This window comes from Cyprinodon tularosa, unplaced genomic scaffold (assembly GCF_016077235.1).
Source record: "Cyprinodon tularosa strain WSP-4 unplaced genomic scaffold, ASM1607723v1 ctg126, whole genome shotgun sequence".
Lineage (NCBI taxonomy): Eukaryota > Metazoa > Chordata > Actinopteri > Cyprinodontiformes > Cyprinodontidae > Cyprinodon > Cyprinodon tularosa.
Genome location: NW_024038070.1, coordinates 694,828 through 758,715, shown reverse-complemented (window position 1 = coordinate 758,715; position 63,888 = coordinate 694,828). Strand labels below are relative to the sequence as shown.

General features: G+C 38.2%; 2 protein-coding genes and 1 pseudogene across 2 annotated transcripts; all 3 read right to left on the bottom strand.

Moving 5' to 3' along the window:
• Positions 1-16,897: 16,897 nt before the first annotated feature.
• On the bottom strand, positions 16,898-25,203 carry LOC119777662 (somatostatin receptor type 5-like). The gene is made up of 4 exons (XM_038276633.1): positions 24,955-25,203; positions 20,517-21,209; positions 20,076-20,420; positions 16,898-17,214 (listed from the first exon to the last, which is right to left on the bottom strand). The coding sequence occupies exons 1-4, from the start codon at positions 24,955-24,957 to the stop codon at positions 17,149-17,151; spliced, it is 1,107 nt and encodes a 368-aa protein (XP_038132561.1). The 5' UTR covers positions 24,958-25,203; the 3' UTR covers positions 16,898-17,148.
• A 10,393-nt stretch (positions 25,204-35,596) lies between these two features.
• On the bottom strand, positions 35,597-37,319 carry LOC119777701 (myeloid-associated differentiation marker homolog). The gene has a single exon (XM_038276695.1). The coding sequence runs from the start codon at positions 37,125-37,127 to the stop codon at positions 36,273-36,275; it is 855 nt and encodes a 284-aa protein (XP_038132623.1). The 5' UTR covers positions 37,128-37,319; the 3' UTR covers positions 35,597-36,272.
• A 7,648-nt stretch (positions 37,320-44,967) lies between these two features.
• On the bottom strand, positions 44,968-48,153 carry LOC119777661 (annotated as a pseudogene).
• Between the last annotated feature and the right edge of the window lie 15,735 nt (positions 48,154-63,888).

The following is a 63,888-nucleotide window of genomic DNA, read 5'->3' as shown; positions in this document are numbered from 1 at the left end:
TTATTTCTCAGTTACTGTCTCAGTCTTGGTTCTGTCATGTTTTCATTTGAGTATTCAGTTTTGCTTTGCTCCTTGTTTTCTAGTTTTAGTGGTTGAATTCTCATTTTGTTGTGTTTTCTGGTTATTTCTCAGTTACTGTCTCAGTCTTGGTTCTGTCATGTTTTCATTTGAGTCTTTAGTTTTGCTTTGCTCCTTGTTTTCTAGTCTTGATGGTTGGTTTCTTATTTGTTGTGTTTTCTGGTTATTTTCAGTCTTCAGGGTTTCGTTTGTTACCCTCTGCTACCCTCTTGTGTTCTCCTTTTTCACTAGCTCCTTTCCTGATTCTGCCCTGTTCACACCTGCTCCCAATCTGCTCATTAGTCCTCTCTTTGTTTCAGTCTCCCATAAATACTCTCTCTGTTCAGTTCTTCAGGGCTGGTTACTCGTCTAACTTCCTCCTACTCCGTCTCTCTAAGCTTTCCTCCTCGTGATAGTATCCCCCCTGATGCCTCCATGGTTTCTGGTTTGTTTTGACTTTTTTCATGTTTTGATATTTGGATTCCTGGTTTCTGGTTTGTTTAAACTTTGTTTTCATGTTTGGATTTTTGGATTTCCTGCCTCTGTGTTCAGTTAACCCTTCATTAAACCCACAAGCTGCCTCCCTCTGCCTCCCTGCCTCTGCATTTGGGTCAACAGACCATAACCAAATCCTGACAGATATCTGTAAGTATAAGTGGTTTTGAGCATTTTTAAGACCAGTGGTAATGTGACATTTTCAGATCAAGCCCCAAAGTAATATTCTAGGGAATCATAAAACTTACTAAAATGTGGAAACAATTAGGAGCAAATTTTGACACCTGTACATCTTAATCTAAAGAAGTGAAGTGATACTTAAAGCTACAGTGTGTAACTTTTAGCGACATCTAGCGGTCAGACTGCAGACTGCAGCAACATGAACATCTCCCCCCCACTGCTTCTCCCCCCCAACAGTACGGCGAGCGTTACGGGACAAAATGTCTTCCACGACGTCCGCATCACCTACCTTCTCAAGTGATGAGGTTTGTTTACATAGATAATTTTACAGATAGTATTTCATTATTCTGTGTAGGGTATAGATTTCATGTAGACTTAAGATAATAAATATATCCGTTATTTTTTCTACATCGTTGTGACGTTTTGGCGAACTCGCAATCGCTAGTTTGTTGGCTCTGCGCTGCCGTAGCGCAAAGATGTCTGCCTCCATGGCTGCGAGACCCGCTCCTATGTAATTATAAATAACGAATTCTAAGGCAACGCAAATATTAAGGTTAAGAGGCTGAGCTCGTAGATGATGATAAAATAACATAGTTATGTATAATATATTCCATTTCTGACTGTATATCCCTGTAATTATTACACACTGTAGCTTTAAGAAATAAACTTCTTTATATTGATTTAGCATAACATATTTGGGACAGATGCAAGATAATGTCTCAAAAGTAATACTTGGATTTACAGAAGTTTTAATTTATTAGAAAGGTATAGCAGAGGCGTAGCCAGAAAATCTTTATAAGGGTGGCCAGGTAATAACCAATGTACACTGAGGGGTGGCCAAAAGTGGATCGACACCAGAACCTTAGGATCAATCTACACTGATCCAACAGTAAATTTAAAAACCACAACATCCATATTTTCCAAATAAGGACTAACTATACTTTCCTCCAACCTTTGCTAACAAATAGACACATATTTATACATCCTTGCTTCCTAGTTATAAGTTATAGTGGATAAAGTTCTTTGAGTTTTGACTCTGGGGCGAATATCTTTTCCATTTTCATTACTTACCTGCTTTTATCAATAATCATTATGCATAAAATTGATATTTACAAGTACTAATATCTACAACAATTGTTTATTTACGAAGTTTTTATTAAAATAGTTATTTATCTATGATTAACTGAAGACTCCTATATGACTTGCATTTTCTCTTTACCCCATATAACAAAAATGTAGTTCTGAAAAAAGCAGGAATTCTGTACTTATCATCTTTAATGTTAGTATGTTGATGTGCATTATTAACTACAGTGTTTTTGTTGTCATCCATCCATCCATCCATCCATCCATCCATCCATCCATCCATCCATCCATCCATCCATCCATCCATCCATCCATCCATCCATCCATCCATCCATCCATCCATCCATCCATCCATCCATCCATCCATCCATCCATCCATCCATCCATCCATCCATCCATCCATCTTCTAACAAGCTTATCCCAAGCTGGGTTGCGAGGGGTGCTGGTGCCTATCTCCATCTGTCTACTGGCGAGAGGCAGGGTACACCCCGGACAGGTCGCCAGTCCATCGCAGGTTTTTGTTGTCAAGTAATTGTTAATGTATGAAAAATTAAAATGTTTTAAATATTGGCCAATTATCGGCTAATTATCGGCCTGGTCCCCCATCTAGCTCCGTCACTGAGCTATAGCTTTTATATGGGTAAGTACTGCACCTGTGTTTCAGTTCAATAAACATCCTTGTGTTGCCTCGATACGTTAAACCCCACTCCAAATGATTTTTTTTCTTCTTAAGTTCATGAACACTTACTGCCTCATTTGGTTAATAAATAACTTGGAAGCTGTTTCATTGAGATTTATGAAATGCTGTTACTCTGTTACTTAATTTTATGCTTGTCTGTTCGTCCTGCTGTTTTAATATTCTAAGTTTAAGATGGGACTTGACTTGAGACTCCAGTGAACAGACCTGAGACCTACAAAACAGTAGCTTGGTGCCAGCTCTGGTACTTTACCTTGTAAATGGTTAATACCAACCTTTGCTCTGCACAACACTGTTGGTTTTATGTTATCTGTTTTTATCTGATCAGAAGAGAAGCTGTTCCTTTTCAGAAACACCTGACGCTGTACATAATTATTCAGGGTCTCCTCCCAGCACAGAAACACTTTCGACATCTGCTGCTGCATTTATTAAGAAAAAAAGGACACCTCTTTATGGATTTGACATCACTTGAATAAGAGATGTAATTTAGTTGATTTTTATCTATTTACATTCAGATATAAGCTTATTTATTGTATGCAAGATTTCAAAATATCTAATTATTAGCCTTTCAAATATAAAGAAAGAATTGATGCAAGCATGTTGTTAAATGTTGGTGTATCAGTCTCATATTGAAAATACACACATCTAATATATATTTAAATTTATAATATAGATATGCAAGGATCAGGGTAACTGTTTACATTGAACATTATTTTACTTTTGTTTTTATAAAGGAATTAAAAGATTACAGATTAGCAAAGGTCTTATTGCCCCTAAAACATTTTGTTGCAATTGCACACTTCACATTATCTGGGCATGTTTTTGGTTGCATAGTCAAAAAGACATCAAATCTGTAAAGAGTTGCGAACAGTTTTCAAAATAAGTAAAAATTGAGCCCTTTTCCTAAAAGTACTCATCAAATCCAAACATGCAACAGGTCACTTTAAAAAAGCATTAAACTGGTACAATAAAGTCTGAGTGTTATCTAGTCTTAGCAGGCATCAAACTGTTTTGTGAATCAATCCTGCTTAAAACTTAAATTTAAATAAAACTGTTTCGATTGTACTTTTCTAAATCCAACAGTGCAAATCATGTGGACGATATTTATGTGACAGGGGAAGTCTTGCAATAAAATCAATTATGTTTTTCAGTACTATATAGAGCTGAGTGTTTTTGCAATGCTTTGACCAATAGGGGTCAGTAAAAATACATATTTCTTTGTAGAAAACAATATGCCCAGAATAGGTAAAGATAACTGACTGATGGGGTGTAAAATTCCAAATTGTAGGTTAATTTCAAACAAGCTAAAGATACATTTAGAAAAGATACAGTTAAATCAATTTAAAGACCAACAAATCAATCCAATTTAAAGTTTCAGTATCAGACTTGTTTAAGTATGACGTCTGATATACATGAATTGTTTTAGGCCCAATAAATAAAGAAGAGAAGCAATATGCAGATTATTAAATCAAATAATGAGAATAAAATAAAAGTGTTCAGGTATTTTTCAGGTTTTTATGGTTTATATATTGTGGGGCTTTTCATTCATACAAATATCTATGAATGTACAATAACAATTTTGATAATAAATATAAATTTATCAGAGTAGAATATATGTTTTTTGGCAAATCATGCATGAGTCTCACTATATGGAAACAGATTGCTTTCACTTTACAACACATTTATGTGGACATCTTAACAGATTATATGCAACATTAGAAAGAAAAGTCTTGGTTATAACACCTATTGCACTCTGAATCTCTTCAGTGCTGACTGTTGATTGAGCCTGCTGTTGGTTGTCCTTTGTTAAGTAGTAAATATGATGATTTGTGTCAAATCTATGTCCTTGCTGAACCATAAACATCAACACAGATCCAGTTGGATCCAGTTAGAGCTTGCTGCCCTCAGCTCTGAGAACCAGATGGTTAGTTTCAGGTACAATTTGTATAACCATGTCACAGTTGCTATACAGATCCAAACATCTTCCTGTCTACAGCCCTGGCCCCAGTGACTGGGAGCATCATTTCCTCCAGTGGGAACACATACAGGAGCAGATGAGTTTTTGATGGCTTCTCGATTCTCCCTGGTTCTCTGTTTTCCAGCTGCACGCCCACTTGCTGATGGATTGTCTGATCTCAACGACCAGCACATTAATTACACCATGTTCTTGTCAGTCAGACCAGAAGGGATTGCTCTATTCATGGGGTCACTTAAGTGAATTTAATTTGAACAGTGTCAACACCACAAGGGGCACTCTGTTCCAAGCTGTTTTTTTCCTCGCTTGGAGGTGAACTTTATTTTTGGACTGATGTTAGCGTATCCTCAGGACTAAATAAATGTGTTTTAGCTTGTCAGGCTGACAATGTGACAAAGCGTCCTGATTTTTATGAAAAGTGTTAAAATCCTCAGATGAACCATTAGGGAGTGCAGGGAAAAAGATTGGAGAATTAAAATTGAATGTTTAGACAGGTTAATAATTTTGGGTTATAGACCTGCTTGAGCAGAGTGATCGTCTATACAGTGCATTGTGAAACCCACTAAACTTTTTTTCAAATTTTCCTATGTGTTTCATTGTGGCTTTATGGGAGAGACCGATATGAAGTAGTCCATAGGAGATAAAACGAAAAGGATACATGGAATCCCTCTTCTCACCAAATCTAACTACTTCCCTTGCCATCCTTTCAGAGCACTGCTACTGAAATACACTGAAGGTTCTTGTTGTAATGAGACACAACATGGGGTCGTTGAATAGGTATGAGTACTTTAACAATAAACTTTACATATTGACCCACTACAGCTTTCTGAATGGTATAATTAGCAGTATTAAATGTCAGCAGTTTGTTACAGGTGCTGACCACAGGGCAAGAATAGTTGTTTTGTAGATATATGCTGAAGCTCTTTTTCTGGATGTCAGCTAATACATTATTTCATCACATATTTCCTGGGGTAATCTGCTAGATTACTATTTATTATGCTAAAATGGTAAATGGCCTGTACTTCTGTAGAGCTTCGTCAAGTCCAAGAACCCCAAAGCACTTGGCACTACTTCAGTCATTCACATGCACACACACTGAGGGTGGTAAGCTACACTGTAGCCACTGCTGTCCTGGGGCTCACTGACAGAAGCGAGGCTACTGTACACTGGTGCTACTGGGCCCTCTGACCACCATCAGCAGAGACAGCAGGGGAATGTCTTGCCCAAGAACAGGGCGGACAGATCTAGGGTGCAAACCAGTGACCCTCTGGTTGTAGTACAAACTTGCAGGATGATTGATATACATGGCAACAATAGCGTATTATAGCAAATACCTGGGTTTTAGACAGAGCACGCACACAATTAATTGCACATATAAATAACTACAAAGCAATATCAAGGAAAGAAACACAACAAATTTGGGGGCTAATTTGTTTACCGTAATTACAATTGTAAAATCAACACCAACGTATACAATTTGTGGACCTCATGAACATTTGTAAAGCTGTGTAATACTGCAGGTCCAACTGGACTCTTTACTTAATATTGTTTACCTGCTTTAATCAGCACTGACACAATGAAGCACTACCTGCTGTGCGTCTCCTCAGACTCCCTGCATTCCCTTTAAAATCCTCCTTCCACTTCTTTGGTGCTTATTTAGGAAAGAGGGGTTTCCATGAAGACTCTTGCAAATTCTAACTACAAGCCCATCTTACTTTACTAACATTGTAAAATTTCAGTTCGTATTTTTTGGTCAATGTCTTGTGTGTATTTTCCTGGAGCTATTAGCTCACATAGGTTATTAACATAGATAAAGGTGTCTAGCCTTTTTTTCCTTGGCAGATGCAGGAAAAGACACTGTGGGATAGAAAAGGGCAAAGCTCTCAGCTTTAATTAACCACAAAGGGAAAGTCATTCCTTCTTCACTTCTTCGTGAACCCCTCTATTCTCCATGCATCCTCTGTGTACAACCAAAACAAGGCAGCCTGCAAGAGACAAAGTTTATCTTCGCAGAAGTTCACCGTATTTCCTAGTGTTGTTGTTTGATGGGACTTAGGTTTCTACAGCTCTGCATGAAACATGTAAATTATTGCATACATGTATGTATAACATCTGTCCAACTATTGTAAGTTCTATAAGGTGAACACATTTTATGTAAATAAATTTTTTTTAGTAAATCTAAGAGATTTTTACAGGTTTTACACAAGAGCAAGAATATGTTCAAAGAAGTAAAACCAAACAAAAAATAAATGTTCTGCTTTGAGTCATGCAGATCAGAAGCACTGAAAGTTAAAGGTATAGTGGAGGATTTTTGCAAATTTTTGAAAAGCCTCACATGCGATGGACTGGCGACCTGTACAGGCTGTACCTCGCCTCGAGCCCTAGACAGCTGGAGATGGGCACCCCTCGCGACCCCGAGATCCGCCATCTCCACTTCAAAGAAAATTCACTTCCTTAACTCTGTACACGCTCCTGAGAGGGAACGCATATTAAACGCGTGCAAGAGCATGCATGAGCCCATTTTGCCTTGTGCACGCTATGTTTAAAAGTTGCTGTTTGCATCGCTCATACAAGCTTACTTTCCAAAAGAAGATTTGCAATTTTCCCACTATGTCAGACTCACCACTGGTAAGTAAAAATGGGTAAGAGGACGAAGGACGGCCTTATGTAAACATATCACCAGAATGATTGACAATTAGGCGGACCACTTATTTTGACGATCCACTTGGAAAAAGAACATCCTCCACTATACCTTTAAGTCTCTGATGATGTTCTTAAAAAAAAAAGCTAAATTTAGATTTTAAAAAGCAGGCATGAAAATATCGAGTGAAGGAGATGGAAATAGGCCAATAAAAATTATATAACTGTACAGTAAAATATTACAATCCTAAATTGTAAGATTGAAAATTGTAAGAGGAGATGGTAAAAAAAATTACATTACTGCTAAAAGTGTTCAAAATGGTCCTGTTTGTTTATTGAAAATCTAAATAAGATATAATTTGACCAATATTATATATATATTGCAAATAGTTTTTGCTCATCAGTGTAACATGAAGTAATAATGTTTCAAATCAAGCTATAATATCCTTGTAGGGAAATCTTCTTTATTTTATTATGAAATGAACCATATACATATCAGTCTCACTTGAAGTCTTTCCCGTTGATAATTTAGACAATTAAAGAAGACCCAGAGTTTAACCTGTCCCTTAGAGATGTTGCATTTAGATGCAACAAGTCACATAATTCCTATAATAAAAAGAAGCACGTCAACTGCTATTCCAAAAAAGTAAATCTTTTATGAATAAAAATTATCCGTAATTACATATATTACCAGATGAGAAATATATGTAATAGACAGACCGAGACATTCAATGCAAATCTACTAATTTGAAAAATAAACAAACAACAAAAAAGCAACTGAGACCTTATGACAAAGGTGCATTTGTGAGGTCAGGCAGTCATGTTTTCAGAAAAAGCCTCACTACTCTTAAGTGTTCCATGTGGTTGAGGACTTAATAGACCTTGCTTTGTGCACTGGAGTGCCGTCACATCGGAAGTCATACTGGGAGCATAAAATTGTCAGAAAATATCTTTGTACACTCTGACACAAAGGATTGCTTTTACTTGAGCTAATGCGACAAGGTCTGCTCTTGAAAAACAGCCACACACAATCACCCCCTCTGCACCAAATGTTAAACTTGATAACAATGCAGAAAAGTGCATTTAACTTAGCTACTTTTGTATTCAGAATGGTCCTTTAGTTTTGCCAGTCCAGTTCTCTGTATCTACTGGTGTGAGGTGCTCTTTTTGATGTGAAGGGTTAGATGCAGCCTTTCTGGCTTAGTAAACACATTCCATGCCACTCTCCATGCAATGTAGCTGACCTTGGCCTTTGGTCAGACCACTGATGGAGCTGCAGAGAGTAGTGAAACTCATTAGATTATGTTGCCCCTATAGTTTGCAAAAAAGTCGAGCAGATAGTGAAATAAAACAGAATACAATCTCATTTAAATCCAAAAGCTACCCACATAAGTCTTTAATAGCCTTGTAGAAAGCATTTGAATACATAAATCAAATATTTCCTTGAATATCGGTTAGAGGATCATCCACCATCATCTCAGTTAATAATTTATGCATAGTATCATTATTTTATGTAGCATAGGAGGAAAAGATTTTCCTAGAGCTGATCGTCATGCCTTTTGGTCTTATGTCCTTGATAAAATACTCAGAAACCCAGAAAAAAATCTGCAAACCAGCCTCTCTGGCATTAAAATTAGTACCGACCTTTACAATAATTAACCACACTCCTGCTTTGGTCTACTCATTATACACATTTCCTCCAGCGTCACAGTGTTTGACAAAAAAGGGTTTAATATAGCCACGGGCAGGTGGTGCAGAAATAATAACAGTCCATCATAAAAATTTGTGGAGTGCTACTCAAAAATAATGAATGTAACATGAAAAGTTTTCAGTACATTTTTAGTCAAGGAATCAGGAACCATCTACAAATACTATTTTTGTTTTTTCTTTAACTTACCTTAATAAATAAAATGTAATAAATTTTACAAGATGCAAAATAAGTCATTAATGAGTTGTTTGGTTTTACTTTGTTCATTTCCAAACACTTTAAATCACCTCCTGCAGACTATTCCTGTCATCAACCCGATATTCTTAGAGCGCCAACAAAGTGCTAAAGTGTGTAAAAGTTAAACATTAGACAGTCTGTCAGGAAAACATAATACCATGTATTAGACTTCTGGTAAAGTTAACTAGCCAGACTGAATCACACAGGGCATAACACACAGTTAGGACATGCTGTATGGTTGGTCTGTCTGGCCAGGCTAGAAGTGAATAAGTCTATAATCATACTTTGTAGTTTTTTCATTGTAAATTCTGGCCTCCTTATGAGAAAATCATGGAATACTATTTGTCTCTTTGCAGAGTTAGCTTCTCTCAGTTTTAAATAATGAATCTTTACTGAAATCTTATCCTCCCTCAGGTTGAGGTTAGTTTCAGTGTCAGGCAAAGCAGTTACCTATCTTGGTGTTTATTTATGAGTGAAGGTAGGATGGATGGAGATAGACAGGCAGTTTGGGATACAGTCTAGTGTTTGTAGATACTGCTCGAGTCTGATGTGGTCAATGAAGAGCAAAGGGAATAAGCAAGTTCCACATTTACTGAACCATCTATTTTCCAAATAGATGGTGGATACTTGTTGAGGACCCAAATGCAGGGATGTAAGCAGATATGATTTCTTGCTAAATTTAATGAGTAAGTCAAAATACAGAAGCCATAATCCAGAACCGATCAACAAGAAATTCAGGAACCAAAAATTATGAGACACTAGGGAAGAATAAACCTACGGAATGAAGGAATGAAAAGAATCCAGCAAACAGTAACTGCAGAGGAGGAATATATATGCCAAACATAACAATGAATAGAGCAATCAACTGATTAGGAAAAGGTGTAGAGCTAGAAAGGTAACTTACACAAGGTGGCAACAGAGTTTAAACAAAATATACAACAGTGCTTAAACTTGAAAAGAACTTGGATGACACTAAATCGAAAAGAAACTAATGACTTAGAAAACCCAGATTGGCATAAAACAAAGCTTAACTGAAAACTGAAAAAGAAAACTTAAATAGAACCAAAACTCCAAAAAGGGCAGAATCATGTCATCAATCATGACCAAAAGAAAGATATTTCTGCTATAGGAGGCCAAAATTAGACTCTGCTGCAAGGAGGTAAAGCTCAGCTTTAGAGATGTGGAAGGAGCTGTTTCAGAGGAATGAAAGAATGCCTGATGAACTGTTAACTACCTAAACGTTAGAGTTCTTTTCAAAAGAATTAGCTTCACCTTTTCTTTATGTTTTGTATTATTTTCCCAAGATACAACTGATATATTTTAACAAATGATTAATGAAAATGCAGAAAATATTTTTTTAAATATGTGATTTTAAATTAGATGATAATTTCCCCAGTTTATGCCAAAATTCCTTGGCAAGTCAGAGGTATGCTTAGCGAGAATAAATTTCAAGTTGTATGACATGAGCCAAAAGTGTTCTTTCACAAGCACATTTCTCATAGAAGTGAAAGGGCTTATCCTCCAGAGGTAACAACAAACTTTTTATGCTGCTTCTTGGGTAATGGCTTCTTTGTCATTAATCGCATGTCAGTGCACCACCTGTTTCTACAGTGGCAGAGGGGTGCAACAATGAGAGAAGAAAACCCAAAAAATAGAATCGTAAGCGCAAAAGGGAGACTTAAAAACACAAAATTAGAGAAAAACAAAAAGAAAAACATACAAAAAGAAAAATTCTGCAAAAGAGAAAACTGCCATCACAGAAAATAGAGAACAGCAAAGTGGACACACCTTGAATTTGATTTTTTTGTCTTATTTTGCAAGCCTGATTTGTTTGTAGGACCTTTTCACTACTGTGAAATCATTTGCACGGCGTTTGAATCCCTCGGCCTCTGCAGGGTTTTACTAATTGAAATTAAAAAATGAGATCCTCTATCATGCCTAAGCCAGTATCTCCACAAGGTATTTTGTTTCAAGAATGATTCTTTTGAATAAAAAAAGTCTCATCTCCAGGACACAGAAGCCCATCTCCTTCCAAAACATTATTATAAATAGACCTTCTCATGCTATTTATACTTAGAATTATAGATAGGAAAAATCCTTTTTGCATCTACTTAAGCAGACACAATTGTTTCACTTAAGCAGGGTAGGACATAAAACAACTGTGTTGAAGCGCCAAAACATGTTTAAGTAGCAAAAAATGCATTAATTATTATTTTTTATTTTTATTATTTTTTTTATGTCAGACAGTGGAAAAAAAAACTTTATGTATAAAGACTGTATGGAAATCTGGTTTTAACCAGGAGCAGACATTTTCAAAATTCGCATTTCTACAATAAATAGTCCATTTTTAAGTTATGTGTGTGTTTAGGCGTGGATTACCTTCATCATGCCCTTCAGGGACTAATTTGCTGTTTATTTTTCTTCAGTTAAGTGATCTTAGCCTCCTCCTATCTGTTTCTCAGAATCAGCCAGCAATCCAAAACCAGCTCTTGTTTAGCAACCTACTCCTGTTTTGTAATGATACTGTTTCTGTTTATTCTTTATCTTCTGACATTGAGGTTGGTGGAACTACAGGTCCATGACCACAAACAAACAAGGCAGCCAGAGTCTTCAGAATACATGGCTTGTTCTCATCAGAATGAGCCACCACAAAAACAGGTTTTCAGTAAACAAACTTAGAATAGGGGCTGAGCAAGACAGCTATATATGAGTGCACTTTAGATAAGCAGCAGAGGAAGGTGTGACTGATAGGAAAAGGTGAAATTGCTTCAAATTGTTATTGTTTCTTACCATAGAAAATTCAGCTCAAATATCAGAGAGAATTATATCAAATTTTACAAAAAGCTCAACCTTGCAGCTCCACCTTTCACAGGAAGAATATACCTTTTACAGTTTTTAATAAAGTTCTGTTAAGAGAAAACACCAATAACAGAGTCAACTGATTGTACCGAAGCAAATGATCAGAGAGTAGAATAGGGATGTATCGCTCATACATTTATCCACACTCTAGTGTAGCTTAATCTTAAAGCTAAAGTATCTAAACCACATTGTTAAGGTAAATGCGCAATATGGTATCACTCATTTACAAAAGCTAGATGAAATAAAACAACTTTTTTTACTTACAAGTATATTTGTTAGATTATATGATACAACCAAGTTATTTTAGAAGACTCTGAGAACCGGTCATGTATAAAGCAAGGAACTTTATATATAACCAAAATCAATCAATCAATCAATCAATCAATCAATCAATCAATCAATCAATCAATCTATCTATCTATCTATCTATCTATCTATCTATCTATCTATCTATCTATCTATCTATCTATCTATCTATCTATCTATCTATCTATCTATCTATCTATCTATCTATCTATCTATCTATCTATCTATCTATCTATCTATCTATCTATCTATCTATCTATCTATCTATCTATCTATCTATCTATCTATCTATCTATCTATCTATCTATCTATCTATCTATCTATCTATCTATCTATCTATCTATCTATCTATCTATCTATCTATCTATCTATAACAATAACTAAATAATAACTAAACATTTGGAGAGCCCTCACTGAAGCTTTTTCATTGATCATTTCAACCTGTTTTTTAACAACAGAAAATTATTTTACATAAATATTTTCTTAATTTGCTTTGGTATAATAGAGTTCATTTCAAATTACAACATCCTGTTGCATTTCTTGTATTTGGACTGAAAGTCTAGTGCTAGGGTTTAAAACCATAATGTTTCATCAAACTACTTTCAAGAGCCAAAAACATGTGTTTTTTATTCTTAAGAATAAAATATGCTTTGTTTTATGTTTTATGTTACCATACAACAGTAATGATGCACTGGAGCAAAAGTGAAAACTCATACAGAATATGAAGTTTAGATTCAACGTAAGTCCGTTAATTGAACAGGTTCGTTAAATGAACAGGTTCGTTAATTGAACGGGTGTGCTGATTTAACAGGTCCTTTAATTGAACGGGTCTGTTAGTTGAATGTTGCTTTAAAGTTGTATCTTTAGACTTGTCTGTTCAGTTCAACATCAAGGATGATTAATGGCTACCCGCCTTTAATGATAGTAATTAATAATTATCATTAACTTAATTTACCGTTTAAATGTGGCATTTAAACTTGTTGTGGATCTTGGTTTGAAGTAACAACTAGTAAATGTAAAAAAGTTACATTAATAGTTGAGATGTGTAATTATTAATCATTATCAAAACCATGCAAATAATGTTATTAATGTTGTTAACTACAGACTACATTTACAAAGCTAAAATGTATTAAACAAACAATTTTTTTTCTGTTACAATCAATTATTCTATTTAATAATCCTACACAACAGTACCTGGGAAAGAGAAACACAAAAATCTACTAAACTGATTAATCTGGATAGCAGTAGTCCTTAGATAACTTAAACAACCCATTAAGCCTTGCTTAGTTACAAATTGATTAATTATCCATTAATCAGCAGTCAATATGAATTAAACAGCATTGACATTAATTTGTGATATGGCACCAATAGAGCTCCATATGATGCTGAACAATGCCTTACCAAACAATGCTGTGCACCACCAGCATTAGAATAGTTTAAAGCTAGGGGCAGCACTTGACTGATTTAAATCGTATTTGTCTGACAGATGAACAGTTTGTTAATGTTAATAATTATCCTCATGGGTTACTTTTCAAGTACCACAGGGATCAGTGCTATAACAAAATCTCTTTACTATATAAATGCTGATATTGGTAACATTTTCAAACGCTCAATCCATAAATAAGGGGAGAGAAATGGTCAGATGTAAAGCCTTTTTTTAGGTTGGTAAAACTTCACCAAATATAAATCAATCTGTTATGTAATTAAATGCATTGTATGTTGGGTTTTAGAATTTTTTTAGTTTCTGTTTCATCACTATTAGTAAATATATATATATATATATATATATATTAGCAAATGTGTTGTCATTTTGTCATCAGACTATTATAGGTTAGTTAGCAATAATAACCATATTAGGGGCTACTTATCTTTTATGATTTGTAAAATAATTTTATTGAATGGGTGTGTTTTCTTTTTTTTAAATTCAGGGTTAGCAATATTAAGAGTACCATACTCATAGTAGCAGCTTAAGTGAGAATGACCTTTTATTTCAGAATTCACAATACAATATGTCAGTAATACAAATAAATGGGTTTCTATATTTTAACAATTCTAGTTGCTTGGTTCGTTTTTTAAACAAGTTCAAACATCTTATAAGCCTTCTTTACATTTACTTACTTACGGTACATAGGAAAGAACATCAGTTTCATTAGAAAACAAGAAATAAAAACATGTTTTAATTGTGTACATCAGCACATCATTCCACTCCAAATAGAAAGTGGAGATAAAACAAAGAGAAAAAAAAACTTGGCAATATCTAGAAATTTTTCACATAACTAAAACATGTGTTAAAAATTAGCAAGTCAACATGCAGCCCTAGAATGAGGCCCACCAAACCAAAGCCAGGAGATCATTTTTCTCTCTTATACCCCTTTTCTCATTGGCCAAAAACCCCATTTAGATTTTTGAGCTTCTACTGACTTAGGGCAGTGTTTCCAAACCTTTTTGACTTGTGTACCCCTTTGGGCATTATGTCTTACCATGAGTACCCCTCACACTCAAAAGTATTGACGATTGGGCAACAGTGGCGTTGGATGTAGGAGTTTTCCCTGAAATCGAAGGATTGAAGCCCCGGCTCCGACTTTCAGTGTCATTGTGTCCTTGGGCAAGACACTTCACCTGCATTGCCTACTGATGGTGGTCAGAGGGCCCGGTGGCGCCAGTGTACGGCAGCCCCGCTTCTGTCAGTGAGCCCCAGGGCAGCTGTGGCTACAATCTAGCTTGCCACCATCAGTGTGTGAGTGTGTGTGTGTGTGAATGAATGTAGTGTAAAGCGCTTTGGTCAAGTCTCCTGACTTGAATAAAGGCGCTATATAAGTACATGCCATTTACCATTGTCCAAAAGTGGAACGTATAATGACTGATTATAAAATAAAAACCATTTTACTTAATCTTTTAATTTGAGCATTTAATTATTAGGCATTTCTGGAAGTTAGTAAGGAATATAAATGAAAACAAAATAAAATAATATCATAAACCTGTATTTATAAAACTGGAGCTCCGCAGAGTAACTCCCTTTTAATCACATTTAAACGTGATGAATCCTAAACAAAATATATAGAACAAAAATTATACTCAGACTGACTTAATTAGTATTACTTTGTTTTTATCAAGACACCTGAGCTGCTTTGATTAGCTCCGATAGCTCAGTGTGAGGAACAACTGATACCAGGCTGTTTCTACATCCTCTGTTCATCTGCTTGGTTTAGGTGAACTCAAACATATAAGAAAAACTTAACTTTTGGTTGATAAACGCTTGTTTATTTTTTTCAACTGGGCCCCCACAAAGCAAACAGATCCTGGCCCTTTTTTTATTTAACTACCTAAGATATAGAATATCTTTATGTACCCCTTGCAATGCACTCACGGACCACTAGGGGACTGCATATTCCCGGTTGGGAATCATTGACTTAGGGAAAAGCTCACTGACCTTTTTTTGACCTGTGTCAAACGACTCATTAAGCGACCTGGGTTAAAGCCTTGAAACGGCTCGGCTCCAATCGGCACAGAGCTGGAACAAGTGGTCGACCCACTAATTTATGTAATACCACTGAGCGAAATGTACGAACATCAACACACTATGCCGGCTGTTTCTGATCTAACAAGCCAAACAACTCTGTTTACATTTGATAAATATGAAGTAGCACTGGTGAGGGATTCAGACAGACAAAATAAAGAAATACTTTCTACACCCTGGCTCCCTTCTTTTGTTGCTCTCCATTGTTTACTTTCCTGATCTCTGCTGCACTGGTGACATCATCAACGCTAACCCAGCACGATGGTGTCCCCAGGCACGCAGCAGTGGGGGCCATGCAGCTTGCCAGCGGGAGGTGGGAAAGAGGCTTTACTGTTGCAATTCAAATCAAATACTGCAAAAATGTGACACATATACCAAGTGTCATAAATCAATTGTATATGAGATTTAGACCCACATATTATTCCCTTTTCTCCCAAAACTAAAGTTTTGATGACCCAGGTTGTAGGTTTGCTCAACAACATCAACTGCTGTTGAGCAACGGATGCCTTCAGATCACTTCCAATCAGAATGAAGGCTTGTTTTCAGTTCACGCTGTTGACCAGCTGGCCATTGAGGCGCCTCGTAGAGATGAGAGCAGCTGCCTTTCACAGGGCAGTTAATAATCATCAGTGAGTTTACACAGCTGGCAGCGACCATCACTTGAAAGCACATATAGGCATATGAATAGATGAATTATATGAATGGATATTTTTTTGTATTTAGATGAGCTATGTAACATTAACTGTCAGTGAAAATAATGTTATGGCTTATTGGGGTAAGCATACCAGTCAACAGATGAATCAGCTACATAGATATAAAGATGTGGAAGATACCAGGCATCACAGTGATGGGCTTCAGCAATTGTTTCCAAAGACAGGGCCCCATGGTAAATAAAATGTGAAAAAAAAAAACTCACATGGGAGGATGCTAAAAAAGGCTATAGCCCAGATGGCTACATCCCTCTAAATATGATCCTTCTAATGGATTATAGGGTAAATATAGCATAATGTGCAATTCTATTGTATTGATTAATCATTGTTGTATTGTCTGTTGCATAAAAACAAAAACTGTCTACAAAACAGACATTCCCTCTTTGAAGATTCCACTGGTGATGTTACCTTATAGCCACCGCCACAACACCCCCCCCATTGAGTCTTTTGCCCCATACAAAAACCTTAAAACAAAAGCAAAAACAAACAAACAAAAAATTCAGTAACTGGAGAGACAATTCTCAATCATTTCAGTGAGCCTCTCCAGGAATGCCCTGTGAAAGAGATGGGAATAACTAAAATAAAGTCAGGAAATTCCATGTCAGTATAAAACCCCATGGGTAAAATGGGTCAGAGTTCCTTTTAACCGGCCAGTGCAACTTTGGTCTGCAACAAAGATAGCAATCACTGGCCATTCATTGCAGGTTTGGAGGTGAAAGGCTCATTCTCAGGGTCCCTTGGCAAGTTGACCTATGCAGAACCAGACATAAATATAGGATTAGTGAAGATCGAACACCTTAAAATATATTAAACACCTCAAACTTGATTAAACTTAAATGCATGAGCATTTCAGAAATCTAATTATATAAAACATGATGTCTTAGTTGGTAAATGCATTGGGTTGTCTTTCTCAAGTAATGTAAGCATGCATAAACATTGCTCATCTTTAATGTTTTCATTATTGTGTAAAAGTTATCTATGTGTAATAAAATGCCCTCATCCCCCAGTGTCAATACTGTAATACTGTTTAAATTGAACTTTCACTACAGTTTCAGCAGCAGGTGTTTTGTGATATATCTGTCCTGTCAACAATTTCTCCAACCTGAGCTGTGGATGTCAAACAGAGTTACTCATTTCGCTTTCCATCCAGGAAGCAAAACATCTTCAAACTTGGAAACAAAGGTCAGTGTTTTTTTTTAGTTTTTTAATTTTGTTGAAATGACTATGACCTGGATGGCTGAGAATCTTCACCAGCAAAATTATGTAGCCTAGTTTTTCAGTGCTACTTAATTTGTGCAGGTAAAATTATCGTCTGTGCTGATTTGGTCTTTTTAAGATAGACTAACTACGGCCAATGATGTCACCATCCCAGCAGTTGCTAGTGCTGCACTCATTTCAGAATATAAAGTTATTGCATAACATCACATATCATTCCTGTGCTGGTTCTGAATATATCAGAATGCATGTTTGCCTTATTTAGTCACTGGAATGATTGCTTAATATTAAGTAAATCAGCAGCTTCCTAGACCCTTCAGTTTGGAAATGTCCTGCCAACCCCATAGCATTTCATGTCAATGTCTCGCTGTTGGAATTTCACAATAAAAGCACAGGTGATACTTAACATCATGGACTTCAGCTAAAATGCCTTTGTGAGACCATCCCATTTTGGAAAATCCCCAAAAGCACTGTGCTGAAGAAAAATGAGGACGATTAACACACCATCTAAGACTAAATTAAATTGGATTTTTTTAAAGCTACCTAAAGACATCTTGAGAGTCTTCCTTATATTTATTAACACTATTTATATCTGCATTCCATATTAAGTGAGAAAAGCTTCACCTACAACCAGTCTCTGATTGGTTGCCGTGTCAAAAATTTAAGCTTCTTTGAACTTCAGCAATCATCACTCTGCTCTCTCCATGTGGTGCTGCTCTTTGACAAAACCTCAGTTCTATCAAGTAGTATGAGCAAAGCAGTGAACGCCCTCACCAAGTGGGATTCACCGCTGCCTGCTTCCCCATGTGTTTTGCATAGGAATTCTATGGCTACACTCACACTGCAGCCTGAAGTGACCCAAATCCAATTTTTTTGGCCATAGGCGACCTGGACCTGATCTTTTCATGTCAGTCTGAACAACACATATCCGATTTTTTCCAATCCGACCCAGGCCACTTGTCTATGTGGTCCGGAATCCGATACGAATCTGAACTTTTCAAATGCGACCTGTGTGTGAACGGCCAGGTCAGATTCATCTGACCTGAACGTTATTAATACCCGACAAAGGTCACTATTCTGCGTCTTGCTACGCAGAAGCGGCAAGAAAAACAACAACCATGGCAGATGATGATGTGGAGAGCAGTATTTATGTTTAAACATATTGAAAAGAATGAGTTTTTATGGTTGGAAAAGACCGCTAGATGCGCTCCGACACTACCATCTATGTTTACTTCCATAAACAGGGAGCACGCTGGCTTGTGATGTCATTGCATACTCTACTGCCCTGCGGGACACTTGCGTTGTATGACTGCAGTTCACACAGGAGATCACATACAAGTCGCATATATTTGGAAATATGAACAGGAACGCAAAAAAAAAAAAAAAATTCTTTAGCTCCAACACAGCTGAGTCAAATTAATGGCTCATCACCAGGCCTTTGCCAAACTGGATTGCTTGCTTAAGAGGTAATTCAATATTTGAATCAACTGTGTTGGAGCACGGATGCATCTAAAATCTGCAGGATAGTAGATATTGAGGACCTTAAAAGAGTAATCTTACATGAAGTCCACACAACTGCATTCCAACTGCATGGAACTCAAAATATACTAATTTGAGTATTTTAGATTTTATTCTATAATTTCCTAGCACATTTAATTACTCCTTTTATCAACATAACCTTCTCCACTGCCACTACATGCTGACAACGAACCAAATATTTGTATCTACATCCTAAGTAAAGAGAGGTGGACATCCTTTCTGTAAAGACATAGGGAGTTTTTCCTCTCTACCGTCGCTGCTTGCATGCTTGGTGTGAGGGATAGGAAAGAATAATGCAGTCAATAACTCATGCAATCAGCTTGGTTTCGTTAGATAGAAAGCTTTTACTCAATCTTACTGCATGGTCTAATTGAATTGTCTCTCTAAAGGGCTAACAGATTACATGCTTTGTAAATTAGATCCATATAAATAAAAACATTTTATTTAACCGAGACAAATTAGGGATAATTTTTCACCTATTACCTCCTGAAATGAGTCAGGTGGCATATATTTGGTGATGTTTTATTATTTTGAACCAAATTACCTTATTAAAATTTACATTAGTCAGACAAAGAACTAAGTGCTGTTTAAATAGAAAACACAGATACTTTGAAAAATGCTAAAATCAAGAATTTGCAAAGAAAAATACCAAACTCCCAGTGCGTTTCTCTGGTGGGATTGTGTTTCTGATATCAAGAATTTAAACAGATTGTGTTCTTTACCATATATTAAACCCATAGTAGGAAATTAATCAATAAATCCTAAAATTACATAAGGTTCATTGTTCAAAAAACGTAATGTGAGTTATCACCAAGTTTGTTAATTCTGCCAATGAATAAAAAGGCATTTGTTTTTACCTTATTAGCAGTCCGTACGGTCCCCAAGGCATTCGTATTTGTACAATTTTTCTGTTTGTAGAAGCAAAGCACTTTTTTAAAACTTTGCCTGAAGTTTTCTGAGAGGAAACCGTAGAGTACTGGATTTGCACAGGAGTTGACGTAGGTGAGGATGACCAGGGAAAAATAGGCAGCAGCACTGGTTTCATTCTCCGGTATGGTATGACACAGGTTATAAATGTTGATGGTGAAAAATGGCAGCCAACAAAGCACAAAGACCAGCACGATGATCACCACCATGCGGGTCACCTTGCGCTCTGACTTGCGTGGCTTAGTCAGGCCTGCACGCAAGCCTGCTGACTTCACCTGGAAGACAAAAGGCATAAGACTTTGAGAAGGTATATAAAAGTTTTAAATCTTTTACCATTTCAAGTCATATAGGATTTTTAAATATTACATTACCTTAAAAATAATAAGTAGATAGCAGAGAGAGATGACAAATAAAGGTGCAAAGAAGCCCATGACGGATGTATACAGGATAAATGCAATGGACCATACGTTATGATCATCTGGCCAGCTTATGTTGCAGGTGTTGAAGTCTTCCTGCACATTCGAGTACAAGGTAACTGGCAACACCAGCAGGAACGAAACAACCCACACCACACCGCTGAAAATCATGGCCACCCATGGCCTTCTCCATCTGGCACTGCTCACAGGATAAACCACAGCAAGGAAACGGTCAATGCTCATCAGCGTCAGGCAGAAGGTGGAGGCGAACTGGCTCATGCCATCAGCAGTCATGCACACCTTGCAAAGGAAATTGCCGAATGGCCAGTAAGAGAGTGCACTATTGGTCCCAATGAAGGGGATTCCCAGGATGTAGAGTTCATCTGCCAAGGCTAAATTCAGGATGTACAAGTTGGTTACTGTCTTCATTTTGGTGTAGCGGGCCACAACATAGATAACTAATGCATTTCCCAAGAAACCCACAACGAAGACCGTAGTGTAGATTATTGCTGTAATCTCGCTGAAAGGTAGTGGTGGAGGTTTGAAGGTATCATTGGTGCTGCTGTTATTCTCAAGCATTATTACTCCACTGCCGTTGTTCATGTTGAAGGGGGAAGTGCTGATATCCTCCAGTTTATGGTGAATAAGCTAAAGAGAGAAAACACACACAAGCACAGTTAATATGCACGTTCCACCTGCTGCTATTACCAAGAAAGAAAAACAATTCAGAAAATTCTGACTGTTAGAGTATTCTGTGAAATCCTAGTTCAGAGAACATTTTTATATTCGACTTCTCATCATACACATATGGCACAGAACAATTGTGTTTGGTGATTTCTTGGCAAGGGGCCTATGTTTACCATGAGAAGAGAGAAACTTTCCAGGTAACTGTCTGGGCACATGGCCAACATGCAATTTCTTGTAAAAGGAAAATGAACTTGGCAGAAGAATGATATTGTCTAAACAGTTTTATTGATGCTGTCATAGGACAATATGTTAAGAAAGATGACAGAGATGAAGAGCAATGGGTCCTTTGAAAACACAATGCAATTTTTAAAGTTATGATTGATTTTAAAATATTTTAAATGTTTTCAGAAGTCTTTAAAGACACATCACAGAAGGTGCATATAGTTATTTTTTGAAGTGTTCAAGCCTGAAAAACTGTAATCTGGTTTAGGTCTAACTATGAAAGTTAGAGTAAACATTATAGTGAGATCAAGCAAGCAGCTGGAGGCCTCACGAGAGGATTGTTGCAGTTTATGAGTGTGTTGATGTATTTACAGTTAAAACTGTGCCCATGAGGAAAACATTCAAATGAAAACATGTTCAGATAAAAACTGCAATGTGTTAAATGAAGTCTCATAAAAACTTTAAAAAATGATTAGATATGAAAATGCATGAACAAACAATCAGAGAGAGACTGCACAACTTTAACTTATATGGAAGATGTTCAGGGTTATACATTTGATGTGTAAGAAAGATATAATAATCACCTTAACATGTCACTGAAATTGTACATTACTGCACAATTTGCTCGCTGCGTTTAACTCATTACTTAGAAGGCAACGAGCAGCCTATAGAGCACAGGGAGCATTTTGGGGTTAAGGAATTTGCAGGGACTCAGATTGCCAGTTAATGTTTCAAACAGCCAAATGTGTAGCTTCTACAGGACTCAAAAGCATTGCTCTGTATATCACACCACCACTCCCATGGAAAACAAACAAAGACAATGGTCAAACCAGAGCTTGCAAGAATGAATGCACTCATAGATCAAAACTTAAGGAGTTCAAAAGAAAATCAAGAAATTAACACATCTTAGCAAAGGATGTGCTAAGTATAAACCAAATTAAGTATTCTAGGAAAAGAGTTGGTCTCAGTAACTTGACAGTGTCCTGAGCATACCAGGAATTACACCAAGTCCTGAGTAGAGACAGAGTATAGCCATTCAGCAGATGTGGGCTAAGTGGAAATGGGCTAGACACTGAAACACTTTCTAAAAATTCACAGCTGATAGTGAGGAGTAGGTACACGTTTCCTTAGATTGATGTCAGATCAGATGGCCATATAATCAACTCCCTGAATTCATTTTAGCCCTTCCCTTACAATACACATTTTTATTAATATTTCAATTTAGCCTCTGGATTAAGTAAAGTGAAAAATATTTTACAAGCACATAATGAGCTGTCATATTATTTTCACAAGACCAAGACTGTTTATGGACTGATGAATGAGTTCTCTTATGGTTGTTTGTGCCAAACAGGTGTGCTGATGTTCTTAGTTCTCGCATGTCATATTTCACAAAGTTAGACACTCTCTAGATGTATTTGTCAGCTTTTTCAATTTCTTGCTTATCAGTGTTCTTTAATTAAATTGTGAACATGCTTTAAAGGACACATAATAAATTACTTAGCAGTTAAAACATCAAACTACTGTCCTGACGTAAGTAAAGAAAACCGAGTCTTCTGCTATGTTATATTAAGCCACATCAAGATATAGCTTGCAAAGGTGGGTTTATCTTCCTCAGTGTAGACAAGAGATTAAAAGGTAATAGCCATCAAATTTGCATTGCATTTATGTACATCTCAGGGAAGAATCATATTCGTGTAGTATATGTGATGTGTGAGTTATGAGACATGTCGAGCTAAGATGTTCCTGGTTTATATAGTCAACAAAGGGTTAAATGATAAACATGCTGTCATTTGAAAATACCTCCATCTGCAACATTTAAAGCTATGCATGTATTAGATGTTGTTTTTCTCCTTGATAAGTTTTCCATATTTTCTTTCATTTAGCTTGACCAGTATCTATTAGGAGATTTGACCAGTAGTGCAAAGGTTCTCCATTTATGGGTTATGGCCCTCATTGCGGTTTGACAGACTTCCAAAACCCTAGGAATTTCTATTTCCAGCCTGATAAACATCAAAACCTTTCTTTCACATCCACATTTTAGATATTTTTTTAGATTTGGATTGGATCTATTGAATTTCTAAACAACCCTGGTTTGTGTTGTAAGGCAAGTATTGATTTGGCAGTAGTTATAGTTGGATAGCTATTTTTTTTTAAACAAAAACCAAAATACAAGACATTCAAAAGGATGCCATCATGAACCTGAAACCTAAGACTTTTCTATTCCTTCCTTTATTTAAACTATATATATATTTTTTTTTCTCTCACAGAGATCCCACAATACCATAAGTCCAAGTCAGTGAGTCTTTTGTAAAGTTCTAAACTTTTGTGTTACCTGTAAAACACTTGTAACACTATCAGTACTCAAGATTGATCTATTGATCCTCAAATACTTAAAACCCCCTTCTTTTGATGTCCAAGAAAATTCTAAAGATATTTTAGTCATATTTTGTTGTATATGTATCAAATTATCATCAAAAATTGGATCAATTCATCATCAGGTTGATCAATTGATTAAATGTTTATGTTTTAAGGGTAATTCAATCATCTAAATGTTTCTGTGCAGCATAAAATGCCAAACCTGCATTATGTTAATTTGTGGTGACATTATGACACTAATGGTTATGAAGCCCACTAGCCCTAAAACAATAATAATCATATTAGTGTCAGATGATGGACGTTAACCTTTGGGCATCACCGACTGCTTCCCTCCACCCCCCCAACCCCCTGTGTTGATGTGATTCAGCTACTGGAGAGTGGATAATTGTCAGATGCCAAACGTTCCAACCCGAGGCTGTATGATGTGTTGCACAAATAAACGCCTTGACGTGCGGAATCGCTGAAGCGCGCTCCAAAACACGGGAGTGACGCGCAGCCCGCAGCAAAAATGTTGGTAAAACAAACATAAGTAGCCCCTGTCTCAGGCTGGTCGGGGTTTGCATTGCCTACTTCTGTCCACTAAACTCTAATTTCCAAATACCACAGCCTTAAAAATCATTTAGTGGGCGCTCACATCCCTGCCCAGTGGAATTACGCACGGGATTTTTTTTAATTATTTTTTTTTATTTGGGGCTCAATTACTTTTCTTTTTTTATCTGACCTATTTGGTTTCCTTTGCTCTCATGAGAAAAAATGCCTAAGACATATTATAATAATTAGGGAAACTGGTAACTGGAAAATTTATAGCGTGGGAATAAAACATAAAAACTATTTATTACAATATTTGTCCAAAAGATGTACAATTGGCTTGTTTGGTAGTTTGATAGAATATTTTGAAAACTATATAAAAAACAAAAAACAAAATATATACAAGTTATTAGATGTACTTTAGCAATTCGTAACAATCATTAGTTAATTGTGGGGAGAGATTAAAAATTTATTTCGTGGACACAAGAAACGTTTGCAGATACATTTCGTGTTTCTATTTTAATATTTTGGTAATGCTTACATGTTCCATGTGCTGTGTGTAGATGCGGAGCGAACCTACCATTAATGCGCGTTTCCACTATCCAGGGTAGTCTTTGGCACTCCTAATGATGCGTAAAACTCTTCCTTTCCTTAATTCAGACACCGCCTAAAGTTTAGGTTTTCTCTCATTCTTATGGAATCATTAAAAACTGATATCCACTCTGGCATGCTTGGACCAAAAACCCCATCTCTAACTTTTACTTAGGAGTTCATCACTAAAAATAATACGCGCTCCTGCGACTCGAGGATGAAAGAACCTCTGCGCCGCGTGAGCTCTTTCAGTATTTAAGTGGGGAAAACGTCATACAGCCTTATAATCTGAAGGTCCCGCCCACGGCTGGTTGTCAACACCTCTAAGACCAATTTGTGGTGTAAATTAAATTATACTAAGTGGTTTTCTTTCCCTTTCTTGATGCATTTCAAATCTATCTTAAAATACACATTTCCCTCTTGTAGTTATTCAGTAAGATCGGTAAATGAGTCTAACTTTTGGAGTTTCTAGGGGGAGGGGGAAAGACCGGCAGGATGGGGATTTGACTGTGATTATATGGGAAGCCTCAAGCAATTAGTTTTATGTTGCCTTCACCCCTTTCATTGCAGGGTTAACAACAGGCTGTGGAACACTACACAAAATGCTCTGCTCATCTCCCTGACTTGTCTGAAGTGTCTTCTCAGAATTCAGTGCACTAAAAAAGCAACAGCAGGAAATTGAAGAGGGCTTATGATTTATAGAGCTTCTTTAACTAGTGCAGTTCAAGTAATTTATGAAGCTTTCAATTTCTATTTGGTTTATTTATATAGCGCCAATTCACAACCCATGTCATTTCAAGGCACTTTACAATTCAACCAGATCATTCAAATTGATTCAAAGTTTTCTATCTAAGGAAAACCAATTGAGTGCAATCGACTCATTGACTCAAAGGCAATCGCTCACACTAAGCATGCTTGTAGCGACAGTAGAGAGGAAAAACTCCCTTTTAACAGGAGGAAATCTCCTGTTACAGCTGATATTTCTCTCCAGGATGGTGTCCCACATTAACAGGGACAGACCAGATGAAGCCACTATGAGAAAAAACAGGGAGAACATTACATTAGAGATTGAACTAACAAAGTGAGAGATTAGAGATATAAAGGAGCAGAATGATGGAAAAGGGGTCCCTATGTCCTCTGGCAGTCTAAGCCTATAGCAGCATAACTACAGAGATAGCTCAGGATAACCTGAGCCTCTTTAACTGTAAGCTTTATCAAAAAGGAAAGCTTTAAGCCTACCCTTAAAAGTAGACAGGGTGTCTGCCTCACGGACTAAAACTCCTGTTCCACAGGAGAGGAGCTTGATAGCTAAAAGATCTGCATCCTATTCTACTTTTAGAAATTCTAGTAACCACTAGTAAACCTGCAGATTGAGAGCGAAGTTCTCTGGTAGGAACATCTATCATAATGTTTCAAAGTTCTGACCCAAAAATGCAGAAAACAGAGAGTCCAGGTAAAAGGTTTAATGGGTCATCATGGGACATCAGGAACAATCATATCTCTGATATAAGATGGAGCTTGGCCATTTAAGGCTTTATATGTGAGGAGGAGGATTTTTAATTCTATTCTGGATTAAACAGGAAGCCAATGAAAAGAAGCCAGGATATGAGAGATATGACATCTCTCTTTTTTTTAATTTTCATTAGAACTCTGGCTGCAGCATGTTGGATCGGCTGAAGGCTTTTAACTACAGTTTGTGGACTTGCTGATTGTAAAGAATTACAATAGTCCAGTCTTGAAGTAACAAATGCATGGACTAGTTTCTCAGCATCACCCCTATGCAGGGTATTTCTAACTTTTTGCAAAATTTGCAAAATTGTGGACTACTGTAATATGTCATTATAGCTGACAAATGTAGCCAACTATTTCATACCTTTGTAATGGTAAAGTAAATGTAATTTCAGTTGAAGAGGTATAATGTTTGCAAATGTCTGGTATTTATTTCTAACTGTAGGCCTTCAAAAAATACCAAAAAAAACAAAAAACAAAACTAGTTTTCTCAACTTGAAAAACCTTTCCAAATCAACATCTATTAGAAATTGCATTTTGTAATGCATTCCATTTTTTTTATTTTGAAAAGATTCATCAAGATACATCACTATACTTCAAGTATGTTTGAATGTCACTACATTTTTGCATTAAATATTTGCACTAAAATTTTGGCCCTGAATAACAGACTGGGCCTTGACATAGAAGGAGAAGCTTAAGTGTTAAGGAGGTTTTATTACTGTATAATGATAATCCTGTCTTTAAAACTAGAACATCTCAGTCCTAGAAAGCCTATTCACCTTTTTAATAAATCAGTTAAATGTGAAATAACACTTCAAATATTTTAACACATTAATACAGTATTCTTTGTTTTTTTAATTAATACATAACAGTAAGAGAGTATCTGTTTTTGAAAATTAAATTTATCTCTGCCTTTTAACAATTCTTTTTTTCTTTTTGTTATCTACCACTTGTCTCATATTCTGTTGCTGTGTTTACATACTTATTGGATTTGCTAAAGTCATTTCCACCAACCATGGTATTAAATCAGGTTTACTCTCTGCGTTGCAATCATTGTGGATGGAAAACACCACACATCAGACAGAATTAGATTGTAGTTAACATAAAGTTTAAAACATACACGTATCCCTGTTTGCAGATTTGTATGTTTTTCTATAGTTGTTATTGTATTGTCTGATCTTTTTTGTTGCCTGTGTAAAAATAAAAATTTGAAACCACTGCTTAATCCAGTTTATTTATGTAGTACCAATTAACAACACATATAATCTCAAGGCTCTTTAAAGTGACAATTTCACCAGATCATACAGTCAGATTGATTCAAGGTTTTCTAAAGAAACCAGCTGATTCATCAACTCTTTGACTTAATAGCAATCCCTCACAGATATACAGAAAGAAGCAAAGATACAAAAGACAGCTGTCAACCAGCTCCACAGTTGCCCAGGTCAGGTCAGACACAGCCAGGCAGATGAGCTCCAAGCTCTTAGTAGCTCCAAGCTGTTGATGGCAGCAGCACAGCTTATATTTCTCTCCTGGATGATGTCACAGCCAAACAGGAGCAGACCAAATGAAGTTACAATGATGACAAAAAGCAGAGAGAGCATAAAGTTAGAGGTTGAACTAAAAATACTGCAGAATTAGAGGACAGAGAAAGGATGAAGCAAAATCATGAAAAGGAATCCCTGTGTCTTCCAGCAGTCTAAGCCCATAGCAGTATACCTGTAGAGATAGCCAAGGAAAACCTGAGCCACTCTAATTATAGGCTTTATCAAAAAAGAAAGTTTAAAGCCTACCTTGGAAGTCGACAGGGTGTCTGCCTCATGGACTAAAACTGGTATTTGGTTCCACAGGAGAGGAACTAAAAGATCTGAATCCTATTGTACTGATAGAAATTTTTGGAACCACCGGTAAACCTGCGGATTGGGAGAAAAGTGCTGTGTTAGGAACATGCGGATTAATCATATCTCTGATATAAGATGGTCCTTGGCCATTTAAGGTTTTATATGTGATAAGGAGGATTTTGAATTCTATTCTAAATTTAACAGGAAGCAAATGAAGAGAAGGTTGGATAGAAAAAACTTGATCTCTCTTTAATATAATCAGAAAATTGCAATTGTTGTGTTACCAAAAACTTTACACGTACAGTATACATTTAAAAGGATAACTGGTGTTTTAGATTTTAAAACGTAATGCTGTTAAAGATTTATGTCCAAATAAATTGAAAAGTTCAAAGAGCTGTATCTAGTTTCTCAAAGAACATGCGTTGTTGTCTGAAAATATGTTTCTCTCTAATTTTACTCAGTCCCTGGTACCTAGAGTGATTGATACATACTCCATTTTTAAATCAAGCCATTTCTCTTTAGGCGCTGTTATCATATCACAGTGATGTCTGCCACCGACAGCTTGAAGCTGGCTGGAACACTTGCTGTCTAGTTTAATCTATTCCAACTTGCCTGCATGTGAAAAAGCTTAGCTCTTGAGCTACTTCACCATTGCTCATAATGAAAACATAGATGATCATTTTACAGGAGGAGTAAGAAATAAAGGATGTCTATAGAGGTATTTGTAAAAGTATAAAAAACGTCCATGGAGACGAAATACAATCACCTAGTCTGAGTGTCTTTGTGTTTAATTTGATAATTGCACAGCACTGTTTGCTGTAGGTTCCACCTGTCTATGTAACGTTTGTCTTTTTTATTTTTAATTAACAATTCATAATGATAAAGACATGATATAAGGAAGCTATGTCCTTACCGGCCCATAGTTGATATCTGTGAACCTGCCTGTAATGTTAGGAGCATATTATTTAATTTTATTTTACCTAATCTTAAAAGTTGATCTAATAAGTATTACCTGCTTTGGCTGAAAATTAAAGCCTACAATAAAAGGCACTGTCAAACTAATTATGTCAACAGAACCAGCTAAGAGGGGCCCTGTAACTCAAGGAGAGGCTAAGTTTAACAGCTTAAGTGGGATAACCTGTGGATGAGTAAACTAGCCCATTAGTATCTCTTCAACTTAAAAGTGGTTGAAGATTTACTATTTTAAAGGAAGCCATTATATATTTTTGTTAAAGATATAGAAGGTGCTCTAGTCCAGAATATAGCTTTTTGTTGACAAAAAAAAATCATATTTCAAAACTAAAGCAACTCATGACCATGGCACACCATCCTCCATTAAAGGCAAAAATGGTGGTGGCAGTATTATGGTCGTGGGATCTTTTTTTTTTTTTAGCATTTTGGAAAGCTGGTTAGAAATGACGGGGACATGGCTGGAGATAAATACAGGATAATAATGGATGAAAACCTTTTATCTAAAAAAAGACCTAAACTGAGGCAGAGGTTTAGTCACTCACCCTAAACATATACAGAGCACTAAAATAATAAAATTTGTTTCAAAGAATGGTTTTGTCTAAGGATGAGTAGGGTTAGTTAAAATTAAAATAGTGATCTATATCAAATTTGTAATAAGTCACAAAAAAACATTGCCCATCAAAGATGCTCACTATCTTTTTTTTTTAATTAATTGTATGCAGTGCTTTGTGTTTGGAGAATAAAATGTATGTAAAATCTGCTAATATGTACAGTTTTATGCTCACAAAAATGCATATGAACAACTTTTTGCAAGCTGCTGCTGTGAAGGATTTAAATTTAGAAGGGACTTACTGCATCTACAACCTCTTAAAGCTATAATTCTGGTACTTTTTTAGCACCTGTTTGAAACAAGTATTAAGGCTGTATGTCCCCAGAAAGACTCCAGATGGAGCTGTAGTCTGCCATAGGCATCAACATACAAGGCACAAGTCATTTCAACTTGCAGCATGTAAGCTGACAGATCTTTTTATGGAGATTGTGTCCCTCTTTTTAACAAGTAACTTTTTGTGTGTCTTTTTAGCCTGAAGTTAAGCTTTTCACCGGCTGCATCTAGTCACCACACCCATGTTTAAAAATGTTTACTTAGGGTGTACAGCTTGATTAAGGCCTGTTATTGCGGTTATTTGACAAATAGTTATTTTTTATTCAACATGGCCTAACAGAACATTTTTAGATCTCATGTTGAGAATTGTGTGTATCATGTAGTGTATTTAAACTGTTCTTGAATAAATGACGTTAACAAAAGTGAACCGAGCTGCTGCAGGTATGAGGGAAGTGAAGTGAGGACTGGGCCTATAATCTACAGCCATAATCAAAGTTACTTCCCTATAAATTCTCTTGAATTATATTTTCTCTTTTATACCAAAGATTTACTACACTATCTCTCATTCCTGACATGCCACCTAAATCAAAAAAGGGAACTTTTTTTTTTTTTTTTTTAGCAGTTAGTGATTAAATGTAGCCTGTTGTTAAAGGGTTTAATGTCCTCTTAGATTTTCAGATTCAAATACACTTCATTACCACATGGTCGGATGTTTCTGACAAAACATGTCAGCTCTAAACTAATGGGCACTGCTGAGAAGAAACAACATACAGGTCCTTCTCAAAATATTAGCATTTTGTTCATTATTTTCCATAATGTAATGATAAAACCAAAACATTCATATATTTTAGATTCATTGCACACTAACTGAAATATTTCAGGTATTTTAATGTCTTAATACAGATGATTTTGGCATACAGCTCATGAAATTGTAAAATACAACAGTAAAGTATTTCTTTAAATTTCCAAGTCAAGCCACAATTTGAGGGAAATTTCACAGTACCCATAACTGGAGATTTTTTTTAAAATGAACTGATTGTAAACGGCTCTCTTAAAGACCCTGGTATAGTTTACTAGGTTTTGGAGACAAAGTAATAAAACTTATTGCCTGTCCAAAGGCAGGTTTTGAAGGTGGAATTACACAGTCTCCTCTTGAAGTTACACTTGTTGATCTGTTTTTTGTTAATGTTCTTACTGTCCAATTCTTGCAAGGGGAATGGGATTACATATGCAGGGATAGAAAACGTTATTTCCAGTATATATTTACATTTATGCTCTTTGGAGGTGTTTCCTTCTTTGACCTTGGGGTTTCCAGCCACAGATGTTGTACATATATATATATATATATATATATATATATATATATATATATATATATATATATATATATATATATATATATATATATATATATATATATATATATATATATATATATATATATATATATATATACGTATATATTATCTGCATGTTGCCTGTCAGCCCTGTGACTGTTGCAGCAGAGATAACACAAGTTAGGTTAAGCTCTCACGACATGTCTAATGTCCTTTTCATTTCATTGGGACAGATTAAATTGTTTGTACAATAATGCTTGATGACATCTAAATTGTTGCAGACCACCATGAAAAAATAGCCTTTTGGAGGTGCAGTCCTGCTGTATAATGGATCTAATGCTGGGTTTTGGTTTTACCACTGTGATGGCCCAAAAATGGGTCAAGAGAAAACACAAAAACATATTAAAGGAAAACCACAATAGTTTAAGAGCAACATAGGCTCCCAGCAAACACATTGTTGCTGTTGTTAAAAGTGAATATTTGTATATGTATTTATGTATATTTTATATAATCTTATATTATAAACATTTTATTTTACAATTTTTTTATTTATGAAAAAAGTTTAAAATGTTAAAAAATTAATATATTTACATAAATGCAGCTTCTCAGGGATTAGAGGAAAATTCAGGCAAATAAATAAATTAAGAATCTGTGAAAACATTTGAAAATTCCTGTTTATCAACACTTTTCAAATCAGACAGTTTGGGCTCTGTTGCAAATAACTCCCCTCTGAAGGGGACAAAACTTGTTCTTTAATTTGTGTACTCCATCCCAGTTTTACAGACTGATTGATCAAAAAAGAATCTAAATCATTTTTAAATAAGTTTTATGTCGTTTTCTCCCGTTTATAGACTGAATGCATAAATGCGTTCATTGTTAGCCTGACATGAGAAGAACATCAACCTTTTCACACTTCAGTAACTCTATTTGACCCGAGTTCACTCACACAGATTGAAGTATTAGGTTACACAATGGCTGTGGGATTAGGGGTCAGATTTTGATGACGTCTTTTAAAGTTTCCAATTGGTGAAAAAAGAACAAAAGCAATGAGGTCACATTTTCTGGCTTTTCAGCCTTACCTAAAAAAATAACTCACCGAAGAAAGAAAGCTAAAAGAGAAAAGGGCCTTTTAACAGACTTCTCTCAATAAGCTGCAGCTGTTTCCTGATAAAGGGATTTGCTTTTCGACTTTTCCCACACATGCTTTCAGTCTGGAAAGCCTGTGTTGTCTGTTTGGACTCTTGATTATTGCATAACTTTTACTATTTCTAAGAGTGTAATTTGAAAAAAATCAAACAAATAAACTGATCCAGTCAATATAATGCTCCCAAGAACTGATGTACATAAAAATGAATGCTAAAAAGCAGAAAGAAAACTAATTTGTAATTGTCAGCCAGCTTATCAATAAAAAAAGGTAAAATACAAAGTATTATTACATTAGCTCACAATTTTAGTATATGCCACAGGTGTGGGTGCAGGTGTTTTGGCTAACTGTGAGGTATACTGTAGTTTTTTCCAGGCAAGTCAATAGGCCTGTCACTACTTACACCACATAACAAGCGATAATAAAATAAAGAACAAGAAAATATGTTATTTATTAACAACCAGCACCCTGACAGTGCAACTACATGCACTACCAGAGGCAGGCTGGAAATGTGACATGCCTTGAGCAAAGTAGGAACAATTCTGCATAGCATAAACAGAAAAAGTGGAAATACCATAAAGGGAAAACCATTAAAGCTGAAGTCTGTAAGTTTTTAAAAATCACTTTTTTTGTCATATTGGCTAAAACTGTCCCTATGCCCAGACAGCAGTACATGTGATATGTAACCTGTGAAAAAAACGGCTTCAATTGGTACCGCCTACTGCCTGTATTTCAATCTGGAAAGAATAATTCGGGGCGAGTCAAAACAACCAATAACAGCCAGAGGAGCGTCTGATGGAGTGTCAATCACAGCTCACACACGCTGAATCCCCCCCCGCCCTCTGGTCGCATGCGGTAGCCGCGCAGATGCTGTGTGAGGGGATGGAGCTTGGAGGTGGGGCATGAGTGAAGCAGAGAGGGTGGGGGAGTGGCTTGAAACCTGTTTTTCTTCAAATTTTCAGTCGAAGTCTGCTCTCTCCTCAATGTTGCAGACTGCAGCTTTAAGGTCCCAAACTTTAGCTAATGAGAATTTTCTTACAATGTCAAGCTTTTCAGAATCTCTTTGTGGCTCATCCTCAGTCTAAAATATAGCTTGATCAGAATACCCCTGCCCATCCAGTTATTTTGTTCCTCTGTTTCAGAAGGTCCAGAACAGTCAATGGTGCGAGTATGAGGGGTCACAAATGTTGTTACGGGCTCGGTACGCGCAGTGCTGAGATTAAATGTCTTTTATGGAGGGAAGGGGAGCCCCAATGATCCTATCTGCTGTTCTAACTACTCTTCTCACTCTTCCAGTCAGAGGCGCTGCAGCCTCCACACCACACAATGAGACAGCTGGTTAAAACGCTCTCTATTGTGCTTCTGCAGAAGTTCATGAGGATGGGTGGGGGCAGGTGGGCTCTCCACATCGTCCGCAGGAAGTACAAGTGCTTCTGAGCCCTTTTGATTAGTTAGGTGGTGATCATAGTCCAAGTGAGGTTGTCTGTGATGTGCACCACCACAAATTTGGTGCTGCTGACTACTTCTACAACTAAACTGTAGATGAGCTGTCGAGCGAGGTTAGGCCGGTTCTTCCTGAAGTTGACAATCTCCTTCAATTTTATTCTTTTATCTTCTCCACATTCAGGATCAGGCTGTTATCTCTTCACCAGTCCACCAGCTGCTCCACCTCCTCTCTGTAGTCCTGGTTGTTGTCGTCTCTGATGAGGTCCACCACTGTAGTGTCGTCTGCGATGTGATTGGTGGCGAACCTGGGGATGCAGTCGTATCATCAGAGTGAACAACAGGGGCCTCAGGACACAATCCATGTTGTTCTGTCCAACATGGACTGACTGCTGAGATTATTTTTATGAAAATAGCTTTTTAAATAAATGACTTGTAGCAGTTTAAAGGGGCCTTTGCGCTTTATTACAAACCAGCTTGGTTAGCACTAGAACACTTTATTTAGCACTGCACTTTAAACATAGATTTGCACATAAAGAACAGTTTGCACACAAGGTTTTTGAAATATTTATTGAATATTTATTGTTGAATGGGGTGTGTAACATTAGTTGGGCTGAAAATGGCATATTTGCTGTTCTATGAGCCCTAATGCAGGCCTGATTAAAAGCACTAGAATGAAACAACAGGTTTTCTTCCTTTTATGGTATGCTAATGAATATTTAGCTGATTGGTTAGTTTACAACGAGCGAAGCTGCTGAGCAAAGACGTATCAAAGCAACAAGCACTCACTCACTGAAACATCAAAATTGTTGAAATGGTAGGGTGACCAGACATACTCTTTTTCATGGACATGTCCTACTTTTCATACCTAAAAAAATAAGATTTTGGTCAACTACAGTGCAGCATGAAGTCAAAAACACACTGGAGATTTGAATCAAGCCATCAGCTGGTCTGGGAATCCCGGCGGAAAGGGTAGGGAGCCAGTGGGGGACGGGGCAACCGAACCCCGACCGGTAGCCTGGACATAAGCGGCCCCGTGCTTCCCCCCGCATGCCTTACTGGCCACCAGCCCCCCTCCTCTGGTGGAGGATGGGCGGCTCATGACTCTCTGCTGAGGTCCGGTCCAGGGTCCCCCCCCCCCGTTGCAAGCAGCTGTAGCCGGCCCATTGAGACACTGAGGTACTCTAAGGGGAAAAAATCATGTTTTTTATTTAAGCACCATTATTGGTGCCAAACCCATGGGCTTATTAGACACAAAAAATCATGAAAATTTTGCATGGGAAACAAAATACTTTCATATGGGAAACAAAACACTTTGCCACAGACACTGGGCCTTTTCCAAAAATGTTTCCAAAGCAAAAACATCCTTTTCAAACAGCCAGTGCAGAATCTAATAAGTGAGTCATCCATAAATGGATGGGCCCAAAAGAGAAGACATTCCCAGTTTGGGTCTATAGCGTCTATAGCATCTATAGCATATCAATGCCCTTAAGTAATCTAGCTGAACTAATTTAATCATAGGTCATCAAAATACATCTATTTGTTTAAGTTGAACTGAATGTTTGTAGCATGACAAAGTTTCCATCTGTTCTTTTTTTGTGTGGCATCTGTAGAAAATCAACATTGCAATCCTCAGACATCCATAATTCATTTGCAGCTTGGATTACCTGGAAATGTATTAACATATCTTACAAAATTGGAGGAATAAAAAGACTGTGTTACCTTGTACTTCTACATCTTCACTTGGCAAAGAAATGCAAGACAGAAATTATATAGAGATCTGGGATGCATAAATGTATATTTGCCTCAGAGTGCAGCTCCACCCTAAGGTGAAAAGATAAATAAATGCTTTTCCCTTGATGTTGACATTTACGTAATAATAAAAAAAAAAGATATGAGCTCAGTCTTCTTCATTTCATTATCCTCAAAGATCCAAAGTTCTATAAAGATAATTGTCATTTTTATTACAATCATATAACAACTAATGTTTAACCAACTTCCTTTTCTTTGGTTGTATTGCACAATGTATACACAGTGAGGTCACCTTTTCCATTTCATATACAATTTCTGATAAGCAATAGCAGATTACTTTAAAGTTTACTGACAGAATTTTTGTACAGAAAACACCATCATTTTCACTTAAGCTCGGAATGGTTTGCAATGGTCTTTACAAGCAACAACTCACTCATTGCTGAGAAAAAATACCAAAAGTATAGAGTAGATAGCGTCCAGAGTGTAGACAATGGAATTGAAGATTGTCATGACTGTAATCATAACCAGTTTGTCCCAGCTACAGAGGCGGCCACAGTCCACTGGCCTCTTATTATTGTGAAAAGAATATAGTGGCCATATAACCATAGCTGTTATATACATCAGTGCTGCCAAAACATTATAAACAATTGCAAACTTTTCGAAAGAAAAAGGAAAATAGACAGTAAGATTACCAAGTGTGAGAAAGTTTATGGCGATAGCAAAAATAAAACACAGGGAGTACACAGCTACACACCAGTTCAGTGCTGGGGACCCTGAGTACTGTGAAACTTCCAGTGAAAGGAAGATGAGGAAGGTAAAAAAGCTTTCCAGCATCTTCATTATACCTGGCGGAGTGGAAAGAAAGCCACTGTTCTGTCCTGTTGAGCGAAGATGTATTAGGACCACCTGGGCCACATATAGCGCAAAACAAATCCAGGACACAACAGAAGCTCCAATCTGTCTGTAACAGGTATTACAGGTGAAAAAGGTTGGGTACAGGATGGAGGCAAACAGGCACAGCACACTTGCCAGGATAGCAAAGGCAGCAGTGAAGTCCTCCCAGGCAAAAGGAACTTTGGTGCTGACATTAGTAAATTCCAGGATGAGAATGATGAGAGTGAAAAAAAAGCAGAAAACCCAGGTGAAGATGCACCATCCCCAGTATGGCGAGGCGTCTGGTTTTACTGATGCCACCAGACTGAAACACATACAAGAGACGATGGCTGCCATTACTCGCATGATCCCAAGAGGCTGGGTAATGGATTTAAAATTCACAAAGACCATGTCTGCTCTAGGATCAATCTGCCCAACCAAATAAAAATCCTGTTTTATTTCAGTCCATTTAACACTCTTCCTTTGCAGTGATGTTCAGCAGGATGCAGATTTTGCTGTCTGATATGTTGAAGAAATCCATGAAGCAAACCTTCCAGCAGGATTTATCTTTGAAACAGGAACTCTGGTGCAGTGTGTACTCTGGCTGAGCATCCTAGCCTTATCTGTTCTGTTTATGGCACCTGTTTCAGGCTGCTGATTGGACACTGGTTGGGTGTTATCAGACTGTCCTTACACAATTCACTGGACTCTGGTCCTTGTTACAAGCCTCATTCGCATCTCACAGTGGAGAGGCTTATTTTGTTTTTTTATGGCTATAGTATCCCTATTTGCATTAGTTTATTAACAGAAAAACAATTAAATAATGCTCTCTCCACTTGTAGAAATGCATATGCACAATCCTGTAACGGCTCCTGAGAGGGAACATCTATTCAACGCATGCAAGAGCATGCAAGAGGCCCATTTCTCCTCATCCATACCCTGTTTAAAAATTTGTGCTTGCATCACTCACACAAGCTTACTTTCCAAAAGAAGATTTGCAATTTTTCCACTATGTCAGACTCACCACAGGTAAGAAAAAATGGGAACTGTCTTACGGAAACATATCACCAGAATGGTTGACAATAAGGAAGACAACTTATTTTGATGATCCACCTGGAAAAAGAATATCCTTCACCATACCTTACGATGTTATATACCATGGGTTGACAACCCATGCCTCTGGAGGCAAATGCAGCTCTTAATCGCCCACCTTGTGGCTCCCTGGAGCTTTTTAAAAAAAAATGTATGAGAAAAGATTTTGTTTTGTTTGTTTGTCTTAATATGGTGTGCAGGAGGTCAGACAACATTTATTATGTTTTCCAATGCTGTAAACATATGTATAATACATAAATTAAGACAAAAAATGTAAACATTTCTTTCAACGAAAATTTGCGTTACAGTCATAGAGATGAGTGGTCATAGCCTGTAACACACATTTCAGTGTGGCGACAGACAGGTGTGTCTTGGGCCTGTAAGGGCTCTTGTCTGTGTGTTTGTTTTTGTGTTTGTCTCCCTTCCACCAACAGGAGGCGCCCGGTCCCAGTTAGCCTCCTCACACACCTGCTGACGGTTACCCCATTAACGGAGTGCTCTTAAGCTGCTGGTTGCCACTACCTCGGCGCCAGAGTGTTTGCCAGTTTTTGGTACTCTAGCCAAGCTGAGTTTTCTCTGAGTAAGACTGAGTTCTTTTCTCCCTGAGTTTTAACTTTGTTTTTGTCTTTGCCTCTCGGCAGGAAGTCATCCTGCCATCTGGACCTTTTCGGACCTCCTCTCCCAGGAGGGACCAACTGAGTCTTAAACTGAGCCAGGGATTCAAACAGGAGGTTTAGATCCAGTCTCCTTTTTGAGGACGTTGAAATTACTCTCTGAGCAAAGGAATCATCTTCACCAAGACCCATTCAAGTACAGCAGGAAATCTGAGTGGCAATCAGCGTCTCCGTTCACCTACACCGTCCGAGTTCTGGGTAAACCCTGTTCCGCCCTCCGTCTAATCAGACATACACTGGAAAACCAAAACACAGATTGGAGTCAAGGATCCTTCACTTCTCTGGAAACGTGAGTCAACAATCAGATCCTCTCCTTCAAGATCAACGAATCAAATTTCCCACTGAGCCTGAGCTAACAGTCTGTCTTCCCCTCGCCTTCTAGTTCTGCTCCAGCTGAGCAGAGTTCAGGGAAACTCTGCACCGAGCTTAATATCTTCAATAAAATCCATCAAACTTTTCATCCCTGTCTCTCTGTTTGGTTTCACTGCATGTGGGTCCGAGCCTTAGATAAAATCATGACAGGGACATGGATCCAAAAGGGAAGAAAAGGAAGATACCTAATGAGAACAGATAATTCAAAGGGTTTTCTTTCATTACAAATGTGGAAGGATTGCTTGAATTTTTGCTTTGTAATTAGAGGTTGTAAAAAAATAAAAAGAGCCATTTGGAAAGGCATTTCCAGGGAAGAAATGCTAAATATCCAGCCGAACACAAAGTTGGGAGGGAGAGCTGTGATTGCAGGCTTCTGGATACATTAAAGGAGAGCAAAGATAGATTTAAGAAGTGGATTGCATCTCCAAACTCCACTACTGCTACTGTTTCCTGTTATATTCAGTTCAGCCTGAGCATTCAGTGCCAGATCATTGCTTGTCTTTCTGTTAGCCTGTCTGTTAGTTTTGTTCCTTGGTTCGTGTCCTGGATCCTAGCAGCCAGTGGAAAGACAGTTTTTGTGTTTGTCTCGTCTCCTGATCGTCCACTGTTCCTCCCCTGTGGAGTCCTCTGGGTTTTTGGCTCATTATGTGGGGAGGTTCAGTTTTTATCCAGTAAGCCTGGCTCCAGGAGGAGACCAGTTTAAAGTCCTGCTTCAAGTTCCAGTTCCACGTCCTGTCTCGGCTACCCTCTTCCACTGAATCTGCTCGTCTGCACCTGATCCTGTCTGCTCCTGTGCGTGACCACCTGGTCATGCTTCTGGTCCCAGTCAGACTCTGAACCCTCCTGGGAGCCTGTTATTGCATTGAAGCCTGGATCCTGCTACCTGTTCTGTTCCTGCCTGATCTTAAACCTGTTCTGTCTGTTCCTGCCTGATCGGCATCCCTGACCATCCCTGACTGCAGCACTTGGGGACATTCTTGGTCTGGACTGTTAAACCAGAGTGTCTGAGATTGGGCGGTGCCCTGCTCCCCATCCTGCAGTGTCCACAAGCCACAGCTCCGCTTTTGTTTTGTTTGTTTATTTAATAAATGTTTTGAACTTTCCTACTGACTGTCTCTCCTTGAATACTGGGTCCATCTGTCCTTGCTTCATGACATTTTGGGATTAGAGAGCACTGCTCTGATGGATGTCAGTTGCTGCTTGGTTCCTCATGAAGCAATCAACTCCTCACAACAGAAACAGGTCCACCATATAAAGAGTCCTTTATCGTGTTTCTGTAATTTCACCATTGCAACAAAACCTAAACTGTTTGGTGAAGGGCGGTGAAGCAGTGCATGGTGAATTCCACATGGTGAGATTGTTCACTGCTCCTCCCTCACCTCATGCTACTATGTGACATTTGCTCCAGGATAAATATTTCATCATGAATGCTTATTATATATTTAAGCCCACATAGTCCTTTTTTATACTGGGTTGCCATACAGGGCTTATATAAGACTTTTACATTTTTGCAGCTTCAGACAGGTTGTTCCCTGATACTTCATAATTTCATGATCTTTATCATCATTATGCTACTGCTATTAGTGCCACTTTTGAATTTAGGCTATATCTTTGCAATGTGCTATTGATACGCCTGGGCTATTGTGCTATTTATATATATCTATCTATCTATCTATCTATCTATCTATCTATCTATCTATCTATCTATCTATCTATCTATCTATCTATCTATCTATCTATCTATCTATCTATCTATCTATCTATCTATCTATCTATCTATCTATCTATCTATCTATATATATATATATATATATATATATATATATATATATATATATATATATATATATATATATATATATATACACACACCTGCGATAGACTGGCGAACCTGTCCAGGGTGTACCCCGCCTCTCGCCCATTGACTGCTGGAAATAGGCACACCAGCACACCTCATGACCCCACTCGGGACAAGCGTGTCAGATAATGGATGGATGGATTGATATATATACACAAAGTATGAAAAACAACTTCGTAGCTCATCATTATAATTAACAATTCTGATGATCAATTAGCAGTTCTTAACCTAATTTACTAGGAACTGTGGATATTTAAACCAGCGTGTCATTAATTCAAAACACCTGATTTTGAATTAATGACAATTAAATGTTAACAGTTTATTTCACCACTGAGTGGGAAGCCACTATTCATAGGAGAGCATTTATGAATAAAATAATAAAAATAAAAATGTTAGTCTCCAAGTGTGTTTGGGTGTTTTCACTAGTGTGTTTGAATATTGGGTATGTGTGGAGTGAATCTGTTTTGGATGTGGCTTTAAGTACAATGATGGCACATAGCCAGTTATCTCTTAATGAATTATAGAGAGGGTTGTGCACAGTTTCTGAAACTGGCTCATAAATCTAACAAGCACAGCCACAAAAAACACAGAAATGTGCAAAACAACATCAAACGTGATAGACTAGAATTAGATTTTTTTTCCAACGTATTTTATGTTTTCCATTATAAAATGCTTTATAAAACTATGTTCCTATCTTTTGTTTTAGTTACCATCATGATACAAACAGCACTGAAACTAAGGAACAATAGCTGCAAAGTGTTTTAGTATAGCTGACCGCACCTTGACCTGTCCTTGCAAACATAACACAAAACATAATAAAAAACATGGAAGCGATGCCGTCTACCTTGAGCAAAGAAGTGATTCAGGTATAACTTAAGTATTACTATAAGAATTCTGCTCAATCTGAAAGAAGTTGTATTCTGTTATGTTTTATTGTAGCAATGAAATCAAGTTGAGAATTACTAATGTATTCAAAGTGGTGTTAAAGGCTAAAAAAACTTAATTAATTGAATCCATAATACATCTATATTTTCTGCTTGTAAGTCAGTATATGTATGTGTGAATAATTATTATGTTAATGTTTGTAAAAAAAGATTTGTATTTGCAAAGATGATTACTTAAGTCAGAGATTCATACACCTGCTGCAAATTCATTACACAACTTGCAATATTTTTCTGCCAAGATCTCTTTACAGACATGAATAAACTGTGCTTAAAGTCTCTTGTGAATATCAACTCGCAAGTACCATTTGTGAGATTTTGTTCTACGTCTCATCTGATTGGTCAATGTCAAGTCAATCCTACGTTTAAGAGTCAAATCAGAACGGGTGGATTTTACTGTCTGGATGTGGCTTTGATCTGCTGCACTGCCGGAACAGTCATGGGTGACGTAATCAAAAACTCTGTAGCGTAGGTAGGCATAACTTCATCTTTTAGTGAAAAAAAACAAACTCATTCTAATAATTATTAATTTAATTATGTGTTGTGATACAAACACTGTTGGACAGGATTTTCAAGGTCTTTTCAACAGTCTGGAAATTACAACTTTTCACCTTTTCGACCAAATATAGATATCGTTTGGATCATGTTGTCTTTTCAACTTTTTGTTCAGTAGGTTGGAAATAGTATATGTTAATTGAACTATATCACTAGAATTGATTATTTGCTCATAAGAGTTATTCAGTGACTCTTAAGCATGGCTTTGGTCAAATTTAGTGTATTGTTTAAAAAGCTTTAAGTGCATTTTATGCTCCTTTACATTTATAATAAGCAATAAACATGCATTTAGTAACATTTAATGTGCCTCTTATAGACCTTTCATAGTATTTTATGTTCCCTACCAGTTAAAAGCTATACTACATGTTAGACTTTTTTTTTTTTTATCTCACACCTTACCTTATTTTGAAGTTCTTTAAACCTGGAGTTAGTCAGCATAGGTGAAGAAATTAAAAAATATTACTCTATTATGACTTTAAGTAAAAAAAAAATGCATTACCATTTATCATGGTAATATCTGTCCCATACAACATCTGTCCTATCTCAGTTCATTGGTACGTCTATAACATGAGTAAGTGAAATAGAGCAACTCTCAGTGTGATTCTGTACTGCATAAACCAGGGCATGATTTATTCACACAATAACTTAGTCTCAACAAATCGCAATAAAACTGAAACAGGAGTTTGTATTTATTTATAACATTTTTATCATATAGGTGGCTAATTTATAATAGGTCTTTTAGATGGTATTTACTCCCTTTAATCATAATTTAAAAAAGATTTCTTGTTTATTTTAAATTTTTTCCTACTTGGGGTAATATTATCATAGAAATGACTACAAAGATAATCTGAATGGTAGATCACTCAGTGATGAAATTCACAGTGAGAACAACAGTTGTGCAAGCTACATTTTTTTCCCTCAGTTTTAACAAGCAGCTAATATAATCTTTTTACATTATTGTTAAATATCTATGATGTATTCAGTGGTATCAACATTTATTTCAGATTACTATTATACTAACATTATTATGCAACTGGATGCTAGACCCAACAAAGAACCATAATAGATATCTATATTTTACAGGAAGGGCAAGTTTATTTCGTATAACAGATCTTACAGCAACTCATTCTCTTTAAAAAGAGAGTGAAATGCATCATACAATTGAAATAATCATAAAAAAGCAACATTTTAATGTATAATGATTAAGAAACATTTTGTTTTTTCAGTCTTTACGGCACTAGTCATTCGTTTTTTCTAGTAGGCTGACAGGAAAGGGGGTATGAGAGAGGAGGAGAGGCATGCGGCAAAGGACCACAGGTTGGATTCGAATCCGGGTCGGCCACAACGAGGACGAAGGCCTCCGTACATGGGTCGTGCACGCTAACCGCTGCACCACCTGCACGCCCAATGATTAAGAAACATCAAAGAATATAGATAAATATCACCATGGATTCTCCTGCTCTCTGACAACAATGTTCAATCTCACACTTAAGTTACTGTGATTCATTGAATGATTGCTACAATAAACATATATGTTCAGTCATATTCTGATTTCAGATTTAGGGAAGCACACATTTTCTAGACATATCAGTTTTTATAATGTTTTTTCCCCATAGCCTGGGGCTATAGACTCAAAAATGGATGCAAAGCAAGTATATCTATGTAGAACATTTCAGTACCAAGATAATTAAAAGTGCTATACATTACAAAAGGAAAGTATATTGAAGTGTTATGAAGGTTATTAAAAATATGAATAGCAAAAATTAAAGAATACCAGTGAATAAATAGAATTATAGCATGATTATATTGGAAAAAAAGGAGTATAAAATGCTTGATAAGAAAATATAAAGAAAGTTGGACTGAAAATGTGAGTAATGATGTTTTACAGTTTTTTTTTTGGAAATGCACTCCAGATAAGTGGAGCATAAGAGCTAATTGTTGCTTCCAAATATTTGCAACTGGTTCTGAATATGCAGAGTATGTTTGAGCCAGAAAACCTGTGAAGTACAAAAAAACAGCTTCCCTTTTCTCAATTTTGCTCCTATAACAGAGGGTAAGCTGGTTTCCAATAATCATAGGGACCAGCTACATAATAAATATTGCACAAGCAAAATCTTACGTGGTTTTCCTAATAAGACGGGGTTCACATTAAACTACAATGATATATCATTAAGTTTTCCTTATGAGTTGTCTCTGATGCTCTGGCTTACTCCCACAATCCAGACACGAGAACATTAGGTTAAATGATAACTCTAAATTGCTTTTAGGTGTGCGTACGTGTTCATGGTTGTATTTCATTCAGTTGCCCTGTGATTGGATTATTGACTTGTACAGGATGAACCCTTTCTTTCACTTAAAGGTTGCTGGAGATACATACTACCCCTCCCTGTGACAGACAGTTTTACAAGCCATTATAACTCAAAACCAAAAGCGGCTATTTTTCAGGTTATCTGCAGTATGACACACCTTTTATTTATCATTGCACGCAATTTTATTATGCCTGAGGGTTAGTTAAAGCTTCCCTTATTATAAAATTATTGATTTTGCTGTGCTAAAAAAACATCTGTAAAAATCCTTTAAATTTAAGCCTGCATAACATTATTTAGCAAAATTTAACATAGAATTTAAAGAGTTTACTTAATTAGATACTCATTTAACAGCATTATATTATTTAACATGGTTTTAAAATTATAACTAAACATCAGTAGAAAAGTTGTAAAATAGAAACAGATAGGTTAGAAATTATGTTGAGAAATAGAGGCTATACTTGATGTCTTAACAGTTTCTGTTGTGATGGCTTTATACGAAAAATCATCACAATAGAAGTACAACCTGAACATTCAAATGAAGCAACAAAGTGCTTATGTTTGAGTGGTAGAGAAGACCAACTTGAAAGAATACACTGTGTCCACAATGTAAGCAATCAGGTTAAAGCAGGACATAAAAGATACAACAACAAGTACATTCCACAGTCCAGAGAGCAAGGATCTGGTCTGACAAAGTTCCTAAAGCTGTAGAAGGGCCAGACGATGACAGCTGAGATGTACATCAACACGGCCAGCACATTGCAGACTATCAGAACTTTGCTAAAAGGTGCAGGGAAGCGGCCTATCAGGCGAACAATAGCTAATATGATGATAAGGAGGGAAAAAATAAAACAAATGGAGTAGACAGCAACACACCACTTGAGACCTGGAAAAAGTGAGTACGGGATGTAATACAAACAGATGAAGTTGATGCAGGCCACAAATGCCTCCAGAACTTTGAGTAGACCCGGCACAGTGGAGAGAAACCCCTTGGTTTCATCAGATTTGGCACGAGTGAGTCCAACCTCGACAGCGTACAGGATGAATGTCAGGAATGAGGTTACGCTGGCACCAATCTGTCTGCCACAAACATTACAGGTGAAGAATATGGAGTAAAGGATGGATGATGTGAGAACCTGCATGGATAATAATTAAAGTCAGAAACTCCTTTGACACAGAGATAAGTTTAGTCTCTTAAGCAGTACATACAAATTAAATATAATCTGTATAACCTATGAATAGAAAAAAATATGGAGGATATATGCTATACTCAAAAAACACAATGAGTTACACAATAACAATTTTGGTAATGCCACCCAATGCAGCAGGAATTGTAAATATATATATATATATATATATATATATATATATATATATAAAAAAAAAAAAAAAAATATATATATATATATATATATATATATATATATATATATATATATATACATTTTATAAACTTTGTTCATATTTTATATTGACATTTATTTAAGTTCCTTGTGGTTTTAAATTTCATATCTCTCTTTTAAAGAAAAAATTATATTTCTTTTTAAATAAACACGTATCCCTCTGAAATATTTAATGTATGAATTTTCTTAAAACAAAATTTGTTTTAATAATAGATATCTTTAATTTTCTATTCTGAATGCAATGTTCCCTTTAATAGAACCCCAAAACACAAAATAAAAAAAGTAGACAATGCCTTTCCTTATATGTAAATTGAAAGATTTACCATAACCTTACAGTACTTGATATTTCAGCACAAATAGCATTCATTCCTTCATACAGGACCTATATATATACACTATATTGCCAAAAGTATTTGCTCACCCATCCAAATTATTGGAATCAGGTGTTCCAATCACTTCCATGGCCACAGGTGTATAAATTCAAGCACCTAGGCATGCAGACTGTTTTTACAAACATTTGTGAAAGAATGGGTCGCTCTCAGGAGCTCAGTGAATTCCAGCGTGGAACTGTGATAGGATGCCACCTGTGCAACAAATCCAGTCGTGAAATTTCCTCGCTCCTAAATATTCCACAGTCAACTGTCAGCTGTATTATAAGAAAATGGAAGTGTTTGGGAACGACAGCAACTCAGCCACGAAGTGGTAGGCCACGTAAACTGACGGAGCGGGGTCAGCGGATGCTGACGCGCATAGTGCGAAGAGGTCGCCAACTTTCTGCAGAGTCAATCACTACAGACCTCCAAACTTCATGTGGCCTTCAGATTAGCTCAAGAACAGTGCGCAGAGAGCTTCATGGAATGGGTTTCCATGGTCGAGCAGCTGCATCCAAGCCATACATCACCAAGTGCAATGCAAAGCGTCGGATGCGGTGGTGTAAAGCACGCCGCCACTGGACTCTAGAGCAGTGGAGACGTGTTCTCTGGAGTGACGAATCGCGCTTCTCCATCTGGCAATCTGATGGACGGGTCTGGGTTTGGCGGTTGCCAGGAGAACGGTACTTGTCTGACTGCATTGTGCCAAGTGTAAAGTTTGGTGGAGGGGGGATTATGGTGTGGGGTTGTTTTTCAGGAGCTGGGCTTGGCCCCTTAGTTCCAGTGAAAGGAACTCTGAATGCTTCAGCATACCAAGACATTTTGGACAATTCCATGCTCCCAACTTTGTGGGAACAGTTTGGAGCTGGCCCCTTCCTCTTCCAACATGACTGTGCACCAGTGCACAAAGCAAGGTCCATAAAGACATGGATGACAGAGTCTGGTGTGGATGAACTTGACTGGCCTGCACAGAGTCCTGACCTCAACCCGATAGAACACCTTTGGGATGAATTAGAGCGGAGACTGAGAGCCAGGCCTTCTCGTCCAACATCAGTGTGCGACCTCACAAATGCGCTTCTGGAAGAATGGTCAAAAATTCCCATAAACACACTCCTAAACCTTGTGGACAGCCTTCCCAGAAGAGTTGAAGCTGTTCTAGCTGCAAAGGGTGGACCGACGTCATATTGAACCCTATGGATTAGGAACGGGATGTCACTTAAGCTCATATGTGAGTCAAGGCAGGTGAGCAAATACTTTTGGCAATATAGTATATATATATATATATATATATATATATATATATATATATATATATATATATATATATATATATATATATATATATATATATAAAAATCTATGTATGTATATATGTGTGTGTGTGTGTGTGTGGGTGTGTGTGGGTGTGTGTGTGTGTGTGTGTAGGACAATTACAATAATTGGTACACACCATTAGAGTTGCCAGCATGGCAAATGCGCTGGTAAAGTCATGCCAGGAGATGGGCAGCTTTGAGCTGAGGCTGGTAAATTCCAAGACCAGTATGAGGAAGGTGAAACTGAAGCAGAAGAACCATGTGAACATGCTCCATATCCAAAAGGATTCAATCCCACGGCCCACCGATGCAACCAAGCTAAAAGTCACACAAGTAAAGATCACCTCTAGGATCCTCAAAATGCCCACAGGTACCGTCAGTGTCTTAAAATCTACCGTAACCATCCTGACTGTGATTCTGCTGTAATGTTGATTTTGTCTAATGCTAATATGACTGCTGTCCCTCTGCTCTGGTCTGTACAAGAGTGTTCGTTTATCAGTTCTACTTTATCCTCATGATAAGGTAACCATTTCAACACAGTAGTTACAGGAACTACACCATGTCATAGCATGACCCCACCCTTGCAGTGAGACTCACCTTTATTGAGATGGTAGAGATTGGATCGTTAGGTTGAGAAATATTAACTCCTGTGAAAAAAATCCTAATTTGAGGAATTCAAGAAATACAATTTTTTCAACAAATTCTTGAAAAGTCCTACAATTTGGTAGCTGTTATAGCCTATCAGAAATGTCCCTTCAGAACAACAAGGTAACAAGAACAACGATCATTTCCTGCAAATATGAAGCATGAATGCTGTATGGTAAGCTGTAAGCTCTAAGCTGAAAGATGGCTGAAATGAAGCAATTTTTTTTAATTTAATGAATTACCAGAAAACAGAATTGGTTTCTTCAAAAAAAAGAGTAAAAGAGCTGAAACAAAAAGCAGAAATCTGGCTGAAATGTTATGAAATTCCAGATGCGCGATATCTATCCTGAGAAATAGCAGAACTAAGATGAAGCCAAAAGCAGAAACCTGGCTGAAATGTTATGAAATTACAGATGTGCGATATCTATCCTGAGAAATAGCAGAAGTAAGATGAAGCCAAAAGCAGAAACCTGGCTGAAATGTTATGAAATTCCAGATGCGCGATTTCTATCCTGAGAAATAGCAGAACTAAGATGAAATCAAAAGCAGAAACCTGGCTGAAATGTTATGAAATTACAGATGCGCGATATCTATCATGAGAAATAACAGAAGTAAGATGAAGCCAAAAGCAGAAACCTGGCTGAAATGTTATGAAATTACAGATGTGCGATATCTATCCTGAGAAATAGCAGAAGTAAGATGAAGCCAAAAGCAGAAACCTGGCTGAAATGTTATGAAATTCCAGATGCGCGATTTCTATCCTGAGAAATAGCAGAACTAAGATGAAATCAAAAGCAGAAACCTGGCTGAAATGTTATGAAATTCCAGATGCGCGATATCTTTCCTGAAAAATAGCAGAACTAAGATGAAATCAAAAGCAGAAACCTGGCTGAAATGTTATGAAATTACAGATGTGCGATATCTATCCTGAGAAATAGCAGAAGTAAGATGAAGCCAAAAGCAGAAACCTGGCTGAAATGTTATGAAATTACAGATACGCGATATCTATCCTGAGAAATAACAGAAGTAAGATGAAGCCAAAAGCAGAAACCTGGCTGAAATGTTATGAAATTACAGATGCGCGATATCTATCATGAGAAATAACAGAAGTAAGATGAAGCCAAAAGCAGAAACCTGGCTGAAATGTTATGAAATTACAGATGTGCGATATCTATCCTGAGAAATAGCAGAAGTAAGATGAAGCCAAAAGCAGAAACCTGGCTGAAATGTTATGAAATTCCAGATGCGCGATTTCTATCCTGAGAAATAGCAGAACTAAGATGAAATCAAAAGCAGAAACCTGGCTGAAATGTTATGAAATTCCAGATGCGCGATATCTTTCCTGAAAAATAGCAGAACTAAGATGAAATCAAAAGCAGAAACCTGGCTGAAATGTTATGAAATTACAGATGTGCGATATCTATCCTGAGAAATAGCAGAAGTAAGATGAAGCCAAAAGCAGAAACCTGGCTGAAATGTTATGAAATTACAGATGTGCGATATCTATCCTGAGAAATAACAGAAGTAAGATGAAGCCAAAAGCAGAAACCTGGCTGAAATGTTATGAAATTACAGATGCGCGATATCTATCATGAGAAATAACAGAAGTAAGATGAAGCCAAAAGCAGAAACCTGGCTGAAATGTTATGAAATTACAGATGTGCGATATCTATCCTAAGAAATAGGAGAAGTAAGATGAGGCCAAAAGCAGAAACCTTTGTTAAATGTTAAGACATAGTTGAAAACAGAAAAGCTTAATTCCTTTTCAGAAAATAGTGAAAAAATATCCGTAGAGGAAAATGATAATAAAAGATAAACTGAGATTAGATTGTTCAAAATCAGTATTACAGTAAAAAAAACAAAAAACAGAAAAAACAGTGTCCGTTGATTAATATGTGGAATCAAGCATAAGTAGTATCTTGACAAGCCAAAGTTTTATCAAAAGGTGTACAAACACGAAAGACCATTAAAAGCTGACAGAGAGTACAGTAGATAGAGCAAGAGAGGGTGATAAACAGATGGCCAAAGGAACTAGATAAGCTGAAGTTACCCCAAAACTTTTGTTCAAAGTAGTTGAAATTTTGAAAATAGAAGAGGCTTTAAAAGTATAGTTATACTGCTTTAGGCTTAGACTTCTGGAGTACATAGGGACCCTTTTTCATCATTCTGCTTCATTCTGTGTCCATTCTCCCACTCTGCAGAATCTGTTAGTTCAATCTCTAACCTTATACTCTCTCTGCTTTTTCTCATAGTAGCTTTGCCTCATCTGTTCCTGTTTGGCTGTGACACAATCCTGGAGAGAAATATCAGCTGTGCTGCTTTCAACACCCCTATTTATAGATGCTGCAGATCGGCCTGTTTTCCAGTGTGGTCCTGTTTCTGGCTGGATGTGCTCTCTTCATCCTCTGACATGGGAGTTGGCTCAGAGCTTGTCTGCCTGGCTGTGTGTTTCCTGGACGGGGCTGCTTTATACATCTGCTTTTTGTATCTCTGCTTCTGTCTCCTTTAACCCCAGTCAGTCTCGGCAGATGGCCGCTCACACTGAGCCTGGTTCTGCTGCAGCTTTCTTCCTGTTAAAAGGGAGTTTTTCCTCTCCACTGTCGCTACAAGCATGCTTAGTGTGAGGGATTGCATTTGAGTCAATGCAATCAACTGGTTTTCCTTCGATAGAAAACTTTGAATCACTTTGACTATATGATCTGGTTGAACTATAAAATGCCTTGAGATGACTTGTGTTGGGAATTGGCGCTATATAAATAAACTGAATTGAATTGAGTTAAAAGTAGAGGGACTAAAAATGCCACCAAATATAGAAGCAAATCAGATGTAATGATGAACTAAGTATTCAAACTGTTGTTGAAACACGATGAAATGTGAATGAAGCAAGAAAAAGCACTAAGTGGATATGCTGGAGACACGATATTCTTTTATAAACAAACTGCATAAAAAGCTTAATAGAAGCGTTTAAGAGTTATTCATATGTAAATATGGGGGGATCTTTAAAAAAGCCAGAAAGAATGGTCACCAGTAAATTGATAAAATTAATATAATCAAAATACAAAATCAACAAATAATTTGGAAACATCAACATGTGTTAAGTAGTGGAGAACTGAGACACATGCAAGGTGCGAGGAAGAACATTGGTTTATTAATACATCTGCAGATTGAGAGACAGGGTGGCTTTTTACCCCTACATAGATAGAGCCGCTTGCAAGAAAAACAACTTCACCCCGTCAAGGACATACATCTTTGACTAGCCAGATGAAACATTTCACAACAGCTGTCTTCCTTTCATGCCATGGGGGAGACTTAGTTAGCTCTACCCACTTGATTTCGTTACATGCTGTTTTTTCCCACATAAAATTCATCAAATAAGTTACATCTTCTCTGAATATGAACATTGTAAACACAGTCGACTAATGTGGTCTACAGCACAATGAACTTTATAATAACCTAATAAGTACTACCCAAAGAAGACAAGTAGGCAGATTTCTTTCAGTCAAGAGGTGACACACAGTTTGTTAGTGATTGGACATTATCTACCAAAAAAATATATAAATATAATATTTACATAATTTACATTTGCACTAAGTACTGAATTACTATTACTGACAAATTAACCCTATTTAAATATTTATTCATTATTATAAACTAGTAATTTCTAATATATCTTAAACACAGAAACATCTTTTAAACACTAATTATACCTGCCTGTTGTGTTTCAGAAATAATGTTTTCCCAAGTAGTTTAATTATTCTGTTAGGATAAAAAGTCATCGGTATATACATGACAAAGATTTGGGAACCTTAAAGGTGTAAAAACAAAGTTTATCAGTTCTACTTTATCCTCTTGATAAGGTAACCATTTCACAATTTAAGTAACAGTTGTCATGTTGGGTCTAAAGTGTGAAACCCAAATGCAGAACACCACAGACTCTAGGGCTGTTGTAAACGAATATTTTAGTAATCGAGTAATCTATTGATTATTCTTACGATTAATCGAGTAATCGGATAAAAAAAATTTATAAAATAAACTATTGGCAAATCTGCAATAACACCAGTTAGTCCAGATCAGTCCAATATCTCCTTTTTAAGCATCCCTAACAGTTAAATGTTTGCAGTTTAGAAAGTTTACTTGTAACAGTAGTTTGCTTTAACCTGAAGAAAAGTTATAAGATATTAAATTATATTCAAATAATAAAGTGGCAGGCTCACAAATTTGTACAGAGTTCTGCAGCCTTAACTAGTCATGATAAAATGCAAAAATGTTGCTATTTTTATTAAAACGATGCTATTATTTATTCTTGATTGCTTAGGTATAAACAAATATAGAATTACTACAAAAAATATTAATCAAAAATTTCTAATTCATACATAACAGTAGCGAGAAGAAAAGACTGTAACTTTTCAGGATGGAAAGACACCAATAAATAAATGCTTTTCAGCTTATGCCTGTAATCTGTTGCTGCGTATTTTTATTAACAAACTTACATTAAGTCCTGCATAATTTCTCTCAGTTCCACCCTCACATACACTATATTGCCAAAAGTATTTGCTCACCCATCCAAATTATTGGAATCAGGTGTTCCAATCACTTCCATGGCCACAGGTGTATAAATTCAAGCACCTAGGCATGCAGACTGTTTTTACAAACATTTGTGAAAGAATGGGTCGCTCTCAGGAGCTCAGTGAATTCCAGCGTGGAACTGTGATAGGATGCCACCTGTGCAACAAATCCAGTCGTGAAATTTCCTCGCTCCTAAATATTCCACAGTCAACTGTCAGCTGTATTATAAGAAAATGGAAGTGTTTGGGAACGACAGCAACTCAGCCACGAAGAGGTAGGCCACGTAAACTGACGGAGCGGGGTCAGCGGATGCTGACGCGCATAGTGCGAAGAGGTCGCCAACTTTCTGCAGAGTCAATCACTACAGACCTCCAAACTTCATGTGGCCTTCAGATTAGCTCAAGAACAGTGCGCAGAGAGCTTCATGGAATGGGTTTCCATGGTCGAGCAGCTGCATCCAAGCCATACATCACCAAGTGCAATGCAAAGCGTCGGATGCGGTGGTGTAAAGCACGCCGCCACTGGACTCTAGAGCAGTGGAGACGCGTTCTCTGGAGTGACGAATCGCGCTTCTCCATCTGGCAATCTGATGGACGGGTCTGGGTTTGGCGGTTGCCAGGAGAACGGTACTTGTCTGACTGCATTGTGCCAAGTGTAAAGTTTGGTGGAGGGGGGATTATGGTGTGAGGTTGTTTTTCAGGAGCTGGGCTTGGCCCCTTAGTTCCAGTGAAAGGAACTCTGAATGCTTCAGCATACCAAGACATTTTGGACAATTCCATGCTCCCAACTTTGTGGGAACAGTTTGGAGCTGGCCCCTTCCTCTTCCAACATGACTGTGCACCAGTGCACAAAGCAAGGTCCATAAAGACATGGATGACAGAGTCTGGTGTGGATGAACTTGACTGGCCTGCACAGAGTCCTGACCTCAACCCGATAGAACACCTTTGGGATGAATTAGAGCGGAGACTGAGAGCCAGGCCTTCTCGTCCAACATCAGTGTGCGACCTCACAAATGCGCTTCTGGAAGAATGGTCAAAAATTCCCATAAACACACTCCTAAACCTTGTGGACAGCCTTCCCAGAAGAGTTGAAGCTGTTCTAGCTGCAAAGGGTGGACCGACGTCATATTGAACCCTATGGATTAGGAACGGGATGTCACTTAAGCTCATATGTGAGTCAAGGCAGGTGAGCAAATACTTTTGGCAATATAGTGTACAATTTACACTACACCCGGTTAAGTAACCGCTATGTTTAGATGTAACGTTAGCAAAATAATGTGCCTCAATTAAAATCTATAACAAGGCAGATTATCACACAACGTAGTTAGCAAAGAGAACATAAACATTACCTGTTGGCAACCGTGTACGAGTTGGATGCATGTAGCGGGTGTTTTCTCTTCAGATGCTGCAACATTGATGTTGCGCTGTTGTGGTACGCCAATTCTGCTTTGCAGTGGATGCATTGCGCTGTGTTGTCCTTTCTGTTTAGCCTAAAATGTTCCCAAACTTTTGACATTTTTTGTCGCTTTCGGGGTTCTCCTTCTGAGCATTCTCCGGTTCCCTCCATAGCTACAAACTTAGCACAAGCGCTCCAGGCGCTAACGGAAGTGGTAGCGTTGTGCAACACAAAAACCCTCCGACTAGACCAGTGTGCTGCGTATTTAACAGCATTGCTTATTACAATACAATAAATTTAGCGAAGCTTCGAGGCAGATAAATTTCCTCGAGGATTTTTTGTAATCGAGTTACTCGAGTTACTCGATGAATCGTTTCAGCCCTAACAGACTCAGAGTAAAAGTTCAAACTGTTTATTGAAGAGAAAACACAATAAGGTTATTTGGGCTCAGATGCAGGAACGGATCCAGGAACCGGTAACACAGGACTCTCTGTAGAGAGGGACAGTTTGGTTAGCCAAGAGACTGGAGTATCTTGTCAGAGTCTTTGAATTGATCTGTACCTGATGTGGTTCAGACAGAACTGTTGAGGGAGGGAACCAGAAGGGTCCAGAGACTGAGGTATCAGCTGAGGGCTTAGCAGCGGCAGGGCTTGGCTTCAGACTTATGAGGTTCAGACCTTGAATTGATCTCCTAGCTCTCTCCTTGAGAACCAGCAGGTTGTTCCAGGAGGAGATCTTCAGGTTTGGCTTCCAAGGGCAGGCAGGCAGGTTTTCAGGTTTTGAGCTCTTCCAGAGCTACAGGAGTGAATCAGATCTTCCTAAGAAGGTAGAGAAGACAAAGGCTGGTTATATTTAGGTTGGCTTTTCAAGCAGTCAGAGTTTCAGGCAACAGGTTTGGCTCAGGCTTGCTAACCATAAACTGTTTAACACTCTGGCACTGAAGAGAAGTCAAGCCGCTGCTTATTTAGTTGGTCTCCTGACGAGATGATCAGCCTCAGGTGTGCAGGTGGCTTCAGCTCAGGAGATCCAGGGCGCCCTCTGCTGGAGAAAGGTGGCAGATCTCCAGATCCCAACAGTACCCCCCCCTCAACGACCGCCTCCAGGCGGTCCAGAGGAAGTGGAAGGCAGGGAGTCCTTATACTCGTCGATGAGGGATGGGTCCAATATAATGGACCCCGGGACCCAGGTGCGATCCTCCGGACCGTAGCCCTCCCAGTCGACCAGGTACTGCCAACCGCGGCCCCGGCGACGGGAGTCTACGATCCGGCAAACAGTGAAAGCTGGATGGCCATCAATGTCCCGGGCGGGTGGAGGGGAGTCGGACGGAGTGCAAAGAGGACTGGCGAGAACAGGCTTGATCTGGGAGACGTGGAAGGTGGGGTGAATGCGCAGTGAAGGTGGCAGGCGAAGACGGACAGCAGACGGGTTGATGATGGCGGCGATCTTGTAAGGTCCATTGAATCTGGGGGATAACTTTCGGGACATGGATTTTAGCGGAATATCACGAGTGAAGAGCCATACCTCTTGACCAGGTGCATATTCTGGTGCGGGACAATGTCTTCGATCAGAGAATTTTTTGTTCTGAGCTGCGGTCCGGTTCAGAGCGGATACTGTCTCATTCCACACCTTGTGGCAACGGCGGATGTGTTGATTTACAGTTTGCACCGAGATCTCCTTCTCGTCGGTGGGGAAAAGAGGTGGCTGATAACCTAGAGACACATGAAAGGGGGACAGACCGGTAGCAGCAGATTTCTGTGAGTTGTGTGCGTACTCCACCCAGGGTAAGTACTGGCTCCAGTCAGTGGGATTTGTGGATGTCAGACAACGGAGAGTGGACTCTAACTCCTGGTTCATCCTTTCCGTCTGGCCATTGGACTGTGGGTGATAACCAGAAGTTAGGGAAACCTTGGAATTTAGAGCAGATCAGAAACCCTTCCAAACCTGACACTGCATGAAAAGTGGGATTTTCGTCAATATAAGGCACTGTAGATTGTCGTGGAACTTCAGGTTAGTGGCAGTTTACGGCAATTTGCAGGCTTCGTCGAAAACTCCCGTAAATTGTCAGAAATTGACGTGGAATTTCTTAGGCAGTGTTCCCCCCATGCCTCCCCCCCATGGAATTCTAGGGGAGGCTTTAACATGTAAATGAACATGCTGTGAGCTATACAAATGCAAACCAGGGTTGCAGGGGGGTTTTACTCCAAGTGACATCTTTCTGAGGAAGAAAATCTCTGATACAAAGAGATCAGGCTTAGTATAGCCTCTCACATTTTAGCTTGAATTGATTTATTTAATTAAAGTATAGAGACCAAAACAGATCTTTAGCTGACAGAGCAATACATTTAGAGCAGTAATTATTTTTAAAAAAATTTGCATTTAAGATAAAAAATAAAATATTGTCTGTCAATATGCTCAATTCACAATTACTTAAGTGGAAAAGTTTCAAGAAATGAGTCTGAGATGATTCACTTTATAACATGGCGCATTATCCTGTTGGAAGTAGCCATCAGAAGATTGGTACACTGTGGTCATACGGTCTGGCCAGGTCAAGATCCGCAATTGCAATTGCACCAAACAGGAAAAAGAACATCGACAAATTCCGGTTCGTCAAATTAAAATATAGCAGCAACAGATCGGTGACTAGAAATTATAGCACAATTCTTATATATATATAAAAAAAAAAAAAACTAACACCGTTTATTTAAATGATTGGATCCAAACTATTGGTTATTCACCAACCAGGAAGCAGATTTCTCATCTCCATCAAAATATTTATTTTATACCGAGGGACTTAAACTTTAATCAAATCCATTCAAAAGAAACTTCTTATTACAGGAATGAAAAGAGATGCTGAGTTTGGAAGTAGTGAACAAGTTCATTAAAAAAAAAGCAGTTTTGAATTATCCTTATCCCCGTTACAAAAATCTACAAAAATATAAATATATATTTGGGCAGAAACTGAACATGTGCTGGATGATGGTGGGATTTTTTTAATATGTCATATTAAATTAAGCGTTCACAGGGTTCATACAGGAATGAGTGACTCTAATTTAATGCTATTTTAATGCTATTAGAAATGATTTTAATGCCATCAACATGAACCATGTACACAAGTTATTAGTGTACATGAAATATGAAGGATCTGTAAGCAGAGTTCCTTGACTCCTGTATGTATGTAAACACACACACACACACACACACATATATACGTATATATATTCTCTAGCTTTTTCTCCGCCTCGAGCTTCCTTTCCGAACATACGGCTTTATAAACAGTTCCACGCAAATTAATAGCGATATAATATCTGACGAAATTGTTTTTAGAAGCATTTTTATTAAAGAATCATAAATGCAACGATAAACATATTTAATTAATTTTAGTGCCAATTAAGGCCTTGATTAAAAAAAGAATTATGAATTGTAATTATTTTTAATGATCCGCGGAAACCCTGGTTCATCTGGCGCATGCCCTCTACGATCTCCAAGGAACTCAGAGAGGAGGGGAGGGGACCACAGCGGCGGCTGTAGGCTTTGCTTTGTGCAGGCGGTCTGGAGCGCAGCGGGGCGGAGCGGAGCGGAGCGCAGACGGAGTATGTGGGATTTCGGGGTAAAACTCCTCTTGGACGCGATGGCGACTCTGCATCGAACAAGACGAACTCAAAGAAGAGATGCTAGCGGTAAATATATGTTCGATTACTGCCTGCTAAGCTAAAAGCGGCCTAGCCTGAGCTATGGCTAATAGCAGCCTAGCTATTAGCCTATCTAGCCTAGCCTTGCAAGAACAAGCTTTATTAAAGTGCATTTTTTGTGATTTACAGGAAGCAGTACGCCGTCTTAACAACTCGGAGACTAATTGCAGGCGCTATGAACCGGAGCAAGGGTAAGATTTAAAGAATATGCTTTCATTCTGCGGTAAAAGGTAATGGATACCGATCATAGCTTTACATTTTGTTTTCACAGACCTCCTTTTTGCTCGGAGCCATAATCAGCAAGTCCAGATTTGCACGATGATGATAAAGACGACATTGTGTGTAAGTGACTTGTTTTAATGTTTTCTCCTTCCTTGTTGCTGTGACTTGCGTTTGATTTTTTATTTATACCGCTCTCATTTAATTGTTTTCCAGCTGCCTGTAAGACGTATTTTCAGACGGTACGCAGGAGCTTCAGATATACGCTGCCAGCCAACACGCTGCATGCTGAGGCAATCTGCTCGGAGTCGGGCCAGAAGAAAGAGGGTAAGACTTTATTTGGTGACTATTTTTCAGGTGCATTGATAGATGTGTTGTGTCCATACGCAGTGCGCTGATTCATTGTTTTTTTTTTTCAGCTGCTGAAAGCGAGGCAGAGTGTGCTGGCAGATGAGGAAGTGGAACTCTGGAAGTCCGCCGTCGTCGGCGGTGTCTCTGGATGGATTGTACGGTCGCCGCCATTTCGTAGGCCGGATCCCTCTGAACTCTGTGTTAAGCTGCAGTCCCGGTTAGAAGCGATGCCGAAGTACAGAGCCACGCACAGTAGGCGTCTGCACATCGGACCTGCCTCGGAGGGAATGCTGCCCGTTACCTCCAACCCCGAGGAAGCAAACGTACCGTTCACGGACTTTTAATTTTTAGAAACGCATGTGTTTGGATACGCGTTGTATATAGTTGTGTGTGTTTTAATAAAGCTCTTTCTTTGCATAAACAGCTTCCTGGCAAATGTTCATTTCCTGTATAAATTCATTCATGTCCTTGATGGTAGCATAATAATTGTGTAGTAGTGTAGGATAACATAAATACACACCATATGAATGAATAAATATATGAATGAATAAATATATGAATGAATAAATAAATATATATATGTAAATATATATATGAATAAATATATATATATGCCAACCAATCACGAGCGACTTTACTTGTTTAAAAAGAAGCGGTTCCGTCCAATACTCAGTAAGAAAATTAAAGCCTGGCGTGGCCACGTGTGGTTTTGCTGCCAATCACGAGCGATTTCATTTGTTTGAGAATAGTGGTTTCAGCCAATACTGAGAAGGTTATTCAAGCCAGACCTGGCCAGCCGCGCGGGTTTGCTGCATTCATATGCTAATTAGGGCCATTAGTACAGCAGATCGCTCTCCACATACGTCACGGTACGTTTCCGACAATTTGTGGCACGACAAACGCGGACAAGCACGGGTTGCAAATTGTCGGAAACGGACGAAAATCAGGCAGATCTGCGGGAGTTTACGGGGGTTTACGGGGATGAAAATCTCACTTTTCATGCAGTGTGAGCTATGAACTGGGGACCTCGGTCGGATAGAATTTCTTGAGGGATTCCATGAAGCCGGAACACGTGTTTAACCAACAGCTGAGCGGTCTGGAAAGCAGTGGGGAGTTTCCTGTGGGGAACCAGATGACAGGCCTTAGAGAAACGATCGATAATAGTGAGGATGGTAGACATACCCTTAGACACAGGGAGACCGGTCACGAAATCTACTGCAATGTGGGACCATGGACGGGACGGAACAGGTAGAGGTTGAAGTAATCTAGAAGGAGGTTGATGGGTAGGTTTGTTTCTGGCACAAATGGGACAGGCCAACACGTACTCCTTCACGTCCTTGTGAAGGGACGGCCACCAGAATCGTCGGGTGATGAGAGCAATTGTTCTGCTGATTCCGGGATGGGCTGAGAATTTAGCTGAGTGCATCCACTGGATGAGACGGGATCTGACAGAGGTGGGTACATACGATTTATTGGGAGGTCCGTTTCCTGGGTCAGGTTCAGAAGCCAAAGCAAGATTTATCAGGTCGGTTATCTCCCAGGAGACGGCTCCAACTGTGCATGAGGCAGGAAGAACAGGTTCGGTGTTTCAGGTTTATCAGAGGAGTACAGGCGAGAGAGAGAGTCGGGCTTAACATTTTTGGATCCAGGTCTGTAAGAAATGATTAGGTTAAACCTTCAGAAAAACAGAGACCAACGGGAATGGCGTGGGTTAGATCTCTTAACTGACTGGATGTATGACAGGTTCTTGTGGTCTGTCCAGACCAAGACAGGGTGTTCAGCACCTTCGAGCCAGTGTCTCCATTCCTCCAGAGCTAGCTTGATAGCTAACAGCTCTCTGTCACCAACATCATATTTCTGCTCTGCTGGAGAAAGCCTGCGTGAAAAAAAGGCGCAAGGATGGAGTCTTATGATCAGAGTCTGAATGCTGAGACAACACTGCACCCACTCCAGAGTCAGATGCATCCACCTCTAAAATAAATTGTTTAGAGGGGTCGGGTTGGATGAGTATGGGTGCACTGGAAAAAAGAGCCTTTAATTTATTGAAAGCAGTTTCAGCTTCAGCAGACCAGTGGAAGGTTTTCTTGACAGATGTCAGAGCTGTGAGAGGTTGAGCTGTTTGGCTGTAGTTTCTAATAAACCTCCTGTAAAAGTTAGCGAACCCCAAGAATCTCTGGAGCTGCTTACGATTCTCGGGGGTCGGCCAGTCCAGAACTGCCTTTATTTTGTCTTCAGATGGCTTCACCTGAACGCCCTCAAACACAAACCCTAGACAAGTGACAGGTTGGTGAAACTCACATTTCTCAGCTTTTACAAACAATTTATTCTCAAGCAGTCTTTGAAGGACCAGACGAACATGCTTCTTGTGATCAGACAGATTCTTGGAGTAGATCAGAATGTCATCGATATATACAAAGACAAAAACGTTGAGGAAATCTCTTAAGACATCATTCACCAGAGCTTGAAAACAGGCAGGAGCATTTGTCAGACCAAATGGCATAACCAGATATTCGAATTGGCCGATGGGGGTCTTGAAGGCCGTCTTCCATTCATTTCCCTCTCCTATTCTAAGAAGATGATAGGCGTTTCTTAAATCAAGTTTGGTGAACACCGTTGCCCCTTGAACGGGTTCAAAAGCAGATGCGGGCAATGGTAAGGGATATTTATTCTTGATGGTAATTTGATTTAATCCTCTGTAGTCAATACAGCATCGGAGCGAACCATCCTTTTTCCCCACGAAGAAGAAACCAGCACCGAGAGGGGACGAGGAGGGTCGGATGATTCCTGCAGCTAATGACTCATTGATGTATTTCTCCATCGTCTCTCTCTCAGGTTTGGAGATATTAAAGAGTCGGCTACTAGGAAGGGGAGCCCCAGGTAACAGATCTATGGCGCAGTCATAAGGTCTGTGAGGTGGAAGAGACATAGCACTGACCTTGCTGAAGACTGGTGCCTAATCGTGATAGTCGGGAGGCACAGAAGAAAGATCTGGGGGATCAATCACCTCTTTATTTCTCTGGGACTGAATGGCAGGTGCTGCAGAGCGGAGACAAGAGACGTCACAGGAGGCAGACCAAGACTCAATGTGACGTTTCGCCCAGTTGATGTGAGGGTTATGGAGTTCTAACCACTCATAGCCTAGGACCAAAGATGCACAGGCAGAGGGAAAAACAAAAAAGGTTAACGTCTCTCTTTGATTACCAGAGATCAGGAGTTCCAGAGGGCGTGTCTGATGTGTTACTTGATGTAGCCTCTTTCCATCAATGGCTGAGACTTTGAGAGGCCTTCTCAGAGGAGTCGTCTCGATTTTCAGCTGTTGAACCAGGTTAGAGTCTATCAAATTTATAAAGGCTAAAAGAGTAAGAGTCTGATCGGCAAAAAACAGAGTAGCAGGTAGAAGTAGGTGAGGAGATTTCTCAGATTGTAGATGGTCCGCCAGACTCCTCACATCCTCTGACGGACCCCGGCTTTTGATTTAGCTGGGCAGGAGGAAATAAAATGACCGGGCTCACCACAGTACAAACACAGATTCCCCTTGAATCTTCGTTGTCTTTCCTCGTTGGAAAGTCTTGTATGCCCAATCTGCATGGGTTCGACCTCAGTTCTCTCTGTAGATGGGGAGACAAAGTGAGTAACGTGAACCGGAGCGGATGCAGCTTGGGTGTTATTCCTTGGTCTGGAACTGGCCTCTGGAGATTCAGAAAAAACAGAAGTACTGTTAGTTGCTGGAGCAGCTACAGAAAATATGTGGCCTCTTTGCCTTGATCTGGTTCTGGCTCGAAGTCTGTTATCCAAACGAATAGTTAGTCTGATCAAATCTTCCAGAGTAGCTGGTTCATCGATTGTAGCGAGTTCATCTTTGATATCTTCATTTAACACCTTAAAGCAGGCGCTTTTAAGCGCACATTCGTTCCACCCGGAAGCTGCGGCTTTGACCCGGAAATTGATATATCTGCCACAGTCTGATTTCCTTGTCTAAGACTGAGTAGAGCTCGAGAATCTATCGATTTATCCGAGTCTTGATTAAAGACTTGAGAAAATTCAATCATGAACTCTTCAAAAGTACACTGAAAACTTGATTCAGAGGCAAACCTAGCCTGTGCCCATTCAAGAGCTCTTCCAGTGAGTTGAGAAAGGATAAAGGCAATCTTTATCTTATTGTTACAAAAACTAGAAGGAGAGTGTTCAACAATTAATCTGCACTGGAACAAAAATCCTTTACATTTGTTAGAGATACCTGAGAATCTCTCCGGAAGTGAGGGTCGGAATTCCGGAAGTGACAAGACAGGTTCTGACCTTTGAAGCGGACTTGATTCCGGAACCGGAAGTTGAGCAGGCGCAGCGTTAGCATTTCTCAAAAAACCTGCAAACTCCTGAAAAGTACGGTTCTGATGTTCCTCAATCATCCTCCGGAGGTGCTCTGCTGGGTTTTGTTTATGGCCAGAGTGTTCTGTCATGTTGGGTCTAAAGTGTAAAACCCAAATGCAGAACACCACAGACTCAGAGAAAAAATCCAAAGGTTTATTGAGTTCAGACAGGGATCTTCCTGGAAAGCAGAGAGGGCAAAACAGGTTAGGTGCAGGTTCAGGTTCCAGGGCAGTCAGGGAGTCAGACAGGCAGGCTGGCTCTGGCTTGCTAACCACAACAGGGTCAAAACAATCCGGCATAGAGTGAAGTTCCCCTCCAGCTTATATAGGGAAACTCTTAATGAGCTAATGGGGAACAGCTGCCACGACTGAGCACAAGCTCCCAGGAAGGATCTATGGCGCCCTCTGGTGGGCAAGCCTCTGGATCCTGACAACAGTAACTGCACCATCTCATAGTATCACGCCACCCTTAAGCTTTATGGAAATGAGGTTGGAATTTTTATATTGTGTTATACCTACTCCTTTGAAAAAATCCTAATCTGAGAAATTTAGGAAATACAGTTTGTGTAACGGATTTTATAAAAGTCCTACAATTGGCAGCTGTTCTAGCCCGCCAAAAATTTACATTCAAAACAACATGAAAATGACCAAAGAACAGTAATCACTAGCGTCTGCAGAAGGGAGAAGTTGTAAATGGTAAATGGCATGTACTTATATAGCGTCTTTTTTCAAGTCAGGAGACTTGACCAAAGCGCTTTACACTACATTCATTCACCCATTCACGCACACACTCACACACTGATGGTGGCAAACTACATCACAAGTTGTGTACATCACAAGCATCTTCCCACTACTATTTCCTCTTCTTTTCACAAGAAATTGCATCCAAAAGCAGCACAATGTCAAGCTTTTTACTTTGTAATTGCTACATTGAGCACATAAACAAACACTTACATCAATAGCTAATGTTATCAAGCGCAACAATAATACAACATCACCCCCAGATTGCATTGCATGTGGAAAACATGGTGTCCTGTGTAGTTCAAGATATTTAC

Coding starts and splice junctions, on each gene's coding strand:
- LOC119777662 (XM_038276633.1), bottom strand. Junction 20,421..20,516: donor ATCTACTTATTATTTTTAAG/GTAATGTAATAT, acceptor TTTGTCTTCCAG/GTGAAGTCAGCAGGCTTGCG. Junction 17,215..20,075: donor CCGTACGGACTGCTAATAAG/GTAAAAACAAAT, acceptor GGTTCTGCATAG/GTCAACTTGCCAAGGGACCC.
- LOC119777701 (XM_038276695.1), bottom strand. CDS start 37,127: ATGGTCTTTGTGAATTTTAAATCCATTACCCAGCCTCTTGGGATCATG.